General features: G+C 43.8%; 1 protein-coding gene across 3 annotated transcripts; it reads left to right on the forward strand.

Moving 5' to 3' along the window:
• The first annotated feature begins 5,030 nt into the window (after positions 1-5,030).
• On the forward strand, positions 5,031-58,430 carry LOC138284700 (gap junction beta-5 protein-like). 3 transcript variants are annotated; one of them, XR_011201445.1, is made up of 3 exons: positions 5,031-5,194; positions 51,849-53,832; positions 53,888-58,430. XR_011201445.1 is itself a non-coding variant. In XM_069223781.1 (3 exons), exon 3 carries the CDS (start codon positions 51,882-51,884, stop codon positions 52,680-52,682), a length of 801 nt encoding a protein of 266 aa, XP_069079882.1. In that variant the 5' UTR covers positions 5,031-5,194; positions 34,519-34,645; positions 51,849-51,881; the 3' UTR covers positions 52,683-58,430. The 3 variants fall into 3 exon arrangements, 2 of the variants coding, with proteins under 2 accessions (XP_069079882.1, XP_069079881.1); XM_069223781.1 differs by adding an exon at positions 34,519-34,645 and having other exon boundaries at positions 51,849-58,430; XM_069223780.1 differs by having other exon boundaries at positions 51,849-58,430.
• Positions 58,431-72,089: the final 13,659 nt, after the last annotated feature.

The raw sequence follows: 72,089 nt of genomic DNA on the forward strand, positions 1-72,089 counted from the left end.
TGACACGTTTTTACTATGCAATGCAGGTGCATGTAGAATGATTCACAAGGTGAAGCCCATGTTGCATAAAGCTGATTCCATATTTCTGCCTCCACATAGCACAAGAAATGATCAGACATAAATCACCCTTTGTCTTTGTTATATCCTCCCCTACTTCGTTGTTGTCCTTCTCACGTTGATTCTGTCATTACTTACCCTTCTTTTCACCATCACTTGTTCTCACCACATTGATTCCATCCTCACTTGTACACTGACTACATTAATTGCTCTAGTCACGCCTACGTGTACTCGTTAACTGTCCTCACATTATTTCATCACTTTCTTAACCTTGTGTTCTTCACATTGTTCTCGTCATCCTTTTCCTACTCCTTGCTATCTTTACTCTTCATTTAAGTGAAGGTAAGGAAAGCAAAAAGTGAAAGAAAAAAATATATTTGTCGGGGATGAAAACAAAAAAACAGGAAAGCAAAACTGTAACTTTTCAAGATAATTGTCGGAATCTAACAACCGTTTTAACAGTTGTTCAGGTCCCGTGGTTCAGTTGTGTCTTCTTATCACAATGTTGTATGCGTTACTTGTCCATGTCACCTTGCTTATTTTACTTGTTTTATGTTATCAACTGATTGTCTTCATCAAATGTCATCTTTTTGCTTCCTTCATCTCGTCTTCCTGCCACGTTGTTACCTTTGCTGCTGGTCGTTTTGAATGTGTTTCCTCATTTCTATTTACACCTCACATTTTTGCTCTCAATATATTGCCTCACAGGAGATAAATGCTTGTTGGCATTTGGTCCCCTTGTCACATTGTTCCCACTCTTACTTCTCCTCATTTTATTGTTGATTTCATCAGTTTCTTCATTAAAAAGTTTTTGTTTTTCCTTATTGTTATCTCACTCTTATGGTTCATGGTCTTCTCTCTTTTGGGGGACATAACACACATCCATGGCTTTAAGAGGGATAAAGTGGGGGCTTAAGGGGTCTCTAAAAGGGGCATGGCCTATGTAGTTATTGTCACAACTTAATCCTGAAAACGAAATTTCTGATTCCCATAGTATGCTACCTGACCCGTATATTGGTGTCTCTCTGGGCTTCCTGTTATTGGATCTAGATATAATAACACAGCAAGTGTCAGACATCTAAAACCAGCCAGGACTATTGGCTTTGCTGATGATTGTCTGTGTGTGCTCTGAAGAAAAGCCAAGAACTGGATGACCATTTTGTATTTTGAAAACCTTTTTGACCCACTGACAGGCACTGGGAGAAACTCCCACTGCTTTCAGCCTCAACTCTAGACCTCTTAATCATGGCCGTTACAAAATACCTGAAGACCACTCATTTCAAAGAATGCACTATGCAAGAGTAATATGCTGAATGAGCTAAAAAAAAAAAAAAAATAGACATCCTGCATTAACTAGCACTCTAATGGAGAAAAACATGTGAAATGTACATGGGAGCTAAATCACTGACATGAATTACCTAAACATTTATTACATTAATTGTTCAGAAATCCTCAGCTTTTTTCCCAGTAAAGTTAAGGAAATGAATACAAGGCCTGATAGGGACCAGTTTCAATGCCCGTTCTAAAATACTACTGGGGGGAAGCAGTCTTAACCACACCTCATGAACAACGAAGTCGTGGACAACGAAAGTGGAACAATGCTTTTGTTAACCACGACTTCCTTGTTTAGTGCCTTAACCACGCACATGCATGGTTAAGGCACAGAAGAAGGGAGTCGGCTGAGGAGGACGACGTGATCAGGTAAGTGGGGTGGGACTGGGGCTGTTTTAGGGGCAGGGGCGGGGTATTTTTAGTTTTCGGGGTGGGGAGGTCTGGGTATTTTTAGTTTTAGGGGGTGGGGGTCGGGTGGTTTAGGTTTAGGGGTGGGGGAGGGGGAGTCATAACATTTTTAATTTTAGGGCGGGGTGGGGGGTCGGGTATTTTTAGTTTTAGGGGGTGGGGGTTCGGGTGGTTTAGGTGTAGAGGTGGGGGAGGGGGTCATTGCATTTTTAGTTTTAGGTGTGGGGGTGGCTGTATTTTTTGTTTTAGGGGTGGGGGTCGGGCATATTTAGTTTTAGGGGCTGGGGTGGGGGGGTCCAGTGTATTTTTTGTTTTTGGGGGTGGGGTTTGGGGTAGTTTAAGGGGCTGGGGTTGGGGTGGTTTGGGTTTTAGGGGCGGGGTGGGGGGTCACGGTAATTTTAGGGGAAGGGTGGAGGGGTCGTAGTCCCCTGAGACTCCTTTTCGGGTGGCATTTAGATCACTGTATTAAATTTAGGGCTATTTGAAGTTGACAGTGCGTTACATCTTGCAATTCCATGCAGTTGTCTTTAAAGCAATTTGCCAAATTTGCTAATTGCAAAGCTGAAGACTATTTGTTTTTTAAGATAAAAAATTTGATTGGAACTTTCCCACTGCTGTGCTGGACCAACAGCAGCCATCACTTACCTTGTTTTCTACATCACCCTGCTCATTTTCCATTCCCTGCTCAGAGAAGTCCTTGTGTCTGCAGTAGCAGGGAGACATAATGGCAGCTTCTTGGCTGGGTCAACCCTTGTCCTGAATACGTACATTCCCAGTCTTGGAAATCTGGGATCAGAGAATCGAATATAAGCTTGATTCTGTTGTTTGGAATCACTGCAGCCTGGTTTTCAATCCATTATGGGCAAGAACTTCCAGCTGCAGGCTCTGGGTTCATTTTAATTGCACTCCCCCATACAAAAACCGAAGTATGAAACTTCATGAATTCCCTAGACTAGTGGTTCTTGACCTGTGGTCCGGGGACCCCTTGGGAGCCACAATTCCTAATCAGGAGGGCTGAAACAGCTTAGAAAAGTAAATAATACTAACAGAATAATAGATTGTATGTAAAGAAAAAAGCAAAATGTAAAATTGACTATTTTGAAATGTCCAGAAAGCCTGAAAGGACTTGCAATTGGAGGGCACAAATTAAGTTGGTGTTCTCAGATTGATTCTTGGGAACAGTGCAAATGCATCAAACAGAATGTAGTATGGACGATGGATGGCCTCAGTTAAATTTTAAAAACTCCAACCTTCCCATTAAAATTAACGTTTTGATTTATTTGTATATTTGTTTGTAAATTAAATTAAAGATTTTGTCATTTGTGCATTTGTTTGATGAGTGTTTGCTTCTGTATTTTTGAATATTTTTTTAAGTTCAGGTTAAGGTTTTAAGGTTCAGGTTAAGGTTCACTGATCTTCCTTAAGCCGGGGTCCCCAGCTTCCAGTAATTACTGCATGGGGGGGGGGGCAGATTCAAATAATGATTCAGTGGGGGTCCCCAGATTCCAGTAATGATTAAGTAAGGGTCCACAGAAGTCAAAAGGTTAAGAACCACTGCCCTAGGCTACGTTGGCATAATACAAATTTACTCAAACTATTATTTTAAGAAGGGGTCTCTGGCATTCTGCAAGTTAATCTGTTGCATCCTAAGTGTATTTTATTTTTAATCAGTCTAACTCAAATTATAGGAACTTGGAGTGTTTGCATGGATAGGTGAGTAAGGCACCAGTGCAATGAGGTCAAATGAAAATGCATAGCTTTGGAAGCAGAAAAGTTTTCCTACTTGTAATATTTTCCAGGCTTGAACATCACCCGGAGTGAGGCATCTTGAGCTGGTCTGGACTGTTGCACTGTTGTTTGAAGAAATTTAATTAAAGCTAAATGCATTGTTAATTAGAGATGCAAGGAATATATTCCTCATTGGAATTAATTGGCAACTGTCAGACGAATAGTGTACAGTAAGTGGATGTGTGAGAAGGCAGAGGAAAACTTCAAATAACTCGCCAAACGCCTACTGTAGATGATTGAGTCTGGTTTATTTATTGAGTTGATAGAGTGCTGTGTATCCTTTCTGTTTCCCAAAAGCTCTTTGCAACTAAATTATTTTTGAGGTGAAAGAATGAGGCAGGGGGATCCTGGTCTCATATTCTTTCGTTGGTAACCCCACCTCCCTGTGGGTATTGGATTTTTAGGAGCAAGCCTGGAACAATGAGGTTTTATGGGCTGCTTAGAATTTGCAGGGAAAATGCACAAACATCACAAATTGCTATTTTTTGAACCCACAAACTATTTATTTCATGATGGAGCTGTTTTTACTTTTCTAGGAAGTGATACATTCTAGTTATCCAAAGCCTAATCATGTGACCTGTTGTAAGCATCTTTCATTATTAGACAACCTGTTAATGTATTAACCAGAAGCCTCGCAGCAAAATATAAGTTGTACTTGGAACCATAGCGATGATTTTTAATAATTGCTGAATGTGTAGAATAGTGGAAACATTGACCTTACTAATTCTCATGATCTCCTGCCTGGCCTTTAGAGTAACAAAAACATTAAAAGAGTGACCAGAATCTATAAGCTTTCATAATGGATATACATGTGTGTGCTAGTTTCCCTGGGGGAGCTCCACTCATTGTAAACTGCTTGGGAAGACTTTTTGTGCTCACATCTTTAATACATACATTTTACAGACCCAGTCTAAACACAGAGACCTGGAGCTTTCTTCGACAGAATTCACATAAAGGCTAAAATCAGCTTCAAAACGCTCTTCTGATCATTTTTTAACATTTTTTTAATTCTAATATTACTTTTAAACTCACACAAACTATTGCTTTTGTTGATTAGAAACTTCTAAAAATGTAACTGTTGTACATTTTGAAAAAGTTGGAATTGCTGAATTCTCTCCGTTTGTAACTTTTTCCTCTTGTGAAAAAAAAATGACCACCATTCCATTCTGGTGGAAGACGACACGGGAATGTTCAGTGTGAATGGCATAAAAAGCGGCAAGGCGGAGGAAAGCAAAAACGTTGAGACTTCTGCATTTTCGGGGTTCGAATGAACGCAGAATCTGCAGAAATATCAGTGCCTTATGTGTTTAATCTTCACAGAATTGCCCAATTCAGGTCACTAAAGGGAGTAGATCAGATTCAGGGCCGCTCTCGAGCAGTTTGCGCTGCTCGGATTCCACCTTAAATTTCAGCACACGCCCAGGAATGTGTTTTGTTGCCAGAGTTAGTCGGTCTGAGAGCTGGAGCGCCAAAGAGCAGCATTGAGCGAGCTCGCCCAGTCCATCTTAGATCAAGCGCACATGGACTCGTGGCTGAAACCACGGCGACATGTCCAGGTGACCTGCCACGCAAGGACCCGACAGGAAAACAGACCACTGGACCAGGACTGGTAAGGCGTCTTCTACAAGAGTAAAGAGGCGACGTCTCCCTGGCTCTTCTCTGCAGATCGCATTTCAAGCAGAGCGCTGTATTCTATTGACCCACTTTTATACTATGCCTGGCACACGCGAGAGCAGTGTCAGTATCTTATAGATCACATAATATGCTACGCTCTACTGTGCTATGTTATTTTTCATTGTTAAAATTCAAGTCGACCATCAAAGCGTTTTGAATTTCTTGAGCTCTTCTGTGCACTTTATAGTACAAGTAATATTTTTAAAATAGGCGAATCTCACGTACTGTTATTAATAGTGAACATAGTACAAGGAGGGGGCTGAAACCAAGAGAAGGTAGTCTGATTGACTCCCACCAGGCCGAGGACAGCATCTTACTTCTCCGGACAGAGTTTACGTGGGAAGTGTGAGGACTACATTTAATTTGATGGGCTACTGAGATAGCTGAGTGGGTTAATCCACCTGCTCCTGGTGTCAGTGAGTAACTCGCCAGAAGTCTAATTCCCACTGGAGTGGATTTGGTTTTTAATCGTTGATTAATCAGATTAGCCAATACGGATATTAGCAGATATCTGGGCAAGCCCAACCTTACATGTGATTGACTCTGTCCCAGCCCTACCAGCATTTCAGAGTTAGTGACCACCTGTCCAGCTGTTCCTCAAGTTCGTTCGAATCTTCTGCAAAGTCAAGTAAAAGAGTACCAGCCAATCGGCGAAAAACAACACCTGTCATCATGGCCAAGAGACTTTTCAGCTTGTAAATGCGTGATCTGTGCGTTGTAAAAATAGCCGTATGAGCTACGCTGGGTGCAAAAGGAATGACGACCGATTCCTAATCTAGCATTTGTTAATGGCGGCCTCTGACATTTGTTGCTGTCTTGCATTTTAAGTTATGGTGAGGGAACCGAAGGAGCCTAGTACTGGTGATAACCTCGAAGAGGATTCACACAGTAGTTATCTGCATTACTCAGCCCTTGGCAATGGCAGGCAGAAAGGCCTCCGGGCCGACCAGACTGCGAGGGGTTATCATTAGCACAAGCGTGGCTGACTTTTGCCTCAATGGGGAGAAAAATGATATGGTCACTGCACCGCACTGGGCCTCCGGCAGTGTGACACTGGGCAGCCAGAGGGCCAGCACTTAGCAGGAATCTGTGCGGTACAGGGATGCCAACTTCAGGGCAAAGTTTAACCGGGCATCGAGCAGCGTTGGCACACTGCAGCCAGTAGTAGAACACTGGAAATTCAGCAACGTTGCAGTAGACAGACAACAGTGCAACACTGAGCAGCCAGTTGCATGTATGTGTTGTTTGCATATCACGAACCTAGCCAAAAGACGAAAGAGCGCTGCACAGGGTAAAAGGCAAGAATGCAGTCAACCAGTAATAGGAGAGGTGGCTGGGTTCCGGAAGCAGAAGTGTATTGTTAATGCAAGTGCAACCTCAAGACTGTTCTAAACTGGAGCCGCACGTGGGGTAGGGGGAAGAGTGCTGTCCTGGTGCCCACGGTGGTGGTGCTCCATATCCTAGGCGCAAAGATTGATAAGGCCTGCTGCCTTGTGTGGCACTGGGAAACCAGCACTGCCACCCCGGGCAGCCAGCAACGTAGCAAGTTGCAGCCAGGAGATTTTTTTTTGTGTAGCCCTGTTTACATTGGGGAGCCAGTGGTGAGCCACTGGGCCAGGCAGCCTTATATGTCAGCAGCGGTGTAATGAAACTTGAGGGAGCCCCCCCTGGAAAGTAAATAGAGGAGTCCTCTGCCCGGATCCGTTCTGAAGCTCTCAGGCCAAAGCCCACCACCCAGGCACAGCGTACTGTGCTGAGGGGGAACCCTGGAGCTCCGCCCCCTCACCGCAGAGACTGCAGGGGATGTGGGGGGGCAATGTTAAGCCACTGAATGTCAGATACTTCTAACCTATTAACATTAGTCAGTGATGTAGCACACATCATGCACCGGATCTCCTTTTTGAGTTTACTGTACATAACGAGTGTTGCTATTAACAAGCTGAATGGTACAAATTATATTACTCACAAGTGCTTCATTCAAAGCACAGTGAATCACTGAGTGTTGCCAGAACACTACAATTGTGCAACAGAAGAGGAGTTTTAGATTTCATGGTTTGTGACCAGTACCTTGCTGACCCTTTAGGAATCGCAACATGACCAAGAAAATCATAAACGTTTCCTTGTTCACTGACAATATTACAATGAAGACAGAACATTACACTGAGCACTTGCAGCATCACAATTAGCTCCTATAACATAACAGTGGATGATAACACCACCCGCAGTGGATTCTAAAGTCGATAAAACACAATTGCAACAGGGACTTTGGTACATTAAGAATTAAAAACATCACAATGGTTAGTTGCCCCATCACAATGGATATTTTGATCACCACAGAGGGCTCTAATACCATCATAATGGCTCCAAAGTGCAGTAACATTTCTTTGGGCAGTTAGAACACCACAATGGGGACTGAAAACATCACAAAGAAAAGGGACAACATCATAAGGGACCCTAACAAGATTACAATAAGCACTATTGGACACCATTACTTTGGATACCTCCAGCATCACCAGCATTTGTATCATCACAGGTGAGGCAATGCTGGATGGTCTGAATTTTGTGAATTCCTGTGGATTCCAGAGGTTTCCATAACAGAAATGTATGGGAAATGTGTGACTTTGGGCGAAGTAGGAGGTTTGCAGGGCATTGTGGGTAAGAAAACCTCATGGGATTCACACTAGGCACACCACCCCGGAATCCTGTGGTTGTCTAATTTTTCCAAAAATGGCTGTGGTTGGTGGTTTTCCATGAGGTGGCAGCTGAGCATGGCCCCAAATCCCACAGCTCCTCCTATTGCTGATCTCTCCACATAGGGCCTTTTGTGTCAGGGTCTCTTGGCCCACCCACACAAGTGAGGTACTATTTTTATCAGGAGAGTTGGAGAATGTTGTATAGTAGGAAATATGTTGCTCCCCAGAGATTCCAGAAGGTTTCCTCACAGAAATGTGAGGATAATATGTTTTTAGTCATTGTTTGAGAATTGCAGGGCATAGTGGGTTAGAAAATGGTGTGGGGTGCATGTGAAGTACATCACCCTGGACTCTCTCAGATGTCTAGTTTTCAGAACTGTCTGGGTCTGGTAGTTTTTTGCAGGTGGCAGCCTATCCAAGCCCAAAATGTGCAGCTGTTTACCATTGCAAGTGGGATGATATTGGGAGTTAGCTAAGCTCTCCTGAACCATATGTAAAATCAACACCCAAAAGAGTGAAATGTCTTCTTTCTTGCTATTGAGATGAGATGCTTTAGTCCGCAAGGGGGGCAGAAAGACTGTTTCCACCTTCAGTTGGGGTGGGTATTGTATTGTATTGTATTGTAATCGTATTTATATATAAATAACCATGCCTCTGGTGGAGAGCAACCCCCACCCCTCTATATTTTTAATTCCCTTCGAGTAGGCTGTCTGCTCCTGGGGGGCATATCAGTGGTAATTACTCCCATTTGCCCCCCAGGGGAGCAGAAAGATTGTGTCCCCATGTATTTTGGGTGGTGACATAGCCATGCCCATGGTGGGCAGTTCCAACCTCTCTTGTAAAAAATAAATACTCCCTGGTGTCTAGTGGGCTTTCTGCCTCCCAGGGGGCAGAGCAGGGTAGTTACCCCCATCTGCTCCCCGAGGGAGCAGAAAGACCGTGGCCAAGTTTTGGGGAGGGTTGGGGGCATTTCCTTGCCCATTGTGGGCAGGCCCCACCCCTACAATGTACTAAAAAAAATCCTTGGTGCCTAGTGGGCTTTCCGCCCCACTGATGGGTGCACACAAAGGGATATTGCCCCAATCTGCATCATGGGAGACAGAAAGACTGGGGGGCATATTTATACTCTGTTTGCGCCGAGTTTGCGTCAACATTTTTGACGCAAATTAGGCGCAAACCTAACACCATATTTATACTTTGACGCCCGAGCCCACGAATGTAAAAATTCAGCAGTGTGCGTCATTTTCTGGATGCGGGAAAACACCTTGCGTTAATGACATGCAAGGTAGGCGTTCCCATCCAAAAAATGACTTAAACACTTGTGCGCCTTATTTATACTCCCGTGTCATTTTGACGTACAGGAGGGGGCGGGCCTTAAAAAATGGCACACAGCCTGCTGTGCGCCATTTTTTAACGCCTGGGTCAGGGCGGGCGTTAAGGGACCTGTGGACTAATTTCCATGGTCTCTGACCCACCCACCCTAGAGGACACCCATGGATGGGGGGGCATCCCAGGTAAGTACAGGTAAGTTGAGGTAAAGTATTTTTTTTTTAAGTGGCATAGGGGGGTCTAACTTGGGCCCCCCTACATGCACTGTGCCCAATGGCCATGCCCAGGGGACTTTGCTAAGACCGGAGTCATTTCAGTGGGGGTCATGCGTCAAAAAATGGCACAAGTCCGGTTAGAGCCATGATTTTTGAGTCTAACCTGACCTGCACCATTTTTTGACGCACAACCCCCATTCTTCCCTACGCCGGCGCTGCCTGGTTAGAGTCATTTTTTTTTTAATCAGACCAGCCCGCAGCACCGGCTAACGTCAATCCATAAATAAGGTGCCCGCCTGGTACATTGGAATGGCGTTAGCCGGTGGTAAATTTTTTGACGCAAACCAGCACCGGCGCTTGTTTGCATCAAAAAGTATAATTATGGGCCTGAATTTTAAAAAAAATACCCAGGGGCAGCGAAAGCCTTTGGCCTAGGGGTCTTTCATGCTTCCCCCCTCCCTGGTGTCTAGTGGTGGATTCATTCTTGGGGATCACCCTCCTGTAGTGATCCCCAAGCAGGGATTCACTAGAGAAGGGCACTGTTGGAAAGGGGAGATTCTCCCTCTTCCAACGGTACCTGTGCCATTGAGCTCAGTGCTTGGGGGGGACTGAGATGTGCCCCCAAGCTCCGATGAAAATGAAAGTAAATGAGTCGATCAGCTCATTTTACTTTCACTTTCCCTGTAATGAAGTCAGTGCGCATGGTGCGCCAATCATCATTACAGGGAAGGGAAGCAAACAACCCTGGTTGCAGGGGAAGACCTTCATCAGCAACTTAGGCTGAAAATATTAAAAGGAAATGCCTCTGCTGCCTGCACCAGAGAGGTTTCCTGCTCGTGTGCAGAAGACAGCTTGGAGCCACCATGTGCGTGGAGGGCGTCAGGCCATCCTGAGCACACACAGGGTCAAAATAGGCAATAAAACACCAAAAAACAATACATTCCCAACCAACACCAAATCTCACAGTTAGTACCTACAAAATAACAGGTACTTACAACTTGACAATATGCACACCAAACAAGACAGATTTTTCGCAATTCACTGTATGAGAAAGCAAATCATTTTGTAAATCTGCATTTTAGGGGATTCGCGATTGGGCACAGCTAAGACTAACTTACAGCAATCTGCAGACTCCTATTAGAGAAATGCAGTCAATATACAAAACAGCTTTTCTGCTGCGCTGTTAGCAACCAATCCAAATGTTGCTAGAACACAACCCTATTACACATAAATTCAAAAATAAGTAAATATTGGGACGGAAATTTCCTGCATGGTGACAGACTTACACCTCTGACCTGAGTGCCTCAGCTACATCGAAATCTGGATCCCTTGTACTGATTTTTGGTCATGGCGGACACAGGTCATGCATATGCACCATAGCTTAGGCCTGTCTCTATAAATTTCTGTTGCTGTGAACTTAATTCACCATTGGCCTGACAGTGTGCTATATGTGTGAATGCATGCTGGGTTGCATGTGTGTGCCAATGGATGGTATATAGTAAGGAGGTCTGTGGGTTGCATTTCAGAAGACCAGGCCACCAAGAGTCTGGAATGGTGACGACTGCAACCTCTGTAAAGAAAGGGGTCCCCTGCTAATGTTTCGAGTTCCAACACAGGGAGAAAAAAAAACATCAAAATGTAAAGAACTATGGACACTGTGCTGACTTACATGTACAACTTACATATCAAAACAACAAGGAAAGGGCAAGAACTAAAATACAACGTAATACTACTTGTACATATGTATTATCCATTATTATCTGTCATATATTAGTTGTAGAAACATATAAAGAACTTTTTAATAAAATAAGACACCTAGGGCCAGATGTAGGTAGCGTTTTGCATGGCGAAAACTGTGAAAATCGCAGTTTGCGCCATGCAAAACACGCATCGCGATGCTCATTCCCATTTTGCGAGTCGGTACTGACTTGCAAAATGGGAATGAGACTCGCAAATAGGAAGGGGTGTTCCCTTCCTATTTGCGACTCGCACCGCGATGCAGAATTGCTTTGTGACTGCGAACGCGGTCGCAAAGCAATTCGCAGTTACCACCAGTGTCACACTGGTGGTAACCCATTCGCAAAAGGGAAGGGGTCCCCATGGGACCCGTTCCCCTTTGTGAATGTCGCCGGTAATGATTTTTCAGAGCAGGCAGTGGTCCAATGAACCACTGCCTACTCTGAAAAACCGAAACCAAATGGTTTCCTTTTTTTATGTATTGCAACTTGTTTTCCTTTAAGGAAAACGGGCTGCAATACAAAAAAATAAAAACTGCTTTATTTAAAAAGCAGTCACAGACATGGAGGTCTGCTGTCTCCAGCAGGCCACCATCCCTGTGAGTGCAGGGAATCTCAATGGGGTCACAAAATGCGACCCACCTCATTAATATTAATGAGGTGGGTCTTTGCGACCCCATTGAGATTCGCAGACGGTGTCTGAGACACCGTTCTGCATCCGATTTTGCGAATCGGAAATTGCGAGTCGCACCGACTCGCAATTTCCAAATCGCAAAATCGGAATTTGCTACATCTGGCCCCTAGTATGTACATATAAATTGCATCCATATTCCTTTTGCATCCACAGTCACACACCACACATACACCAAACTAACCAAACAATTATGAACAGAATCACAAGAAATCAATTTCAAAAGCAATTTTTTTTCACAACCAATGATACACATTATTGTTGCTTCATACATGATATTACATAATTTGTGATATTTGACACTCATTCCTATGTGACTAAAATGAACTATTATTCAGAAATCAGGAGAACTATACTCCAGTCCGAATTGACCATACCCCAAGAGTTAGGAAAGTCATTGATCGTCTGTCTAAGAGAGCCCTTGAAAATGGAGACATTTGTAAGAAGGAACATGAGTACCTCAGTATTCAACATCCTGGAATGGCCAGTATTTATGGGGTGCAAAGATACATAAAACAGATTGGACCCTTCATATCGCCCAGTAGTCACTACTATCGGTTCCATTACAGAAACCATTTCCAAATATGTTGATTCCAATCCTGAGACCTTTTGTCTCTAAGATTCCTTCAGATATGCAGGACACGAGAGAGATCATTAATAAGATAGAAGATTTGCCTTTTGATCTATTAGACAGACACTAGTCACATTTGACATAGAAGACCTCTACAGCAACATCACTCAAAAGGAAGCTAGTGAAGCTGTAGGTTGGTTCATGGATGAATATCTTATAGAAGGTCTTAAAACTTTAATCGTGGACTGTCTCCATATTGTGCTTGAAGAAAATAGGTTTGAATTTAATGGCTAGCTCCATAAACAAATTGAAGGAGTCAGTATGAGGGCATCTTGTGCCCCCATAATAGCAAATATCTAAATGGCCAAATTTGAGTATAGATATATCTACAATGAAGTTGTTTCATTTTTTGAGTCTGTTACCCATTGGGCTCAATACATTGATGTTATTTTTTGAATTGGTGAGCCTGAGCAGCTGCAGGAATTTCTTAGTTGGATTACCCTATGTTATGCCAACGTGAAGTTCACGGCTCAGGTCAGTCAGAGTCAGGATGGATTTTTAGATATTTTAATTGGAGATAACAATAACCAACTGGAAGTGGATCTCTATGTGAAACCTACAGCAAGAAACACTTTAATCCATTTTAGTAGCTTAAACCTCAGGACACAAAAACGAAGTATCCCTTTCAGTCAATTTCTTTGATTGCGAAAAAATTGTACCAGTTTACAAGACTACGATCGCAGAGCCATTGAGATGAAAGCAAAGTTTACCTTCAGGGGTTACCCCCACAGATTGATTCAGGAGGCCCATTACTAGGATAGTGATTGCCTTTACAGGACAGACAACGCAACACTAAACCAAAATTGCATGCATCATGTGGCACTTATCTTTGAATGAAAGAATTCACCAGATCATGTGTGCAAATTTGCACATCTCGAATGTAGACAGTGGACAGAGTCAACAGTTGCCAAGACCAATATTCTCATTCAGGTGCTATAAAAATCTTAAAGATCACATTGTTGGATCATGTCTGCAGTTGAACAATATTTTCACACAGAAGACTATAGATGGAAGTGATCCCATTATAGGTAATTATGAATGCACAAAGTGCAAAGCATGTGATTCTGATATTGAGACTGATCACTATAGACTTCAGAAACATATAGGACACTTGAAGACTTTTACTAATTGCAAAACGAATAATATTCTTTATCTTTTTATATTCTACTCTTCCCTTGTGAGCTGGGCTATGTGGAGGAGACAGCTCGCTCCCTTGCAACAAGACTGACAGAGAATCATTCAGCCATATGCACTAAAAAAGTATGTGCTCCAATGGTGAAACATTATTCTCAGTGTAGTCACAAACCAGAAGGCATTAGATGACTGATCTTGGAAAAGATTGACAGAACACAAAGAATGGAGTCTCAGGAAGTATGCAAGCATAGGGAAGTGTTTTGGATTTTCACATTGGAGGCCCATGTGCATGGACTGAACAATGCAATCTCTTGGGGACATGCTATTCCATTCAATAATAACTGAATCGTTGAATGTGCTTGTAGGGACATCCAGTTTGGTCTAGCCTTCTCAGTCATTTTTAGAGTTTTCTATTTATTTATAATCATTCACCACTGTGTGGATGCAACATTTTATGTATAGAGCAATTATTTGTTTTTTTCTGTTAAGGCTCAGAACACTGGTTTGGGTTGAGCTAGAACTACTATAATTCCCATTATGGATAGTATTCAATTTTCTGTGAAAGTTATCACCATTATGTGGATGTATTATCTCTTGCATACAATGACTTATTTTTTGCATCAATGTTTTTTATTCTTTTTTTTACAGATTCGTTTTTGTAGTTTCTGTTAGGGCTGGCCTCCATTCTATCGTGGCTGCCATATTTTTGTGTGATCAAGCCAAATCCAGTTAGAGTCACGCCATTGGCACACTTAGAGTAGTGAAAGTAGTGAATTAGAGGATTCATATTTATAGTATGTGAGATCACTTTTGTGTTGTTTTTTCACATTGTGATAAGTTTCGTAGGTTTATTTACTTGAGCACTGATGGTCAAACGTGTCTAGTGTCGGTATGCATGAGCCCTTCTCACCCAAGATGGCCGCGCTCAGTCCTTTTACTATTTTGGGTATCTGTGCGTGCATGGCCAGCATCTCCGCCATTCTACACTTCAAAAGCGGTCAGATTTTCAAGACTCGTCTGCATACATCAATTAAGGTGTAAATAAGGTGTCTGAGCTGACATTTTGGTTCTGCCTCGTACTAGGAGCATGAGGATTGTCACATTTGTATGCAGCCTTTATTGTATAGCCATCAAGTTTGAGGTCTGTTATGGCTTCCTGAGTGCCGGGCGGGGGGTTATATTTTAGCTTCAGTTGTCAACCTGCTGTCTCATCTCTTTCAGGTTTACCAGCTTCGAGGACACATGTTTGATTTAAACAGTCATAAATGGTTGGATTTTGTAACCGCCTGTCTAGTAATTGTCACAGCATTTTGAGCTGTTCCCATCTATTTTGCAGAGGAGCCTTGGTTCATTGAGAGTGTTAGCGCATCTGACCTTAATAAGTGAACTTACAAGGAGATGCGAATAGGTTGATTAACCTTTTGACTCGCAATTTAGCTGTTCTTACCTTAGCTCCAGTACATGCAGATCAATAATCAATGATTAATATACCACATCAATAATCAATGATAATCAATGACATTAATAATCAATAGTCAGTAATTGTCACTCAACATGACCTTTCAGTCATGAATAATCACACCTTTTAGTAAAAGTGAGAATATTTATTTCCCTATATTAACAATGCTAAAGTCATGTAGATTAATCTCAAAATCAAATGAAACATATATAGAAACAATATCGGCTGTCCAAAGTGGCGGAAGAAACGTAATCTAATCAAAGCTTGAACTACAACACATTCTAAGGTTATCGTGCAAATTAATAACAAAGTCAACTGTGTCAGAGTAATTACATACATTGAGCTCAGCAAAGATAACCATCAAGCATTATTCTATATTTAGCAGAATCTCATTAGTGAGGATCCTTAACTAACATCCGATTAGCATCAGCATGTTGGGCTTCATGTAAAAACAATTTAGAAACACAAATTTGGATAAACATCTAACTATGGCTCTATCAAAACACTGCAGTTGGTACCCAGAAAGAAAAAGCAAATATGCATAATAACCAACAGTCTAATTCATAATACCTATCCTAAATGTGGATCAGCAGGCAAAGTCATTCTTCGTCCTCAGGACATCAGTCAAACAGCAAGGCATCGGGATTCAGCATCAAAGTTCAGAAACAGAAAGTCTTTAATCAATAAAGTTAAGCATGTCTCTTGTCAAGACACACAATGGGCAAGAATGAGCTATCCCCTCCCAGTGCAGTTCTGTTAAATTAAAACTACAAAATCTATGTCTCCAATCCCTATTGGTTGATTAATCGCATGTTCGCACTTTGTCCAATAAAACTAAAACTCCAAATCTATGAATTGTACAATTACTCCGTTCACATGTCGTTGATTGGTTGTCTTGCAATGTCCTCATCATCCGGCTTGTCAGGTAACAATATTGTTGCAGCTTCTACTCCAGTCGGTGTCTTCATTGTTCTTCTCCTGAGAAGGTCAGTCTCACACATATTACACACAAAATGCTACATTAGCAAGAACAGCATCTTCTAGCAATTGGTTCTCATGAGAACCCTGCAGTTCTGAGCACATTTAAACAATGCAAAATTGAAAATCACAGTTTAACTCTCTAGGACAGCCATTTATTAAACGTTAAGAAATATAGCTTTTGACATACGGCCTGGCAAGTAGGCCAAGACCTTCGCTAAGTTAAGGCACACAATTAATAAAGCTACGACATAATGCATAACCCCTAATGTGACATATTACTACATTAGTCAAACATATATTCAGCATTTCACATTAATATTGATTAGAAAATTCAATTCGTGAATATTGACGGCCACTCATCGTAATCACATTTTTCAAATGCGTGCATTATATTTTCTACGTTATTATGTTTTCTACGCAAATCAATTATTCAGAATACATGAACACCCATTAATCATTTTTATTAAAACACCTGCGCTATCAAGAGCCCCCGGCGATATTTAATTTCAAGCGATGCATGGTTTTTGTTAGTATCTAGCAGATTGTTCCTTCCAAGCATGCCGCTACTTCATATTTGGTCATCTGCTACCACACTGTTTTTCAGCCACGAGTCCCTCCCTTGTGGACATATGTTTATACTGAATTATATATTACCCCTGACTACATCATCATAGACATTGTTAGCCAAATTAAGGGGTAAGATTGGCTTTGTTTGTTATGCAGCATGCTATTGGTTTCACCACTTTGGCTCCTCTTAACATTACAGCATGCTTGGGGCATGTTATTATTTTTTCTGGAGTTTCCTAGGTAGAGGTTTGGTGTTCAGTGGCTACAAACATTTTAATTTATTGCATATTTTTTGGTCAAGGTTAGGGCAGTAACAGTTGTTATTTGCAGGAGCGGCTAACTGGTGGATGTCAGTAAAACAGTGCTTTTGTGCCAAACGTGCATCAATTTGATTATTGCGATTCCAGTCCTGCCAGTGCAGGCGGACCGCCTATGTATCACGAGGAAGTCGGTGTGGCCGACTGAAAACAGCCACACTGCCACCAATCCTGCCAGTGCAGGCGGACCACCGCGGCCGGCGGGTGCCTTCTACGAGCTGGTGGCATGCTACACACTGCCAATTGTATTATGAGGGTGCATACTGCCAGGGTTTTCGCGGCAATCACCCCACCATGAAAACCCTGGTGGTAACACACCTGATGACAGGAAAACTCATTCCTGTTGCACTTAAACGCACACCCACACCTACACCACCCATTCAGTCACACACACATGCCTACACAAACCACAAACAGACACATCTCACCTACACTCTGCCCCCCATTACAGTCGTCCCACCTACCTGTGAGGAACACACAGCAGCCCACGTCGTGGAGGTCATCAGGTAGGGGGCATATGGCGGCGGTGATGGCTGCCACATAACAGACCGTCATCGCCGGTGTTTGTCGTCATGGGCCCCAATCCCCCATTGGCAGTAACTGTATCCAATTGGTTGGTGCATGGTGGTGCGAACCGCCAATGGTTCACTGTCGTGCTCAATTGTGACTCATAATATTGTAGGGAGAGTCTTGACGTGGTGACAATGCTGGTGGTGGGACCGCCTCTCTCCCACCCTCGGTTGGCTTGCCGTTGTTTGGAACTCGACCGTATTTTGGCAGTCTTGTGTGTGTGACTCGTAATGCGGCGATCAGGAGACGGCCATCACGGGCAGTATTTCGGTGGACACCAGTGCGGCGGTCTTGACGAAATACAGCCAAAGTTGTAATGAGAGCCTAGGTGTCTTATTTTACTAAAAGAAAAATTATGTTTGTACAACTAATAAATGACACATAATAATAAATAATACATATGTAGAAGTAGTATTCCTTTGCTCATTTGTTGTTGCCCTTTCCAAGTTGTTTTGATATGTAAGTTGTATATGTAAGTCAGCGCAGTGTGTTCATAGTTTTTTACATTTTGAGGACTGCAACCTCAGACAGGAGATGTGTATTGCTGAGATTCCTAAGGGTTGTGATGGGACACACACTGAAAGGAGTAGAGCATCCTCTGTGCACATCAAAGGGCTCTTTGTCTCCAGGAAGAGTTAATGGTCAATGGGGGCTGGGCTCATTGTCAATGAGATGATGGGACTAATAATGTTGGTACTACCAGAGAATCTGATAAAGAAGAAGCCTTGGAGCCTCATGTAGATATTGGTGGATGAGTTACTCCGACACAACGGTGACAGATATCCCGTCCACCGAAATCTAAATCCCATAGGATATAATGAAATTTTGATTTCATCAGACGGGATATCCATCACCGTTGTGACGGAGCAACTTGTCTGCCAATATCTAAAACAGGCCCTTAGTCTCTTGCACTGTTACATGGCATTTTTGCAGTAGAGGCTGCCTGCAGGTGGGATTCCCCATTACTCTCTTGGCCTATGCTGTGAATCATTCAGAATTGGAGCCACTCCTGCTGTTGCAGACTGTGCCTGTGACAAAGGGCAATGCAGAGGAGAAAGCACTTCACAGGAGCTGATACTTCAAACACAAATTTTAAAAGCTAGACACTAAACCACATATATGTATGGATTTGGATTTGGATAGTAAAGTTGAGACTCCGTGCTACATACTTTGTTGAACAACACTGTCTCATCAAGAAAATGAAGACTGCCAAGACTTCTTTACTGCTGGAACCAGGACTAGGGACTATGGTCTACCAGTCACCCATCTGGATTAGGGGGTCATCGATGAAGAGATCTCTTCCAAAAGTCAGAACCCATGTTGGGGGTGCCGGGAAGCTTTGGGCTGTCGCCCGCTGCCATTGATTTCATTGAGCCCATCACCCAGATTTCTGCCCTTCATATACCCGGAGGAGGCCACCGAAGGATGCCATGGTCATCTCCTTTTGCTGAGACTGTGTGGACCATTGCCTGATGCACAGAGACTGTTGGCCATCACCTGTGTCTTTGACCCCCCCTGTGTGTCAGTAGGGGGCAACCAAAGACTGGAGGGGCTGTCACCCAGAAAATGTAACCACATCAGAACTGTTGCCAGTGCCCGTGACCCTAGGATGCATGAGGAGGTCACTAGGACCGTTGTAGCTATCACTGTGTCAGAGGAGTCCCCGCAATCTGCGGAAGGACATAGAAACAAAACCAGAAGCCGTTCTTCCAAAGGACTGTGGAGAAGGAACTGCTGTGCCCACAGACTGTGGCCATCTGCGACTAACTTGTAACAACTAGCTCAACTGAACACTGGAGAAATTGGTGCACACTGCTTACTGTGGCAATGTGGATGGAGAAGAATCCCAGCTCCCAGACACTACGGAGACCACAGTCAGGTAAAATTGTAGCAGAGCTGCAGGCCCTTCATGAAGACTTATGTTAGGGTGTTGGTTTGCCACCTGAAAGCTGACTTTTAAGACGAACGCCAGGCTTAGATGCACATGCTAGGGTGGGCCGCACCTTGAGTCGCCTCCCGAGTTCTACTCGGAGATTAAGAGTCAGAGTGGAAAGAAGGGGAAGGGAGGGAAGAAGGCTACCACAGAGGGGAAATACAGCTCTGTTCCATGCCAGGGCACTAGCCTTAAATTGGATGTATTTTTTCAATGTGTCATGTTTTGCATGTATGATAAATACTGCTTTTATACTAAAATCACTATTGGACTGGACAATCACCTAATTGGGGACGCTGCAGGCATTTTGAGTTGCGAGGCCTTGTATACCCTGCACGCACCTCCCACTAAAGAGTCTTGGACTTTTTGATTAGTGCTACCACTGAAAGTCAAGTACGGAAAGGATAGTACTTGGCCCAATTACTCAGAGCCCATAGTAGGTCAGGCAAAGGACAGTACAAGTATAAGGCGACAACCCTCACAGTTGTCCTTGGAAGCTCCTGCCTGCCCTGTTACCCTCTGAAAGGGGTTATGACAGTAAATAAACAAATATGTTTAGACTAGTTGCAAGGGTTCCCTATCATACACATACTGGTTCTGCAATTCTGATTGGTCACCTTTTCAACCAATAAGACTATATCTCTGTATTAAAAACATTTTACTATGTTATTAGCATTTTACCACAATAGCTATGTGTAGCCTTTATCTCCCTGACCTGCATTTTACAGCTGAAGGCTGCCAGAAAAAAAGGATGTTTTCCACTCATGGAGTAGTCATTGTCAGTTTTACACAAGACTTCCTGCTCTACGCAGACTAAATAAGAGGATTATGTTCTCCTGGTTCAACATCACAATGAAAAATTACAACATTACAATTGACACTGACAACATCTGAACAGGCACTAAAACATCACAACAGTCACTTACAACATCACAATGGGGTTCTACAACATTACAGCGGGCACAACCGCAAAGTGGACTGGTACATCACAACAGACACTAGCAACTTCACAACAAGCACTTTGCACATCACAGTGGATGCCAACAACAACACTAGTTGCACTCAAGACCGACTTTAGCATTGGTGGCGCCCAGTGCAACATCTTTGTTGCCGCGCCAGTTACCTCCTTCTTCATGGATTCCCTCACTACTACATTTCAATGGTGCATCTTGTCTCTACTTATCCCCCATCTCACAATTATTTATTTTATGGTGCTCCTCCTCCCAGTTTAACTCCCAGTGTTTTTTAAATCACAAACGTATTATACAGAGACAATGAGTCACACAAGAGTGCAAATCAATGTGTCTGAAATGTTACTTAAGACAGTGAATACTACGAGGTGTGGGAGTCACATGTCATCATACTGGTAGGCATTATATGTTAAGAGCGGTAGGCATGGAGAATCGAAGAGGCAGATTAACTCCATTTTTATAATGCGCAGTAACCAAAGTTGCTGAGCTTTGTTGTTTAAAAAATGAGAGAGCACAACAGCACCAAATCTACTAAGATATGGTGTTGTTGCTCTCTTCTATAGTGCTGGCTTACCCTAGTCTGCCTTGCACCAATGTACACACGCTTCCACCATAGTGCAAAAGATGGTTGAATGATGTTAAGCTTATGTTTTATACAAGAAGGTGCCCTTCCAGAACAAAATTCTATGCTTTGACAAAGTTTAACACTTTACCATCTTGTATATGTGCTGTACTGTGCAGCTCACGCGAAAAGTTGGAGAGGTTTGAAGAAAATAAATATTTTCTTTAACTTTACGCCTGCCTTGAGGTGTAATTCCTTTATGCCAATCCCTTTCTACCAAAGTTAGTAGATAGGGATTGAAAATCTATTAGTGAGTGCATGGAAATGTCCATGTACCACCCATGGCATGCTCCCTTGATGTAAAGTAGCCCATACTGAAAATTTGTGCTACTTTAGAGATACTGTCCAAATAATTTCAGGACGTGCGCTGGAAAATAAGCCCCAAAACAACACTGCACCAGGTGTGAATCATTTTTGTGATCCCAACCAGACATAAATTGCAAGTAAATCTGCCCCATAAATGTAACACAACGACTAGGGTGTCAAACTAACGAAATCATATTGCTACCCAATGGGAAAAAAACAACACGGTTCTAACCCACACCTTTCAATCTGTCGAAGCTTTGATCTCTCTCGCAAGGCCATTAACAATCAGAGTTATGCTGTGGTAATTATCCACTGAAAAATGCCCCACATACAAACATCTCGGAGGCTGTTCTTATCTTGGCTCAGCCTCTTATCGTGAGGGCACCCCCTTGACATTGGTGCCCAGTGCAACAGCACCACACGGCCCTAAAGACCATCATCACAGAGCTCACATTGCTGCAAAATGAAGTAACTGTATCACAATGAGCACTTACACCATCAAAACGGGTTCAGGTCACAATTCACTGGAAACTGGAAACATCACAAGGGCCCTGACAAAAAAGAAAGTGAGAACAAGACCATCGCCCGATGATGCTGTATATTTTAGCATTGGTTTACCCAATTGGTCTAATCTGCTTTGGAATAATCCTGAAGCCACTAGATATATATCAAGGTTAGCCGCTTGTTGTCCCTCTTTTTCTGAAAATATCTTCAGATCGGGGTGGAGGTGGAGGGAGTGCAGCGTGGGCTGGTGGGCCATTTCTTGTCTCTCTAGTTATTTCTGTGTCAGGCTTCGCAGGAGCGCTACGAAAAATGTATTTTGGCAGATGAAACAGTTCCTCTAAGGGGGGCTCCAATGAGTCGTAGTTTTAATTAGCACAGAGGGTGCAAGAGCACTGGGATCCTCGGGTATCTCAGGTATATGTTTGGCTGTCTTTTACTACCAAACACACAGGGTATGCAGGTTCATCTTTAGGTCTCGAACCGAGACATGCTGTATAGCCTGTATTTGCATCTTGGGCTTCAGCATGCCTATAGTCTTCCCGTTTGCTGGCACCATCGTTGCTCCATTTTGCAGTATCCCCATTCATCAAGGGCATACATAGTTCATGCCTTTTCAGGTGTTTGGCCTTTCCTGAGAGCACCGGCCAACTACTTTTTAATGTACGCAGTGGCAATTTTTTAGACATTGTTTCAGGGCCACTTTTTTTATTTTGTTTTCAATGGAGGACCAGTCCCACCACACATTAGGAGAACTATTGTTCCTGTCATTCGGTTTATTTCATGTGGCTGATTTTTTTCCATTCCTCTCTGCCCATTTTCTGCTTGTTTCTTGCCATCTGTGTGTACTTTTCTGCTCGTTTCTTGCCCTCTGTGCCACTCTGCCCATTTGCTGCTTGTTTCCTGCCCTCTGTTTGTGCTTTTCTGCCCGTTTCTTGCCCTTTGCTTCTCTCTATTTGTTTTATGCTTGTTTCTTGCCCTCTATTTCTGCCTTTCTGCTTGTTTCTTGCTCTCTGTACCTTTCTACTCATTTCTTGCCTTCTGTTTAATGACTTTCTGCTCGTTTCTTGCCCTCGGGTTGCGCCTTTTCATCGTTTCTAGCTCTCTGTTTGTACCTTTCTGCCAATTTTCTGTTTGTTTCTTGCCCTGTTTGTGCTGGCCCGAAGAGGTTGCTTGACTGTGGGGTTGGAGAGGAGAGCTATCCCTCTAGTTGACGAAGTTTTGGTTCGTACCTTGGTTTTTCCATCTTGCTGCTGACCTAGTCTGTCTGTGAACTTGGTGCCCTGCATTTACCCCTTATATGGGGGGCTCCAGTCTTTTCTGTTGTACAGACTCACCCTCTGCACAGCGATGCGCCCAACAATAGCATCAGTGCTGCTTTCCTGACATTCCTTACAAACCAGTAACAGCAGCTATTGTTTTTTTTTTACCCTTCCTGACCAACTGTGGACACTCACTATTCGCAGTCTAGGATCATTTTCACACAGTTAAGGGCCCAATCAGGCATTTAGGCCCATATTTATACTTTTTTAGCGCCGCATTTGCGCCGCTTTTTAATGCAAAGGCGGCGCGCACTTTCAAAATCCAATTTTATTTTGTAAGTTTGCGCCGCTTTTGCGTTAAAAAGCGGCGCAAATGCGGCGCTAAAAAAGTATAACTATGGGCCTTAGTGTCCGACTTCATGGGCCAGGCCACTGTCACCTAGTGCTGGCCAGGAATGCCAAATGAGGCCTTGTCTCTGCCCTGCCCAGCAGAACCCTTCGAGCGGCATATTCTGTGCAAATGGATGGGGTTTTCTGCAAAGATGTTTACAGTCGGCTTTGTGGGCACATGTGACAAATGTTGGGCTACTCATCGGAGGCTTGGCACCCGAGCTGAACAGAAAAATGTCCGCCTTATGTTCACGAGGTTTTCATGTTGAGTTCAGTTCGTGCGCTGGTCCTTCAGTGACCCGGGTGACCTGAAAGTACTTACTCCCACAGTGCGACTAACTTTGGGGCCCACATACAGGTGGGGTCTTGTTGCAGCTCTGCCCCATTCGTGCTCTGCCCTCAGCACTGCAGCAGCAAAAAGCGTGGGCCGCCGGTTTCTCACATCCCCACCCGCCCTCACGTTCCCCACCCCCACCCCATTGCCAAAGACAGTAGGTCGCCTATTGCCGAGACCTATTGGCTTTGCCAATATTTATCCTTACTGGCTTTAGGATCCATGACACTCGTATTATGTTGATGCAGCATCTCTTGCATGGCTAGATTAGCCACAGGAGGGAAAATGGAAACCCTTGGTAAACAAGGGAAACCCCTGGTAAACTGAGAATGAGTGATTGCATTTAGAGGTGGGTGGTTGGGGGAATCATTAGCTTTCAAGCCTGGCAAACGGTCCTGAATACATGCACACCCGTTTTTTTGTAGTTACCATGGTTTGATCATAACAGAAAACAGACCTTGGCAATAAATTTAAAGTGGCTCCCATTAACCAATCAGATAGCCAGAAAAAACGTTCCCATATTTGGAAATCGCGTAGTTTTGTACTGGAACTTGGAAAGACACGCTCTATATGTGTTTTCCAATGTATGGAAGATTGCATGCATTTCAGGGAAGTAATATCGTATATGGAAATATCGGCCTAGCAGACCATAAAACAGGCCAGCAAACAGACAAAAACCTTATCACACAGTGACCTGTCAGACCAGCCCTTCTGGTGCTGCTTAAATCCCCAGTAGGCCAGGTCTTCCCTGGTAGATACGACTATAATGTGTCCGCTCCCACACAGTCCTCTTGAAAAGGGCAAGAGTCACTCGTTCATCTCACTCTGTACAATTTGGAGCTGGTAGTAATATTTTTTCCCGGGCTCCTTTTTTGTAGGTACTCTGCTGTTCTGTTTCCTCATTGAGGGCGCTGAGATCCCTGGCTGCACACTTGCTGATGAGTCTTGGGGAGATCTAGCGCTGACCTCCATTTTCATCACCCAAGAGTTTGACCTAAGGTTGAGATCTATGACCTTCCATCCCTGGAGATTTATTACGGACTTGGCATTAATTGGGGCGATCTCAGTGCGAAGATGGCACAACCACTGTGCCTTGCAGCTGCACTACATATGTGCCCATGCTTAGTGGCTCATCGTGGAACACCACAAGGGGGATCTGATTCTTCTTTCCCGGGAAAGGGTGTTACTGCACGCAGGCCCATGATCTTACACTTGCTATTACAGATCCTGACAACAGAGTGCAAAATATGGGAGCAAATGTCTGTTGTGCTCTCGGGACACATTGTTAATACAGTACATTGTCCAACACTGGCGCCTGTAGAGAACCAGCAGTGTGGGAACTACACGAAGGTACTCCATAGCTGCAGTCTGGTGCAGGTAAAGAGCAGAGTGCAGCGCAAGCAGAACAAATACAATCTTCGGGGCTCGGTTTGCGGTCCAAAGAAAACCTGTGCATCTTAGAAGATGTCCACGTTTACTGCGCACTCCAAAATATTTAATTCCGTCTTTCAACGTTTGAAAAACCATGGGTGTACAGCATAGGTCTAAGAGGGCTGGATCAATGTCAGATTTTAAGTATATCCACTCAAGTTAAGTTTAGATGCAGTTAATGGAAATGGAACGCATTTCCATACTGAGTGAGTATCGTGGAAATCCGGTGCAGATCTGACACTTCTGGACCAACATTGATCTAAGGGGTTATGGTGAGGTCATATAGTAGTGATAGACGAGGTACCTCGTAAACTCTTAGACTCACGGAACTTCTGTGGAGGCCTGATGGTACTTTTTCTGTGTTCACAGGGACGGAGGACTCCGTCCTAGTAAAGTGTTTTGAACACGGTCTGATAAAGACCAAAGGACATGTATCATGCGTGAATCCTCAAGGCAAGACGTTTCCTAAAAGGCATATTTGTATAAGGCGCCCACCTAGACTCTCCTTTGCTCTCTGTACTGAAAATCACAAATACAATCCCTTATTCGGTGGTACTCATTGGTGACATTGGATGGGTGACCTCCTAGGATTCAGCCGTATGACTTGCTGTTTACCCTCAGATCTCTTTGGAAGGAGTATTAGCCCAGTATTTGCTACCTCATTACTTGTCATTAGAAGGAGCATCACCATAACGTAAAGCACGTCCACCGCATGGCTTCTAGGACGTTGGAGACAGCCTTCTCATTATTGCTTGACTCGTCCTCAGCTCCGCTTGTACACTTTTGGTCACCTCAGCTGCCCCCTCCCATCTCCCCACTCTCCACATGCAAAACTACCTTTAAAACACAGGCCTGCATCTGCAAACTGGTCCAGCCAACTTTATACCTTCACCTGCCTCCCAAAGCCAAGTATTAGAAGGAAAAACATATTTTTCGCGATGGCAATTACATGCATAGAAGTCATCTGAATTATGTATACGAAGCTGACGTGGACAGCAGCTCTATTTATTAACTGGTAAACAGCTTAGTCATCACAGAAAATGAGGGGGACCCTAATTTACCACCCCCGCATCCCTCAGGTCATATGACTGTAACATGAACTCCTAGCCCACCTCTCTCTGCTTTTAAGCACTTGCATCTCATGGAAGCATACCCTAGAAGGGAACTTCCAAGCTCCTCTGAACTGCAGTGCTTCCTCTTAATTAAGCCTCCTGGACTTTTTCTAATTCTACCACAGCTCTGGAGTCTTGCACATTTTCGTTTGATTTTATAACGCTAATTCGGTGAGCGGGATTTCATGTCTGAACTCCTTTTTCTGTTTTATATTTTTCGGGGAGAAGATGGAAAGTTCACTCGTTGGGTGAATCCATAATTAGAGCAGGGATCGTTTATTTCGTGCTTAGGAGTTTTGAAAATAATACCGTAATAAGTGCAACTGTTATTTTTATTTTATTTAGAGTAAGTAAGAAAATTGAAGACTCCGCTAAGATGCTGAAAGTTGAGATCGTAGAACACTTCCTCAGCATACGGATACATGGGTTAGCAAAGGCGATGCTCCGATTGGGTCTTGTGGCTCGAGGAGTAATGCATCTACTGCAGGGCTCTGTGTTGGATGTTATGTTGACAGTTTTGAATCCTGGTGGGTCCACTCTGCCCTTCATCCTTCCAATGTCGATAAAATAACAGTTGTGTAACAGTAAACAGCTATTTGGGCACCAAGATACCCTTGGGTGAATGTTTCTTTACAAATATGCATTGTTATTACATCGTTGCAACAGACAGAAGCCCTCATTACAACCCTGGCAGTTGGTGTAAAAGTGGCGGTAATACCACCAATAGGCTGGCGGTAATTACCACCAAATTATGACCATGGTGGATAGATCTCAGATAGACAGACACTTTACCACACCGACCGCCAGGGCAGGGCAGAAACAACAGGCACCACGGTGGTAGCCGCCTACAGCCAGGCAGAAGTCAATGTTCCGCCCACCGTATTAAGACATGCCAATCCGCCACCTTTTCCGGGGTGGTACCAATGACATCAAAAGCCTGGCGGAAACTGAGCTCAGAAGGGAAAGGACTCACCATTGGATACACAGGAACAACCACGCCGCCATGGAACCAGAACTGCGTGTCTTCCCCACAATCTTCTACGTGCTGCTCCACCACGAACACCAACGACGGCGAAGATGACGACGGTGAGTACAGCCAGTGCTTTAAATGGGAAAATAGAAGTGCTGGTACTCTGTACCAGAGTACCTGCTTGTTTCTGAGAAGTGCCGGTACTCTCCAATTAAAAGTATTACGTTTTTCTTGAGATATGCCGGTACTCTCCCTCTCAAAATAAAAAAGTGCCGGTACTCAGTACCGGAGAGTACCGGCCCATTTAAAGCACTGAGTACAGCCTCCTAGCACACAAGAGAGAGGGGGAGGAAAACGAGAGTGACACACACACGCACAACACACACCCGAAATACACACAACCAAATGCACAAAAAAACAAGTTATTCCCCCTAAATCAACTGAATAATGCAAGGACAAAATGAATTTACTAAAGTGAGTGTAATAATATCAACACAGTATAAAAATAACTTAGCCAATGTTACAGATATTTACAATTGTACAGATCAAGGGACACTTCCCAGTCCACAGTTTGCGTGGGCCACATGGCCACAGGCCAAAGTCCAAGGCCCCACTTGTCACCTGCAGCAACACGGAGAGAACACTGCAGGGGCATCAGTTGGTAAATAGGCAGGCACTTAAGGGGGAAGGGAGGGGCACTTAAGCCTGGAGATGAAACAAGACCACTGGTTCTGGAGGGGGCAACATGCCCTGTGCTTGTTCCTGGGGAGTGCAAGGCCACAGTCTCTCGAGTGGGTGACTTGCCCACATGCTCTGGAGGGGGCAACATGCCTTATGCTTGGTCCTGGGGATTGCAAGGCCACAGTCTCTCGAGTGGGTGACTTGCCCACATGCTCTGGATGGGGCAACATGCCCTGTGCTTTGTCCTGGGGAGTGCAAGGTCACAGTCTCTTGAGTGGGTGACTTGCCCACATGCTCTCAAGGGGGAAACATGCCCTGTGCTTCGTCCTGGGGAGTGCAAGGCCACAGTCTCTCGAGTGGGTGACTTGCCCACTGGTTCTGGAGAGGGCATCGTGCCCTGTGCTCTTGATCCTAGGGAGGCTGGGGTTGGTTGGTGTCTTACCCACTGGTTTTGGAGGGGACATTGTGCCCTGTGCTCTTGATCCTGGGGTGGCTGGGGCTGGTGGGTGTCTTACCTACTGGTTCTGGAGGGGGCATTGTGCCTTGTGCTCTTGATCATGGGGTGGCTGGGGTTGCTGGGTGTCTTACCCACTGTTTCTGGAGGGGGCATCATTCCTTGTGCTCTTGATCCTGGGGAGTGCAAGGTCACAGTATCTCAGGTGGGATGTCATACCCGCTGGATTTGCAGGGGAGAAGGCCGCACAGCAGCCCATGGAGGCAGGACTACATACCGTTCGCCGGAAGTGACGGCTGCTCAGTGATGGTAGTGGTTCTGCTGCAGACGCTGGTGGGGGGAAGCTCCAGCCCATCCCCTGCAGCCTCGGATGGTTGCCCACTGATGGTGGTGGTGCTGCTGGTGGGGGAGGCTCCAGCCCATACCCTGCAGCCTCAGATGGCTGCCCATTGGAGGTGGTAGTAATGGTGGTAGGGGGAGGCCCCAGCCCATCCCCTGCAGCCTCGGATGGTTGCCCACTGATGGTGGTGGTGCTGCTGGTGGGGGGAGGCTCCAGCTCATCCCCTGCAGCCTCTGACGGCTGCCCAATGGAGGTGGTGGTGATGCTGCTGCTGGTGGTGGGAGGCTCCTGCCCATCCCCTGCAGCCTTGGATGGCTGCACAACCATGGTTGGTGATGGGGGCTCCGTCAGATTTTCTGCCCCAGGGCCCTTGCCCTTCCTGCCTGCTGGTGCTGGCTCCTTGGTCTTCCTAGCAGCAACTGGGGCAGGCTCCTTGGTCTTCCTTGCAGCAGCTGGGGCAGGCTCCTTACCCTTCAGGCTGCCTGGTGTGGGCTCCTTCGCTCCCAGGACTTGTGCCCTGGATCTCTTCCCACTACAAGTTGGTGTGGTGACTACTGGGCCCGTGGACTGGGTGGCTGAGGTGATAGGCTGGGTTTTTGCCATCCTGGCCAGACATGCAGGACTGGGGTGGGGAGTGGTAGGGAAGAGGTGAATGGTCGATAGGAAAAGCTTTTTAGGGACATTGGGCCGGGGAGAGGGAGAAGGTTTGGGAGTGGAGGAAGAGGGAGTGTTTGTAGGAGGTGTCTGTCTGCTGATTTTGGGTGCAGGTGCATGGGCTAGATGGTGTCGTGAGGTAGATGGCTGTTGGATGTCTGAGTGCTTGTGTACTTTAGGAGGGGGAGGACAGACACAGTGGGAGAGGACAGAGAGGACGTGTGCATGGCTGTTGTAGAGGTGTGTGCCAGTGAGGCGTGTGTTCTGTTAGGTGTGGTGGTGATGCTGGTAGTGGATGAGGATGTAGTGCATGCAGGTGTGAGTGTAGACGGAACTGGAAGGGAGGTGGAAGACGAGGAGGAGGGGAAGACAGTGGAAATTGTGGATGTTGGTATGTCTGCATCTGGATGGTGTTTGTGTGAGTGCCTGTGGGATGATGTGTGGTGCTTATGTTTGCCTGTGCCACTCTTGTGTGTTGACTTGTGTGTATGCTTGTCTGCCTGTGTGCTTGGGATAGGCTGGGGTTGAGGGGAATGGGATTGGGAAGAGGAAGTTGGAGGGTGGAAACAGGGACAATGGCTGCCATCAGAGAGGAGGCCAGAGCCTGGATCGATCTCTGTTGGGCCGCCAAGCCAGTGTGAATGCCCTCCAGAAATGCATCAGTCTGTTGCATCTGGGCTGCCCGCCCTTAGATGGCATTCACAATAGTTCACTGCCCAACAGAGATGGATATCAGGAGGTAAATAGCCTCCTCACTCAGAGCAGCAGGGCTCACTGGGGCAGGGCCTGAGGTGCCTGGGGCGAAGGAGATGCCCACCCTCCTGGGTGAGCGGGCATGGGCAACTCGATGAGGGGCTGCTGGGAGGGCGGTGCCGGTACGGGGGGTGGCGGCTGTAGCTGGGGTGGTCACAGAGGTGTCCGCCACCACCAGGGAGCTTCCATCGGAGGAGGTATCTGTGTCTGAACTGTCCCCTTCAGTCTCTACCGTGGTGCTCCCCTCGCCCCCCGTCCCACTGGTACCCTCACCGTTGGTGGGCTCTGCCTCCTGGGTCCTGTGGGATGCAGCTATCTCTGTCGCCGGTGCCTCTGCTCCTCTGCCAGATTATGCTAATGCACATAAGGACAGGGTGACAAAACAAAAAGGGGGGGGAGAGACAAAGGATACACTTGGTCAATGGCTGCACCAACACCACAATTGGCTTTCACAGCACACTCACACACAGGGTACAGGCCTACGCACTATGCATTGCACTACCAGTGATATTGCTTGCCACCAAGGCATGGGGAGGGGCACACACCGGCAAATCTAGCACACCTGGGACCCATGCAGACTTGACCAGTAGTGGATGCCTATGAGCTAGCTAGCAGGATTATCCCTTCTGGACCCTTGCCACCAGGGGACCTATGCTGCAATGTCAGGCCTGGCCTAGGGGCACCCACTGACACACATCCCCCACCCGGATACCACTCTACCATGCGTAAGTTGTAATGATGGGCACTGTACTCACCCCCTTGTGGCTGCTGTGATGCCCTTAAGCGCCCATCCAGCTCAGGATAGGCCACCGCCAGTATGTGGGCAATCATGGGGGTCAGGGTTCGACAGGCACCCCTTCCTCATTGGGAGGCCATCCCCAGCTGGGCCTCCGCCGTCTTCCGTGCCCAGCATCTCAGGTCCTCAGACCGTTTCTAACAGTGGGTGCTCCGCCTGCCGTAGACCCCCAGGGTCTGCACATCCTTGACAATGGCATGTCATATACCCTTCTTTTCATGGGCGCTGACCTACAGAGGGAATACAGACAGGAAAATAGTATTAATCAGACAGTCCTACCTGTTACAATTATGGCCCACCATACCCCTTCACATCACCATTTACACACACATGGCCCAGCACACAACCTGTAGGCCGCCCAGGGGACATCCACCCACCCCCCTTGCACGAGGCCTTCACACACCACTCCATGCATTCATGCCACATACATTGTGCAAACAGTGTACTCACCTGTTGGTCTGGAGGCCCATACAGCAGTCCGTACTGGGGTAGGACCCCATCCACCAGTCTCTCCAACTCCGCCGAAGTGAAGGCAGGGGCCCTTTTCCCAGTCACACAGGCCATGGTGGTTTCCAGACACAGGTCACAGCAACACATGCAGTATAGGTCCTCTCCTGTGGAAGGTCAGGTAGCAAGTGAGGAATCAGGTAGAAAATGGCGGCCACGTCCTTGGCTGTCACAGTACTCTTTCCTCTGGATCTGCACGCTGCTGACCAAAAGGCCCACCTCCTGGCGTCACCAACTCAGAAAGCTTTCAGAGCGCAGAGTATTGATGAAGCCAGGTGGGGGGAAGGGAATTAGGGTAGGGAACTGCAGGGAGAGAGATCTGAAAAGAAAATGGTTAGGACAAATATGCATATACTCTTTCATAATGGTATAAACTCACAAAAAGACTCTGGAACAAAGGCATCTCCATGATATCGGATTGAGACCCTTTGTGAACTGGGAGTAGCCCCTTCTTTGAATCATAGAAAAAGAACGAACTGCAATCTATGTACCTAAAGATGGCAGGAGCTTTGGACTATGATCATACTCTGAATATTAACCATGTAACAATTATGCTTTCATAACATAAACATTTGATCTCAGCCTAGAAATGAACAAAGATTTAAATATGTATCTCACATATTGTACTTCCCAAAAAACAATGAAACTACAGCTTGAAGTGCTTTGATCGTCATGCATGAAGCGCTTTACTCATTATGCCAGGGGTGCTTCTACTTGTTTTGCCTGAAGCGCTTTGATTGTCATGCCAAGGGCGCTTTCCTCGTGTGGCCTGAAACTCTTTGATTGTCGTGCCAAGGGCGCTTTACTCGTGTGGCCTGAAGCGCTTTGATTGTCGTGCCAAGGGCGCTTTCCTCGTGTGGCCTGAAGCACTTTGATTGTGGTTCCAAGGGCACTTTACTCGTGAGGCCTGAAGCGCTTTGATTGTCGTGCCAAGGGCGCTTTACTCGTTTAGCTTGAAGCACTTTGATTGTCGTGCCAAGGGCGCTTTACTTGTTTAGCCTGAAGCGTTTTGCTCGTTGTGCCAGGAGCGCTTTACTTTTGGTCTAAAGCATTTTGCTCATTTTGTTAAGGGGCGCTTTACTTTTGGGAGTAAACAACCCCCTTCAAGATTTGACTCATCAAGACCTTACCGATACGAGTACGACATACTCGTTTTATTAATTCACCATGGAAACAAGGATACTCTGACATGCTGCCACTCTGCCATGCAGGAAATCCGCTTTCTTCAGAGGAACTCCTCACGAGGTCTGACTGCACCGAAGTCTTCAAAATAGTGAGCAATGTGCTTGGGTGTGGCTGGGCTTTATAGGCCTGCCACACCCCAAGATGGCTGCTGCCTCTAAAAACTTGGGAGTTGTAGTCCATTCATAGAATGGCATTGATAAGTGCATCTTGTCCACCAATGTCCTGACCCTGCTGCTACATGAGCTTTACCACAGGGCAGGCGACGCTGATGACCACTTCTGGAGCAAGCGGGGATGACAAGCAGCGCGCATGACGTGCCGCAAAGATGCGAAGCAGAGGTCAGGGCGGGTCCTGGACCACGCACAGCCTTATTCCTGACACTGGCGGTGCATACCATCATCACCGCCGTACATCACCATTGGCCACTGTAACCAATAGGGCCCAATGTTAACCAATGAGGAGTTGCACAGCGGTTCCCGACCGCCTCCCACAACGGCACACAACATCAGCGAAATTACCTCACTTCCACCTGTCTCTCCACACAGGTCAGGTGGAGGCCATTTCAGGGGTGGGGGCACACCCTGGAAAATTACTGTGCCACTGTTTAAATTTGGACATACAGGACAATTCTCACTGACCCATTACAATTTGACAGCATGCATCGTACTGTTGTTGCTCCATTGTTCAGTTTGTGACCGGCTCCTCACTCTTTTGTCCCTTAGATTGCTACCGCTGCAGATGAATAGGAGATGGAGACATACCCCTGTGTACAGAACCCTGGTGGACTTGTCAACCATGGAGGACAGGCACATCGTCCTCACCTATAGACTGGACAGAGCCACAATCACAGAGCTGTGTGCCCAATTGGAGCCTGACCTGATATCTGCTATCCGTCACCCCACTGGGATCCCCCCTCATGTGCAAGTTATATCAGTGCTCCATTTCCTGGCAACTGGTTCTTTCCAAGTGACAGTGGGCTTGGCAGCAGAAATTTCACAGCCAATGTTCTCAACGGTGCTGACAAAAGTGTTGTCTGCCCTGATTAAACATATGTGCAGCTATATTGTATTTCCAAAGGTGGAAGATTTGGCCACAGTGAAGGCTGACTTCTATGCAATGGGACATATCCCCAACATAATTGGGGCGATTGATGGAACACATATTACATTTTCTCCCTGTCAAAATGAACAGGTGCACAGAAATTGTTTCCACTCACAAATGTACAGATGGTGTGCTTGGCGGACGAGTACATCTCCCATGTCAATGCTAAGTATCCTGGGTTGGTGCATGATGCCTTTGTCCTGAGGAATAGCGGCATCCCAAATGTGATGCCCCAACTACAGAGGCACGGGTGTGGCTAATAGGTGAGCCCTGGTTCCCACTCAGCATATGTTGGTGTATGGGTATGGTGTGGGCCACATGGGATAGTGTGTGACTAAATGTTGTCCCACAATATTTGTAGGTGTCTCTGGTTACCCCGCCCTATCATGGCTACTGACCTCTGTGAGGAATGCTAGGACTGGGCAGAAGAACGTTACAATGAGGCACATGGGTGAACCAGAAGGAAAACAGAAAGAACGTTCACTGAAACCTGGCCTCTTAAAGGCCAGGTTTCAGTGCCTCCCTCTAACAGGTGGATCCCTGTGCTACTCAACCAAGAAGGTCTGCCAGATAATAGTGGCATGCTGCATGTTGCACAACCTTGCCCTGAGATGCAATGTGCCTTTTCTGCAGGAGGAGGAGGCTGGAGATGCCCGTGTGGCAGGAGTGGACCCTCTGGACAGTGAGGATGAGGAGGCAGAGGATAAGAATGAGGACAAAAGAACAGCAGTGATCAGACAATATTTCCAATGACACACAGGTAAGACAGTGTTACTTCACATTTCATTGTCATTATTTAGAAATTACTTGACACTGGCATGCTGTTATTTCCCACTTCTATGCCCACTTACTGGACCCTTTGGCAATTCATTTTACAGATGTTGGTGCCTCACAGTAGCTCCTGGTGTGATCACTGCAGCCAACTACAGGTCTTTCATATGTGCTAATTTACTGTACAGTTGAATTGCAATGTTTGTACATAGTTAAACGTATACATACTTTAAAAATGTGACATACGCCATACTTCTAGTTTTTCCAAGGGTGTTTATTGAAGTGCTAAGATATTGAGGGGCAAGTGCAAAGGGATGGGGTGATAATGGAGGAAATTCCAGGGTATAGTTCCAGTTTGTAGCACAGGTGCAGTGGCCATGGGGACATAGGAAGGGGAGCAATGGCAGTTCAAGGTAGACAGGGTGACAGAGTGGGACACAATGGTGACAATCAGGAGACTCTAATTTCCTGGTGGGGTCTTGGCAATAGTCTCTGGCTTCTACCTGGTTCGCAGGGAACGTTTGTGCGGTGGTTCTCCTTCTGCAGGGGAATGGACACAAGATACCACTCAAAACAATACTTCTTTTAGCATGACACGCCAATACCTTACTCCTTTCTAGGATGTTCACTCTCAGGACTTTAAGTTGGATTTAAAAACATGGGGGGGGGGGTGTCAAACTTCTAAAAGAGGTGTGGCAGACCCAAATGGGGATGTGGCCTAAATTACCAGAACTAGCATTCTGTGCTTAAGAAATAAAGGTGTTTTCTTCAAACAGGGCTTAGTAGAAACAATCTTCATAGCACATCGGTATCAGTTTTACAATGACCACATATTCACTGTAAACCCAACCAGTCTTAAAGAATTACTCTAATGCATTCTAACTAATATTATTTGGTTGTCTATAAATTGGGCATTGAGTAGCCATACATGAACGGAAGAGGATTAACTCTTTTTTACTAAACTGCTTTTTTTTACTCCCTAAATGCATCTCTCCAACAACATCGTTGTGTAATTAAGCACAGCTGTAGTTAGGAATTTGGACTGCGGCCATGTGGCGAATGGGTAAAACCCAATGCTTCTGAGTAATGCATCTATGCTCCAGGGGAGGGACAAACACAGAAAGAGGAAGGAAGTTGAGGAGTAAGAAGCAAGTAGATGTGTGATAATGAAGCCAACCAATGGAGAGCAATGTGTGGCCTCTAAACCCTCTGCAAGGTAACAAGTGTGCTTGTGCTGTCTTAGTCGAGACCTTAAAGGAAAACAAGCTAATCCCCATGGCATATGCTTGCCCTGGAATACTACGTAAGAACGCAAAACACATCTTTACTTTTTTAACACAATTTCTTTCCTCATTTTGCCAAAACTACACAAACTATGTAGTTGCCCACTTCAGCCCAAGCAGATCTTAGTAAATCAGTATTCCCATGTCTGTTGCGAGCTGATCTGGACTTCGGCCTGGTTAACTAAGGCAGCAGCATTTTGGTTCGACATTTTTTTTCCAAACTTGTTTCCATTTTATGCAGCGCTTGCTGTCAGATCACCATGTGACCCAATGTAACCATACTCAATTTAACAACGTGGGAAAGATAAATTTCTGAGTTACCCTGACAACAAAATTACTGTGCGACCTGTAACACAGTACCTAATCTGCAGGCCCTGTCCATATGGGTGATAGACTCCATTATCTTGTCTCTCAACAAATCCTCTGCACAGCATCTTCTCCTAATTTACATTTATTCACATTCAGACAAGCCATTTATTGGCTGCAGTTCCCTCCGCCCAATAAGAATCGGTGACTCGCACAGAAGTCATAGACAGCGAGCCTCGGCGTCCACGCTATACTCCGTGGTGCACCCCCACCCCTCTTCCATCAACTCACAGTCAACCCTGGGCCTGCCAAAATAGCAACATCTCAGAAGCAAAGTGGGCAGACATCAAATGTTACTTACTGCTGTCGACATATTACATTTTGGCGAGATCTGATATGGTTTAAATGGGATTACACAAAAACAAAACCACGCGTGAAACGGGCATCTAGTTAATTTTCCAGATGGTGCTTTACTTGCCATTATAAGGGCCTAACAGAGGGGCTTGAAATCACATGCAGGCAACATTGTTTGGTGAGCAAACTCTCGCCCGGAAGCAGCCTTAGCCGGCTTGTTGCTTTGCTAGTGAGCAAGCGAAATAACGGAAACGGAGAGCAGGGTCGCACTGGTGGCTGGGCGGCTGCCGCTGGTCCCCAGACTTCAGTGCTCAACGCATTGTCGTGCTGGTCCGGTCGTTGGTGGTTCTGACGATGTCCCCAATCCTATGGCTGACACGATGACGATGCTGCTCCTGCGTTGCAAAAGAAGGGAAATCCAGTGCGAAAATGTCTATCTCTAACCCCTTCGCTGCCAAGCCTTTTCCCCCTCAGGTGCCAGGCTTTTTTTTGGCTATTTGGGGCAGTTCGCGTTTAGGCCCTCATAACTTTTTGTACACATAAGCTACCCACGACACATTTGTGTACTTTTTTCCCTAACATCCTAGGGATTCTAGAGGTACCTAGAGTTTGTGGGATCTTCAGGAGGAGACCAAGAAATTAGCCAAAATACACCGAAAACGTTTTTTTTTTTTAAATGGGAGAAAGGGCTGCAGAAGAAGGCTTGTGTTTTTTTCCATGAAAATGGCATCAACAAAGCGTTTACGGTGCTAAAATTACCATCTTCCCAGCTTTCAGGAACAGACAGACTTGAATCAGAAAATCACATTTTTTAACATAATTTTGACATTTTACTGGGACATACCCCATTTTTACTATTTTATGTGCTTTTAGCCTCCTTCCAGTTAGTGACAGAAATGGGTGAAACCAGTGCTGGATCCCAGAAAGCTAAACATTTCTGAAAAGTAGACAACATTCTGAATACACCATGGGGTCATTTGTGTAGATCCTACAAGGTTTTCCTACAGAAAATAACAGCTGAAATAAAAAAATATTGAAATTGAGGTGAAAGAAAAGCCATTTGTCCCCACATTTTACTCTAACTTTTTCCTGCGATGTCAGATTTTCAAAAGTAATATAACGTTACGTCTGCTGGACTCTTCTAGTTGCGGCGATATATTGGGCTTATAGGTTCATCAAGAACCCTACGTTCCCAGAGCCAATAAAGGAGCTGCATCTTGCAATGGGTTTTCCTTGTATACCTGGTATAGAGCAATTCATTTGGTTAAATAAAAAGAGTGAAAAATAGGTATCAAGGAAACCTTTATATTTCCAAAACGGGCACAAGATAAGGTGTTGAGAAGCAGTGGTTATTTGCATATCTGAATACCGGGGTGCCCATACTAGCATGTGAATTACAGGGCATTTCTCAAATAGACATCTTTTTTTTACACTGTCTTACATTTGGAAGGAAAAAATGTAGAGAAAGACAAGGGGCAATAACACTTGCTCTGCTACTCTGTGTTCCCCTAAGTCTCCCAATAAAAATGGTACCTCACTTGCGTGGGTAGACCTAATACCCGTGATAGGAAACACAACATGGACACATCACATTTTTACATTTGAAACTGATGTGTTTTTTGGAAAGTGCCTAGCTGTGGATTTTGATCTCTAGCTCAGCTGGCACCTAGGGAAACCTATCAAACCTGTGCATTTTTAAAAACTTGACACCTAGGCGAATCCAAGAGGGCTCTCACCAGGTTCTACCCAGAATCCTTTGCATACTGCAAAATTTTGCCCAAAAAACAATTTTTCCTCACATTTCGTTGACAAAAAGTTCTGGAATCTGAGAGGTGCCACAAATTTCCTTCCACTCAGCGTTCCCCCAAGTCTTCCGATAAAAATGGTATCTCATTTGTGTGGGTAGGCCTAGTGCCTGCAACAGGAAATGCCCCAAAACACTACACGGACACATCACATTTTCCCAAAGAAAACATAGCTGTTTTTTGCAAAGTGCCTAGCTGTGGATTTTGACCTCTAGCTCAGCTGGCACCTAAGGAAACCTACCAGACCTGTGTATTTTTGAAAACTAGACACCTAGGGGAATCCAAGATGGGATGACTTGTGGGGCTCTCACCAGGTTCTGTTACCCAGAATCCTTTGCAAACCTCGAAACTTGGCCAAAAAAACACTTTTTCCTCACATTTCGATGACAGAAAGTTCTGGAATCTGAGAGGAGCCACAAATTTCCTTCCACCCAGCGTTTCCCCAAGTCTCCTGATAAACATGGTACCTCACTTGTGTGGGTAGGTTTAGTGCCCGTGAAAGAAAATGCCCCAAAACACTATGTAGACACATAAAAATTATCAAATACAAAACAACCTGGTTTTTTGGGGGGAGAAGTGGGGGCACCTGCATTTTTAGTCCTGGGCTCAGCAGCCATATAGGGAGACCTGCCAAACCCAAACATTTCTGAAAACTAGACACCAAAGGGAGTCCAGGGAAGTGTGGTTTGTGTGGATCCCCCAGTGTTTTCTTACCCAGAATCCTCAGCAAACCTAAAATTTAGCTAAAAAAAACACATTTTTCCCACATTTATGTGTGGGATCACCGCACAGGGACAGATTTCCTACCACCAAAGGTTCCCCTCAGTCTCCCGGTAAAAATGATACCTCACTTGTGTAGGTGGGCCAAGTGCTTGTGACAGGGACGAGCCAAAAACGTCAAAATTCAGGGGGCACCATAGCAGGTCCAAAAGGGCAGTTTGAAAAAAAACATTTTTAGGCTGACAAGTGGGGCAGAATTTTTTATCGGTATAAATGCAACAATGTTGGGTGGTAGGAATTTTGTGGATTCCTGCAGTTTCCGGAAGTTTAAATCACAAAAATGTGGGGAAAATGTGTGATTTCCAGCAAAGTTGGAGGTTTGCAGGGCATTGTGGGTAAGAAAATGGTGCGGGTGCATGTGAAGCACACCACCCTGGACTCACCCAAATGTTTAGTTTTCAGATGTGTCTAGGTCTTGTGGATTTTTCTACATGGCAGCGTCCCAAAGTCCAAAAGGTGCAGCCCTCACCATTCCAAGTGGGACGATTTTGAGAGTTAGACAAGCAATCATGGCCCAAATGTAAAACCAAAACTCAAAATCATCAAATGTACTCTTGTTTGCCATGGCATAACATGTTTTAGTGTGCAGGGGAGAGCTGAAAGACTGTTCCCCCCTTCAGTTGGGGTGGGGGCATAACCATGCCCATACTGGTTGGCAGCCACCACCCCACTATTTTTTATTTTTTTTATATAATTCCCTGGCATCTAGTAGGCTTTCTGCCCCCACCGGGGAGTGGATCGGGGGTAACTGCCCCATCTGCTCACCGGTGGGCAGAACAACTTTGGCCCCCATTTGTTTGGGGTGGGGGTATGGCCATACCCCAACCTCTTTTTAAAAAAAAAAAATCTTCCCTGGTCTCTGGTGGGCTTTCTGCCCCCCCCCCACTTGGGGCAGATGGGCCTTCCAAAAATAGGTCAAGACATGGTCAACAATGAAGTGCCCCCATGGGAAGCGACCCTTGCCCCCCACACAAAACACACACATACGCACACATCATTCCCTGGTGCCTAAGTGGTAGCCGATCTGCCCCCCAGGGAGGCAGAAATGGCCTAAAATAAAATTGCCCCCACAAGGGAGCAACCCTTGCCTGAGGGGTCGCTCCCCTTGCGTGAAATTGACACAAAAAAATCCCTGATGCCTAGTGGTTTCTGCCCCCCTTGGGGCAGAAGGGCCTTATAAAAATAGGCTGATCTTCCCCCAAGAGGGCAGAAATGGCATAAAATAAAATCCCCCCCCCCATGGGAGAGACCCTTGCCTAAGGGATCGCATTGTGGTTTCTCTCTCCCCCCCCCACAGGGGGGCACATCGGCCTAATTACAGTAGGCCGACCTGCCCCCAGGGGAGGCAGAAAAGTCCATCCAAATAATTGCCCCATAGGGGTCGCTCCCCACGTCTAAAAAAATAAAAAATATATATATATCCCTGGTTCCTAGAGGTTTCTGTCTCCCCGGGGGCAGATCGGCCTGATTACAAAAGCCAGATCTACCCCCAAGTGGGGCAGAAATGGCCTAAAACAAATTTGCCCCCCCAGGGGAGCGACCCTTGCATGAAACTGATAAAAAAAAGTCCCTGGTGTATTGGCCTAAGGAAAATAGGCCGATCCTAAATTAAAAGTGCTCCCCCAGGGGAGTGACCCATGCCGAAGGGGTCGCTCTCCGTCTATTGTGGTTTCTGATCAGCCCAATTACAGTAGGCTGATCTGCCCCCAGGGGAAATGTATGTATAGCCTCCCAGGGGAGGCAGAAAAGGCCCTCCAAAAAATTGCCCCCCTAGGGAGTGACCCTTGCCCAAGGAGCCGCTTGCCTTAGTCATATATATATAAATATATATCTAGATAGATAGATATATAGATAGATAGATATAGATATATATATAAAAATCCCTGGTGTCTAGTGGTTTCTGTCCCCATTGGGGGCAGATTTTCCTAATAAAAATAGGCTGATCTGCCCCCTTGGAGGGGCAGAAATGGCCTAAAAATAATTTGCCCCCCAGGGTTGTGACCCTTGCCTATTTATTCAAATATATACAAAAAAATAAAATCCTTGGTGTCTAGTGGGCATTTCTGCTGCCCCTCTCCTACCCCACCTCCCGGTCGGAAGAGAAATGCTTTTGCATTTCTCTTCATTGGAGGTGACCTCTGATGAGGTCAGCGTGTTATTTGCACGTTGATTTCATCAGACATCACAGGGTTGGGGGTGTTCCGGGGTGGAAGAGGAAGCGATTCCCCTTCCATCCCTGTCCTGGGGGGGTGGGTGAGTGGGAGACTCTAGCGCTCCCACCATGGGCCGGATGCAGGACAAGTTGGTCTCGTCCCCGGCATACAGCGACTGTGGCCGAGGGCGAGACCAGCTCATCCAGGGCACCCAGAGGGTTAAAGGATTTCTCTGCTTCTCCCTACAACGCTCACATGGCGTAACATCACGCTGTAACTTCTCCACTAGTGAGACATGAGCGAAAAATTAGCATGCGCACGTAGATGGGCATGCTCACCACAGTCCAAAAAAAAAACAAGCATTTGCTCGAGTAAGAGCTATTTGCTTTATAAATTACGAACTGGACATTCCTTGCCACATAAATTGAAAATAAAAAGTAACACAGAAGTTGGCTCACAGTCAAACGTATTATCAGCAAAAATGCAATTATCCATGTAACAGGGTCAATGTGATGTAAAGCACTCGAAAACTGCCCAGCAAGATTGTGCTGCATAGGAAATAAATAGAAATAAATAGTCAAGAAACCATTCGGAAAATACGGAGCCTTGTACGTTTTCAGTAGTTGTAGGGTGTACTCAAGGAGGGCTAAATACCGGCAAAGGCATGACATATGCATGCCTTCCACTAATGAAAGCAAGCAAATTTTAAAAGGCAAGCCCACAAACCAACCAAACTCATGCCTGTGCGGTGGGCGTGAGAGAGATTACATAGAGAGATTACAGCAGGGACAGAGCGCTTTGCGCTTGACCCTGAAAACGGACCACCTGTACCAGGGCATAAAAACAGAGGCTGATAGGGACCAGTTTCAATGCCCCCTTTTAAAAACTGCTGGGGCTCAGCCTCAGGAGGACTCGGCCCACTTAAAGCCCCGTTCACTGTGTTCTACAGCTCCACCCATACCGTCCCAGGGAGAAATCACACCTTCACTACCACTTTCCAGTACCAATTTCTCCCTCAGTCAGCAAGAGTTCAAATACAGCTTGCCACCCATCTCAAATTCTGATACCTTCTATCTTCTACCACAACATTAAATTCTTGGCCCTTGATATATAATTTCCTGTTCCCATTTCTTCTGAACCCAGAGGCAGATGGAAATCACCTTTGTCATGAAGGGTACTCTCTGGGCACAGCATTTGGCATTCAACCACGCACTGAGACCTCTTGCCTAACGCCATTACTGCAGTCTGTTAGGTACATTTCCAACTGTGTTTTACAGGTTCTGGTCATAGGGCATGGCCTTTTCACTACGTCCTTAGCCAACTTCGCCTATCCCCATAAAAAACTTTGAAATTACCTTCAGCAATGCACTGAAGGCTTCAAACAAAAGACAGTCCCCAAAATATTTCCATCAGTATGTGCTGGGTGCAGCATTTGGACCTGCCAAGCCTGCATTGTGTGCATTGTTGTTGGCCAAGCCTACCACTCTGGCAGTGACCATTTTCCATGACCCATGGCAATGTCCAACAAATAGCAGAGCTGCCCATTGACCACACCCTGAACCACACCCAACAGTAAAGAAACACTTTCTATTGCCGTTACCCTTGCCCTATCTCCAGTAACCACGCCCGAACAGCTGCAGAGTGTGCCTGATGACCATACTTAATGGACCTCAGGCATGGTTTTCAATCACTGCATTTTTTTTCTCACTTATCAGTTAACATTACAAGGGGTAATTCACGTTTTTGGACTCATCTAAAATACTGTTCCTTTTAACCATCAATACCAACTGCTGTTGGTGGAAAGCATAGCCGGGGGGCCCATGCTTCACTGCCAGCAACAGTTGATACAGGCCCTGTAAATAATGATATCACTGCATATTCGAGCCAAAGTTTAAATCACAATTACAGGGAACAGGGTTGTTAATGGCGTTTCACCCCAAGTATGTCTTCCCTTCCAAGGGGGAGAGACTCTCTCATCAACACCCCCTCAAGTATCATAAATTTCGATTTCACAACTAAGTCTATCATCATCATGTAGGTCATGATACCTTAGTATTTGTCTGACAGACCAAAATGAAATACCATTTGCAGTCATTCAAATTAAAATCCACAATTGTGATCTGTGTTCGAAAGATCTGTAAATATTTTTACATACTTTTTGTAAAATGTCTCAGCAACATCTAACAGATATACCAAATAAACTTGCACCAGAACTCTGTGTTTTAGGGTGCATGCCAAATGTGGTGCAATTGTGTGCAATATGTTTTCAGTAGATGCAACAAAGATTTGCCCCCCTCCCTTCCTCCATAAAGCCACCCCCCCCCCACCCCCACCCGTGGAGAAGCTGCATACAACGTTCTGGGATCATCAAAAAGTACTTTTCGTTTCTTTTTGTAATGCTCAAAGTCTATTTATCAAACTATGCTACAGGCAACAGGAAGATCCACACCAGAGCATCCACCAACTGACAAAACACGGTTAATCATTTTGAGAAGGTTATCATGATAAACTCAAGTGCTCCTAGTAATGCTCATCATCAGGGGAAGAATGAAGGGAAGTTAGTGAGGTTAAGAGAATATCTAACGGCTAAGAACAGAATACTGAGCCATTATTCAGAACAGCAGTCCAGGACTTACTGCTGGAGTGTAGTAGCACAGCAATGCAAGCCTGCTCTGCTTGAACAAAGAAAACAAAGTACGAAACGGAAAACCTCAAGCAGTGCTACACAAAACCCTTTAAGTTCCTTTGCACAAAAAAAGAGTAACCAGAGGAGTATAATAACTACCCCCCTGAAATTAAAACGTGCATGCTACCAGCTGAAACACGGGTATGTTGGCATGCTTATGATCACGTTCATGAGACAGAAGCATCTTGTGTGTTTAGCAAACAAGGGCAGATACACAAAAATGCTCCCTCCTCATGAAAGACAGTGCACAGGTGTAGCATTGAAAACTGAAAGCTACTAGTATCGTACCTAGGATCACAATCCTGTAGGATCACAGTCCTGTTGAAGGCTTATCCGAGTCCCTACATTGAGGGTGAAACAGATATTAATAGATCTGAGATTTTTGAATTTTGAACACAAGAATAAAGTCAATGAACTGGCACATACATATAAAAAGATATTATTGTTGATATATGGCTGAACTAGGGATTTATGGCTTTAAACAAGGCCAGAAAAGGGTATCCACACACCATATTCCTCAGCCAACAATCAGGAGCAAATCCCTGAAAGTCTTAAGTGATGCAAGGAATTCCAGGACTGTATTTCTATTTCTCCACTTGAAAAACACCACTACTATGGCAGATGAACTGAGACAGAGGGGAAATCCAACCGACTCCATCTTCCATGACATTTAGCACACCTCACAAGTGGATAACAGCTATGGAGAACAAATGCTTGTCTATAGTTCCATTAAGAAAGCTACTGCGACAAGAACTGTTGAACAAGTTCACATTTGATGCCTTGGTGGCTGAGATGTGCCCTTGTTATCATGAAGTCTGAAAGGGCCACTAGCACTGGACTGACATAGCTGGTTATTGGTAGTTATCAATGTCACCAAACCTGTGGTCCTCTGATAAGTCTTTTACTTAGCCTCTATACATTGAAGGTTTACTAAAATACGTTCTGGTAGCTGGAACAGAACCCGAACTGAACAAAGATTAGACACCCCACATGAAGAACCAAGTCACCAGAAGCCAGGAGCCTGCATGTAAGAACCAAGTGTGCAAGTAAGAGAGATAGAAATGCACAGATCATACTCGATATATTGGATACTCACTCTCAGGGATATCATCTTCAAGTGCACCCGTGCAGAAAGGCAAGACCTTGAATCCAAAAGGGTATGGAAGAATGGCAAAAGACAATAACCTCCAGTGTTCCCCCTGTAAGGGTATATCGAAGTAGTTTAAGGAGACTGAATATTCTCCAATTCCAGCATTTTCCCAATTTTTCAATCTTGAAATGAGTATTCAAAATATAGAGCAACCCACTATCCCTGGAAAATCTGGGCTCATTAATATCCAATACTCACGGAAAATCACAGAGCAGTCATTTAAAATATGCTTCAATTGACTTCAGGACTAAGTCGTAGCGGGTATAGACAAATTTAGAGGCAACTCGGGTTGTAGCTTTTATTAAACTTTCATATTTATGTTCTACAAACCTATTAAACAATTGATCTAGCGTCTGGCGCTTTTACAAGTCTCTTGACTCTCTTGGGTGAAGAAAAATACATTATACCATTCAACTTAAAATTATAGTGTAACCCATTTTGTCACGCATTGAATCTTGGAGGGAAACCAAAAGTTTAAAAGCTTTATTATAAATTCAAAGCCAAACTTATGTCTCAGAAACATGCTACATAAATACAGAATGAAAAAAGGTGAATTAAAGTGTTGAATGAAATTGAAACGCACCAACAGCAAACAAACCAAGACTTTAGTAGCAGCAATACAGAAAATCACAAATAAGACTTGGTGCTCCAAGTTCAAGCTATGGTTCTCCTGCCTAACCATTGAACCTATATTCACATAACTACTATAATTAACTACAAGAAACATGATAATGATCCAGCTCATAATAATGGAAATGAAGCAAAGTGTCTGCACAGCAGAAACCTCAGTAGAAGTTTCAGCATGAGAGATGTGTGTAGCATAAAGCCACATCAACCAAGGAAAAAGCAAGCAGAGGTCTGTACCTCTCTAAATTTCTAAAGGTCCACTGTAGTTAAAGGGCAAGAAGGGTCTGAATCTCTAACTAGTAAAAACACTATTATCCCCTCAAACTTCAGGCCGTCATTCCCAGTAACTTTCCATAGTCTGTGTACAGTCATGAATGGTATCCTTTAACTAGCTTTCATCTCTTGGTTCAACCATCAGGATGACCTTGGATCTTTCTCATCTTCAGGACTCCAGAACAGAGATCTCCTTCACAACTCCCATCCTTGGAAACCAGTCTTCTCATACCCTCTTATCTATAATTAACAATAAGCTTTTAATTAGAAAGACTCCTGTTGATGCACATGCAAGCAAACAAATACACAGCAAGAGCAAAACTTTCACGTTGAAGGTTAAACATAAGAGAACAGTCTCAGGCCCCAGGTCCAACTTAATTTAGCATAATCCTTAATGCACTTTTAAATACATGGTTATATGTAGATTTCATATAAGTAAAATAAATGAGGAATAACTATGAAAATATTGATTACCTAAAAATCATAATATTCATATATGGAATATTATTGCATATACATGATTTGCATATGATCAGTCTATGTCTCTTCTTATAAATGTATTTCAGCTTATAACTTTCAGTTTCTTCATTTACATGAATACCTTTAAACACACATTATATATGTTGTCAAGTGCATTTTATTTCTCCTTTTGGAACGCATAACGGCACAGCTAATCTGTAGTGTGAAAACATACATAGAGCATAATGCATTACAGATTCTAGTATGGGTGAGACTCTCGCCCTCCCATCCCCAGAACAAACTGATATGTTCAGCTAGAGCTCTGAGTCATATGAGTCCCTTGTCACGCACAGTGAGGACTCCATCGCCTGCTGACTCCTGTGCTAACAGCTCGACCTTTTGGTGAGACCTGGTGTAGCCCTGACATGGTCTTCTAAATGAACGGTGGATGGCAGCGGACTAAAATCTGCAGGTCCCTGCAACTCACTGGATTCTGAATATCTTGAGATCCCCACTTAGTTCAGTGCAACCTAGAGGGGTAACTCTAGATACATGCCCATACATCCCTCACAGCATCTCAGATCTCAGTCCGAAAGGAAGTTGGAAATAGTCAACCCGGTGATGGCATGGGTAGGGGGGTGAGTGGTGGACGGGGGGGGGGTGGTCAAAGGGTGCGGCAGGAAAAAGTGTTTTGTAGTGGGATATCTGTCTTTGCAGGAGACTACGCCTTATACTGGGATGAGGTAAAAGATGAATACGTAATTGTTATGCGCTTTCACTCTACGGTCTTTACCATTCTCTCAAAATGTCAATTGAGTATTAAGCTGTTTGAAGGGAAAGAAAGAGTGCAGTTTTATTTTCATCTGGATAAATGTTTCATATTGTATTGGACAAAGGAAGCAACAGGACGGCTCTGCGCTACGCTGGCGGCAGGGAAAGAAAGGGCAAACTATTTTCAGCTGAGCGGTACACGGGTTTGTCAATACCAGGCCTGCGGTGCGTGAATTCTCTCGATGCCCGGGCTCCGAAAACGATTTCTGGATTTCCTAAGAATAACTATTCATTGGAAGGTTAATCGAATTAATTATGTCACAACTTGTCCAAGGACCCAAACAGATCAAGCACATGGGTAATTTGCATTTTCTTCTGTTTGTTCTTATTAGTGATACAGGGCTGGGTTACAGGACTGCTTTTTCACAAGTTGGGGCCTGTCCGCACACCAGAGGCTAAAACAGAGGACAACAAGACAAACAATAACATTAACAAGACCAATAGGCCTAACTTACCTTTTGAGCCGTTGTCAAAACATTACAGAAAAACTGTAGTGGAAGAACAAAACAAACGTGACTGCTTTCTACATACCTATCAGTAAGGTGCATATTTTAAAGTAGGATGGTTAAGATTAAGAGCTCGTTTGTGAGGTGAAATATTCCTTCATGCTTTGCAATATGAGCACTCCATTAGAGGTGGAATAATAAATCAAATAGCCGTTAGCATGAAGTGCAGAGAAAAACTGCCGTGGGTGCCCCCAAAGCCCATTCTATATTCCTTTTGAACCGGTGATAATAGTTTTTAAAATAACTGTACAGTGAAGCGAGTTTTTAAAAACAAGAGCAACACTGGAGATCTAACATTGTGTGTCAAAAGAAAACTTAAATCGGGCAGATAGGATAGGACTACAGTAAAATGTGATATTAGTATGCTAACTGTTTCCATGTTTATGTTTCTGACATTTTAGGTTTGCTGTGTTAATTTTTAGACTCAAATGTACTCTTTTACAATGACAAAATCTTGAAATGTCATAGGAAAAGCCTTAAAATAATTAGCGCTGATGCTTCTAAGAGTTGTGAAAACGTTTTGAAAGTCACTGTGAATAATTGATTATCACTATGGGCCTCTGAAAGATGATGTGAAGATTCAATAGCTACAAGCGTGCAAGGGCTCCTGACTATGTATACGACTTAAGGTTGAGGGAGTTCTGCAACCACCAGAAACCCAAAGTTAAATTATAGCTTTTTCGTTCAAAAAGGAGGGCATTTGCAGATTTCAGAGCATGTCTAGGGTTGCCAACCCACTGTCTCCCACTTACGGCACCAAACTAATCTGTCAAATCTGCTAAATATTTTCCAATTAAAAAAGCACAGATTTGAACCAATATTGAGTAGAACGAATAGCGCATACAAAATATTACAGAACTTGCACATACTGTTTCCCCCCCTAGTCAGTAGACACTATTGATCACGCCAAGCAGGAATGCACGATGCATACGAACAGTTTCAGTACACGTAAGTGATATGCAGAAGATGTGTATAACTACACCCGAGGGTGACTGTCAAGGTGCGACCTTGAGAGACTGTGTGCATAGTGTTGACGAGCTTGTGCCACCAAAGCCTTAGTGAGATTTTGATGCCCCTTTAATCGTTGGTGAGAAGTCCGTCTTCCTTTTCTTTTTGGGTACCCGACACCCTCTGCTGCACACTCTTTACCTGACCTACAACTAGCCTTGGGTGTTGACTATAGAGGAATGTTTTAGCAGAGAAAGCATGGTGTGCAGTGAGTGAATTTTACGTAGGAGAGAGAAGTGGTTTGAAAGGGGAGGTTTGATTCTTAAGCTTATTATTAGAACCGTGCAGTGACCCCGTTAAGGCGAAGTGCTTTGTAGTTGCTTTCCCTGAAACAACTCCTGCCAACTAACCAACTGTCAATGCAAATAAACAAAAAAAGAAAACCTCTGATGGCATGGCAACTTAAAAAAAAATATTGAAAAGGGAGAATCTCTCCAGCAGAGACTCACGAGGGATTCTGCTAGTCAGTCCAAGGAGCCCGGACATTGGTGCCACAATGCTTGCACACTGTAGTCAGCCTTGTGCACGGGGAATAGGGTGTCTGCGCGTGCTCCTAGCTCAGGGAAATGCTGGGCTTGTTTCAGGAAGTGTACAAGGGGGTGTGTTGGGAGAAGGGCCACAAGTCACTTAACTCTATGCCATTCTGCATTTATAGTGAAAATAGTAAAACAAAAGTGAAAAAATGTAATGGGAAAAAGTGACCAGATGAACTACTCACACATAAAGTCATCCCATGCCATGTCGGTACCTACTTAGTTCTTTATGACTTAGACACATATATTTCTACATAACGAGCATGTGTACAGAACAGTGTATGTTTAGCCGATCTTGTTTCAAAAACTATCATTCCAGGTTTCAGAGTGAGTGCAAGGTGGATAGGAGCATGCTTGAACACACATTTGCTGCATGTTCTCCAGCTCCTCTCTCTCCTGAGTCCACCTGAGAAGCTAAGAGATTCGGAGAAGTGAAAAATGGTGCAGGGGAACATATCCACGTAGATAAGTCTTTTTATGACCCAGGTTTGGAGAAAAGGTCGTGCACGTTGAAGCCTACTGCACTTCAGAAAGCTTGTCAGAAAAAAGTTCCGCTCAAAGCAGGAGAAAGTGACCACTGTGATCGAGGTGGGATTCAGAAGAGCAGGCATTGTGTGATTCACTTGTTGATTTTGCCTAGAGAAGATACATTAAAAGTGGTGTTCTGTGGGGAAATCGTTCTAAAGGGGAGGTACGCGTATATAAGAGATAGCTGTGGTAAAGAAACATTATAAATACATATGTAAAAGGTAATTATAAGAAATTCCCTATTAAAATTACGATGAATATATCCAAAGGAATCACAGAATTGGGAAAATGCTTGACAACAATCTAGCTCTGATGCAACCTCAACTATAGTTCTTAACCTAAAGCTAATACTTAAAGCCATCTAATTGGAACCACTAAAACTCCTTAATGGAGATTAATTGCAAGACACCTATTGTGCGCAATATTTATTGCTGTTTTGATAAACATGTATACATGCATACACATTTGAAATGATTACTTCTTATTTTTATCTTTTCCAATTGGCATCCATTTCACTGAAAAAACTATTTACATTCTTCTCAAAGACAATTGTACTTATTGTTCCTCTCTGTTATTTCCATTTCGGTTTTCCAGAGACAGGCCACCTGCTTCCCCCAGCATAGTCAAGTAAAAATGCTCATTTTCTTCATCTGGAAGCTTTGACCTATTAGGTCATGAGAGGAGAAGCTAACTTTAGCAAATCTGCTTCTCTGTCTTACACCAAAATATCATGACCTTTAAAGAGAGTCTCAAAGATGGCTGAGCCTACACAGCCGCTCTTATTAAATCTGTCTGTCGCTGGCTGCTGAGCGCTTTTGAAGAATACTCTGCCACAAAATTCTGTTCCTAAAAGGACTCTGCAAGTTTTGCACTTTTGAATATTGTATAATATATGGGATAAATTATCCCCTGCAGTACATTATCAGGATATAACAAGTCACCAAGAGGTTCAGAGGGTATTTTATTTCTTATAGTACATGGTTGCACTATCACCTTTCTCACAAACTTATTAAGTCCTTGGGCTCAGATATACTAAGCCTCTGTGCTGTCCTTGTGTCATTCAAGGCGAAAGAAGGACAACTCAGAGGATTCAGTAAGATTTACAAAGCCATGCAAAGCGTTATTTACACCGCCTTGCATGACTTTGTGAAGAAATGTAACGCAACCCCGCGGTTTGTGCTGTGTTACGTTAAATTTCATAGTGGTAGTCGTTCCATAGGTGGAGCAAGGACATCAACCAAACATCTGTGCCTACCACAGAGAGGTCTAAAAAGGAGAACATCCTTATTTCTCCTTGGTGCCTTATCTTACTATACATAATGCATTCTGCTTCACTCTCAGAAAGAGGAAAATGCCAGTTTGGATCATTTATGTGCAGTAAGGTATCCCTTCCTACACAAAAATATTCTTGCTCATAATGCAGGCACCATTTCTCAATGGTGAAACTGGCACTTGGCACTGCAGAGTGTACCAGTGCTAGGAGGGAGCAGAAGTGCACCACATCTTATTAGATATGGCACATATCTGATCTCTCTGTTCCACGCAATGCAGTGCCCATGCTCCTTCCATGGAACGCCTACTACTATGAAATTGTGTAAGATTTCTTTACAAAATCACGCAAAACAGTGCAAATCTCCTCTTTGCATGGCTTTGTAAATCTTACTGAAGCTTTTGCGTTGTCCTTGGACTGAGCAAAGGCTTAGTAAGTCTGGGTCATATAACAACTGTAATAAGTTATTACAGTAGAGCAGCTATGTCATTTTGTTAATACAGCTGACTAGAGACATCACAAATCAACTGTTTTATGGAAATTAGAGACAGGCTCTTACACATGTATTGCAGGCTTCCATGTATTATAAAACACAACAAATGTGGTTTCTTATCAATGTATTCTCATTGTGATCTTTCAGATACCATTTTAGAAGCCAAAGTCTGAAGCTACCATGAACTGGGCAGTGTACGAGGCCCTTCTCAGTGGCGTCAACAAGTACTCAACATCATTTGGGCGTATCTGGCTCTCTGTGGTCTTCATCTTCCGTGTACTGGTCTACCTTCTAACAGTTGGACGTGTTTGGGGTGAAGACCAGAAAGACTTTGACTGTGACACCCGCCAGCCTGGCTGCAAAAATGTCTGCTATGACCACTACTTTCCTGTGTCCCACGTCCGTCTCTGGGCCCTACAGCTCATTTTTGTCACCTGTCCCTCTTTGCTGGTCATCATGCATGTGGCATACAGGGAAGACAAGGAACGAAAGCACAGAGAGAAGATGGGAAAGGACTACAGAAAGTTATATACCAACATCAGTAAGAAGCGCGGGGGCCTCTGGTGGACCTACGTCTTGAGCCTCCTTTTCAAAGCCTCTGTGGACGCTGTCTTTCTCTACGTCTTTCACATGCTGTATGAAAACTACACACTTCCACGACTGGTAAAATGCACTCTCCAACCATGCCCCAATACAGTGGACTGCTACATACCCCGCTCCACCGAGAAAAATCTCTTCACCTTGTTTATGATTGCCACCTCAATTCTATGCATCATTCTCAACTTATGTGAAGTGACCTACCTAGTGGTCAAGCGGTGCCGGGAATGTCTGAGCAACAAATACAATAAGAATGTAATCGGCTCTGGAGAAGACTCAAAACTGAAAGTCAAACAAGAAGACACTGTCTCTGTGTCAGGACAGCCCGTTTTCAATGGAATGGACTGCAGGCCGCCCACTATTGAAATTGAGAACTCCAAATAGCATTGGCACACATTTCTAAAATGTAGGTAGAAAGGCAGCAGAAGTGGGTTACCCTACACATTGAACTGAAATAATGACATTGTGACCATGTGAATCTTCATGTGTGTTGGGACTTTATAATGACATCGTGACCATGTGAACCTTCATGGTGTGTTGGGACTTTGTTGGTTATCGAGACACGGTTTTGGTGAATAATGCTAGGCACAGATGCAGGCCATCTTGCCAAACATTTGGTAACATCCAATACCTTCGACAAGATGGAATATCTATCACGCAGTTTTATGACTGCACAGTCAAAGAAGTGCCCTGCTCCAAAGACCAAATACTGGAAGTAAACCCTGTAGCTCAAAAAATGTACAGTGCCTACTACGATAATGACAGATACTAAATAGAGACGGTATCATAATGTTTACGCAAGGAAGTGAGTATATCACAGAGGGTTAAAAAACATTTCACTACTCTGCTTTAGGCTCACGTTGTTTGGCAATCACAAAAAGTAAAAGTCTATTGACAGCAACCTAGCGACCTCTGTGAAAAAGTTGATGGTGTTGGTCTCATTGTCAGAACATTTTCCCTTTGCACAGCACCTATTGTAGACTGCCAGAAATTGATATCTTGTTCGGCTCTCTCAGCAGATGTGCCAAAGATTTTAAGGGGCGCGGAATCGGAGCTACTCTGCAGTGTTGGTTTGATACACCTTCATGCATTAAATGCACCTCGTCCAATAAGATGTGTCGGTGCTACTGGTGACCTCTGAATATATGAGGATTTCAGTTGTGTATATTTTCAAACTGTGTCCTTTTTGAAGAACAAGCGCTGAATTATAAACAAAATTACAATTTATGGAGACAAACCCAAAGTTTTCATTGTGCTGAGATTTTCCACCGGGACCCTCAACGGTTGTTAATACTGCGATACAAATAAAGAAGATGGTACATTTTCTTCAACCCTCAGTTGGTCTTAAAAAAAACATATCTTTCATCAAGATGGTACACTCACACTCATTCATTCATTCACAGACAAGCGCACACACATCCATTCACAACACTCATGATCAAATATTCAAACATACACACACGCACCAAACATTAATTTATAAAAAGAACACACACACACTTACCTTCAGCTCTGCCTTGGAGGTCCCAGGAGGGTTGGGACTGCTGCCTTCCCTCACTGGGTAAACTAAGGTCAGCCAATGAGGGAAGGCAGCAGCTCCAACTCATCACAGATTGGGATGGGGTCAGTGAGACGGGATGTCACTGATTGACACTTGGCCCTGCCGTCAGGGCTTAAAACTGAAGGGCCCAGGTCCGAAGCAGTCGGTAACATTTTCCCTCGTCAAGAGGGGAGGGCCTCGAGGCACCTTTACCAGGCTGAAGAGCTCAGGCAGCCGGGAGCCTGCACAAATAACGCATGTCTAGCTCCTGGATGTTTGACCTGAAAATAAAGAGTGTCTGTCATGCTGACCTTTACTCAGTCTGACAGACATTCTTCTTGAGGGGCAGATGGAGGGGAGGCGTTGCCTCCCAGCCCCAAAGGATGGGCTGCAGGTGCACTACACCCACTTTTGCGTCAGTGAGTCTCCAAATGTTTATTACAACCTTGTGCTGTGCACTTTGCCTGCCTCCCAATGTCCTTTCACTTTATTAGCATATATGTTTTTCAGATCTGACTAGTAGATACTGGCCCTCAGCTCTTCCGTCCACTTTTTAAAAACATGACATAGAATGTGTACTTTGCTATGTGGTGTTTAGACGATGTTGCTCCTTCCAGGAGAACCCATGTGGATGAGTGACTGCCTCACAAAGGCTAACAAGCGGCAGGCTTTTTTTTTACGTCCAAACTGTTAGATTCTGGCCACCTGGCCCCCCTCTATCTACATGAGCATGCTACCTCACCCTGTTATGCCTACAAAGCCTGCTCTCCAGGGATCCAACTCTAAAGTCCCTCTCAAGCTATCTGTGGCCAAATGCACTTCCTAGAAAAGAGAGAGAGAGAAAGAGAGGGTTTTGGATTGGAAGAGAAGGAGATAGAAAGGGAACAAAGCGATTGAGCAGATAAACAAATCGTCTGTCTTCTGTGCTGAGTTGCTGTCATCCCAATATCATCTCAGGAGACTGATTTTTCTACACATCTATCCTGCTAGAGCTTTCAATTGCATTTATTCAGTAAGGTGCACATGCAGAGTTTAATTTGAGCCAGTGGTTGCCACCAGTGCTCATTTTTGGGGACTGGCACCTATTTTATTTCAATGGTCATTAGCTAAGAGCAGGAGAGGAAAAACACACAAGGAGGAAATAAGGATAAAGAAAAAGATGAAGAACCAGACTCAAAAAGAGAAAGCAAGGACCCTTAAGAGTGAGATTATGGGGTAGGGAGAGTCAGGAAGTGGATTAGAGAGACACGAGGTGGACGAAGGTCTGTGCAATCTTGGAAATTGGTGCACTGACATTTAATAGTGCTGGCTGCAGGCTTCTGAGCAGGGCTTGGGGCACCAGCATGCACTCTGCATTCTTTTATAAATTAAGTATTATGCACATTAAACTAAACCCCCACTTAATGCTGTTCTCTCCTTTTGGTAGCGTGTTCTGCTCCCCCCCCCCAGTTTTTACCTTGGCTTTTCAAGAATAATCACTTAAAAGTCATTTGTAGGCCAATTATTTTGAGTACAACTTATAAACACATAATCCACCCAACAGCCGCACATTTCTTTGTTCATTTCCCACTTTTTCTGTCCTACTGGACCACTGCCACATTCATATCATTCAACAGCTACAGTCGAGGACTGGCAGTCTGCTACAGTTTCCTGTTTTCAGCATTCAATTATGTCCTTATCCATTGACCTACAACAGTGCCTCTTTAGGTCAAGCCTACAACATCACATGCACTCTTGCGTGCCAGATGTTATTGTTTACAATATAGGGCACAGAGCCCACCCATTGCCTTCAATTTGTTGGTCTCAGTGTCATTCTTCTTTGCTGCTCCAAATTGCCCAACCCAGGCCAAGTATCACTTCCATTCCATTCTGTGAGGCATGGAAAAAGCACAGTTTGATTGAACTTAATTAGTGCCTGTCCACTGCTCATGCTGTGATTAGGGTACTGTTTCTTTTTTCCCCTCCCACCCTTCGGTTCCCCATGTTGCTACCCATGCCTGGTGCTCTAAGTCTCTGCCCAGGTCTTTGTACAATATTTTTTCCTTTCTGATCAACTGTAGTGGGGAAGCCTCTGCCATGCCATCAAAAACAACCACACTGTCCACCCTGCCTGTAAAGGGGTGCTGAGAGACAAGGGTATGTATCAAGACAGATCGATGCCAACCTCAGTCCAAAAGCTTACCCAGATCTGCCTTCATAATCCTGAACCAAATGAGCATGATGAACTGGTCGATTGCCTAGGTAAGCAAATCCAGCTCACCATCCACCCCTCACAGTCAGGGTTGGACTGACTTATAGGGCAATTAGACAATGCCAAAAGAGCCAGCCTGACCGGTAAGTGACAGAATTGTTTGGTTGTTTATGGGCCTGTTTTATGGTCTGGTGGGCCACTTGATTTCCATGATTTTAAACATACTTTGCCTGCGGCAAGCACAAATGCTTGCAGTTTCCCATACAAAACACCTATGCAGCAAGTTTTCCCAATTTCAAAACTGCCCCACTTTGAAACTGCAGGCCACTTTGTTATCTATCTAATTCGCTAACGTAGGCTACTTTTATTTTGATTCATGTGGCTATTTTCTATCCCAATCCAACCCTGCCCACACTCCGGTATTCACAACACAACAGGTATTCTTGGCCGCATGAGGAAGAGAAACAGTGCCCGCTAGTTTTGTTCTGTACATAACTTTTTGGGAGGTAGGGGGATTCACAAGCCACCTTGCTTTGTGGTATGTATTCTGACAAAGGACACTGAGAACCTGATTTGGAATCCTCCAAAATCTAAATCACATTCTTTCCTATGGGATTTAGATTTCAGCAGATGGGATATCCGTCACCGAGTTCATCCGCCGAGTTCATAATCAGGCCCTGAGTAAGCAAGACATCAAAGTGCGCCGAAAAAATAATGTCCTGCCAGGTGAAGACCCAACATGGCATGTTCACAAATCTATTTTCCTAGGATACAGAAATTCATTAAGTTAAAAGGCCTCCTTTTGCTGAACAAAGGGGGTCGCACACCGAGGACTTTCTAATTGTATAAAAGATGTTAAGTCACATACGAGAAAAAATTATGTGTACCTATCAAATTATGTAAGTGAATGACTATAAATATATATACTGCACACAGCATGGAGTTCAAGGCTTTCAGAGGACATAACAAGCATGCTTACCAGGATTCAAACTGGAGATACTCTTGAGGTTTCTTACGGGTGAGCGCAAAGCGCTTTGTTGCATGTTGTTATCTCTCTTTGGGCCTCAAACCACACCCATGTCACCTCAGTGTCTTTCATTGGTTCGTGGGCTTGCTTTTTAAAATCTGCTTGCTTTCATTAGTGGAAGGCATGCATAAGTCATGCCTTTTCCGGTGTTTAGCCCTCCTCGAGGGCAGCGACCTAGTACTGAAAACATACAAGGCTCCACATTTTCCATCTGGTTTGTTGACAACTTTTTTTCTTTTTTCGCAGCCCGATCTCACTTGCCAGAATTCGAGCGCTTTGCATGACATCGACCCTGTTACATAGTTAATTGCACTTTTGCCGACAGGTTTCACTACGAGTGAACTGTTATTTCCCTTTGTGTGTCTGCTTTGTACTAATGCCGTCAGCTCGTTTATGTGAAACCTTTACTTTGCAGTTTATATGGCAAGAAAAGTCCAGTTAGTTATATGAAACAGTTTTATTTTAATTTTCAATTTATGTGGCAAGAAAAGTCCAGTTAGGAGTTTACAATGCTTATTGCTCGAGCTCAAGAAAACGCGAGATCGTTTGCATTGCAAATGCTTGTTTTACATAGGAAACACGCATGATTGGATTCTGTCTTTGCATGTCACACAAATGCCCGTCCTGCTTTTCTTTGTATTCAGTGAATTGTACTGATTCATGGAAATTCAAACAGATCATAAGCACATACCTCGTTAGTCTACAGTAATTGGGAAGCATTTCTTTTAGCAGTATTTCTTTTATTTCCTTTAGGTTTTGTGAGGTGCGGCTTTGCTGCATTCAGTGTATGTGCAACAGTGTCTCTTCTTTAGTCAGTTTTCTTTCTTACAACTTATTGAGAGATATTTCTTAAGGTAGATTTACATTGTAACATTTATATTTCTTCACTCACAGAGGATCAATTTTAAGGTGTTCATGGTGCTTGTGACAAAAATGAGCAAACTATCAAATGTTTCGTTTTGTTGTATGGGGAACCACAATTTCAAAAACAAAACAAACCAGCCCACTTAAAATGTGTAACAGAAGCCAAACGTAAGTGTCAGCAGTTTCATATAATAAAGCATCCTGGCAGTTACAATCTGTATCAGCATCAAGTAAGTTGACATGATCAACTTGTACCTTGCTGCAGCTTGCAGACGGAAACCGTAGGCTGCAATAGGTGTCCACAAGAAACCTTCACCTTCTGTAGTCTGGGGGGGGTTGTTGCATAAGAACATTCCACGTGGCCCAGAACCCCCGAGTGTAGTTATGCATTCAGCTTTTCCTGAACGGAGCCTTGTTCTTTTTTGTAATCTGTGCTACTTTCTTATTTTACTTTATTCATCAATTGAGGTGATAATTGCCAATAAAGTATTTGATGATAAATGGTTCGCAGTCTGTTTTCTTTTCCTGAAGCTGCATCAACAGGCAATGGGACAAGCTTCTTTTTAGGTCGAGCCTACCTTACAGTGTGGGAGATGTATGCAGGCCTGTAGCCAGAAGTATATTTTTAGGGGGGGAATGTCCCACATCTCTGGGAAAACATTAAGCTGTGCTCTATTAGTGCATTCTTTCCCAAATACTGGTTGTACTACTAAATATCGACACCCCCTAGAATACCGTGATAGAAGAATTTCAAAGACAGACTATCGAAAGGTAAGTTCATATCGGGAAGTATAGCTCAGACAGCCATCAGCAGCGAGAGCCCGCTTAAATGGCATATGTCACGCTTTACAAAACCTCCATAAGGTAATGTCTCTACTTGTGATTGATTGATCCGATGAATGGCAAGTGTTAAATGTATATACACAGTTGGAACAGAGCACCAAACTGAGTTCAGTTATGTCTGACTCATGAAATGCAACCTGGTAGCATACACTGTAGTCACCTTCCACCAAATACTGAAACAAGCGAGATATGAGACACCAAGATGTATTTCAATGACGTGGACCAGCCTGATATTCAAAATATTGTGGGCGGTAAACCTGAGGTATCTTACCACATTGCAGGATCCAGAAGCTGTAAAGCTGCAGCACATGGGACAAGGGGTGGACTCAAGGTCTGGCAAGGAGTCAAGCAGAGTACATTCTGGACATGCTAGTCAATGGCTGCTGGCCCTCATACAGCATGCTCCACAACTGCCCGGTGCAACTCAAACCTTCTTCAATTCCAACTTTAGAACAAAGCTGTGGTCCTCTCCGAGCAACGCTGTTATATTTTTTTATTAAAAATAAAGTCTACCTTCTCACTTTTTGCAATTCCTCACCTCCCCGCCGGTGCCCACCGCAACTCGTTTTCTGTGCCAGTAGCATCCAGCAGTGATAGGGGGCTCAAGGAGCAATGCTTGCCTCCTCCGCCCAACACGGCCCAGGACTGTTGGAGCAGCCAGGGCTAAAATAGGCAGCAACTGTGTTTGGGATGGGTGGCCACTTACGCATACCATGGACATGTCTGGCTATCTCAGCTCCTCCCTTTCAGCCCATACAGGGTTAAATCAGCTAGGGCCGAGGACTCAGGACCTCCATTGGCTGCCAATCAAGATTCATCCAACGTGCTTTTTTTTCACACACATGTTGGTAATGGACCAGTGAGTATGTGTGAATAATGGTGAACCTGAGTACGTAGCGAGAGCTCTAGTTGTTTATTAACACATAACATGTTAGGTCTGTAACAATGGTGAAAGCTAGAAGGAATTTATATGTCATTTTACAAGGGAAGATCTCTCGATGAATTCTACCATAAGATGGTAAAAAAAGATGGATGGTTCAATTACATTTACTCAAATCCACCAGTCAAAACTGCATGGACATGAATGGAATACACCCCTCATAGTTACAGAGATGTTGTGCAAATGATATTGCACAAAAGGAGACCTTTGTTAGACATTGACCAGTAGACAGCTGGGCATGGTAAAGGAAAGGTTATAGCGTGGTCTTGGGATGGGTCCATCTGAGGCCTGTGACCTGGCTGAGGACACTAATTTTATCTCCATTTACAAGAGCTGTAGATGGAATTGAAATGGTCTTTGGACATCTTGCGCTATTCATTTATCTACTTAACCCTGAATCCTGGCACGTTTGTGAGGGGAAATGTCAAGATGTTTTTAAAAGGCACTAAGGCCACTGTACCATTGCGGCACAACCATGCACTTCTGGTAGAATTTTGGCACTTAAAATTATGCAGTTGATCAAAATTTGATACATGTTTCAAGCTCTACCAGTTCCCCTCATAAAAGGTATCATAGCTGCAGGAGCTTTGCAGTGCATATGACTGGACTGGGGGAAGCTATATCTGAGTGCTGAAGCGTGTACCAAACACCCTAAGCAGGGAGGTTTGGGAGTACCGCATTTACTTACAAAGCTGCTTACCTGCACTATATGGTGGAATGGCTCAGAGGCAAAAGCATTGATGATCTATTGATCAGAATCTATCCAATTGCTGAGAGTTCCTATGGGTTCCTAAGCACCAAAGTGGAATGGATGTCTATGATTCCCTTATTACACGTTATACATAGAGAAAAGGCATACACAGATGTGAACAACTTTAAGGAACATGCATAGAGAAATGTACTAAACAAGATCATTTACAGGTGGTAATATACCTCAGAGTGATTGCCCAAGACTGATAAGACCAGACACCGAGGGTACTAGAGAAAGTGCTGCAAGACTGGCAAGATGCTACACATGATGTGGTCTTGCATAAAGCTGATGCAATATTGGGAGGACATGCTTACGACCATCTCCTTCTTAGGGGTTGGCGAACTGGACAAATGCACTAAGATCTTTTTCTTGTGACGCCCAGTGGAAGAGATTTATCCCTTATACTTAAAGGCAGGGAAAATTAATTTTCACAGTGAAACAGACCAACCATTTTATCATTATGGTAGCAAACTAATTGCCCCATCCATGACCTAAGGATTCAAAGGGTTTGGGCACTCCAAAAGCATGGGAAGCCAGTGTATAATTTGATAGAAATGACTCATATTCAACAGATTATGTAATAACCTAGTTATGGCATACCAACACAATGACAAAATGGGTCTTATCTGTCAAAGTAGGTTGAAGGTGTTGGGCCTGATAGATGGAGATTGATTCCTTCTCTATGGAGGGTCCAACAAAATGGAATGACCGGGGAAGGTTGGGGACTGATAATCAATAAAGCCAAAAGTGTAGGTGGTAACAGTTGGGAGGGGGCATTTTTGAAGTTTAAGGGAAGGGGAGGCAGGGGTTCTGGCAATCTGCTAGGCGTGTATGCATGCCGTATCTTTGTACAACTACAAATTTCAATAAAAATGTCAGAAAATTAAAAAGACAGCATTAATGTAGTCGCAAGATGAGGTATTACAGTTATAAGTCCATAACACATTAAAATGGCGGCAACGGACATATGCAAGCATGCCCAATAAAGGGCTCAGTTTCACAGAATGAAATAAGTGAAAGATCACCAATGGCCCTTTCTGAAAAAGATTCAACAATGACCAGATATTGTTATGTAAGTTAAGAACAGAGTGTGGAATAAGTGTGATGAGAGAACAACTTTGTTCCAGAAGCTGAGACCGATCATGCTAAATCATATCACCTACTTTTGCTTATAGCCAACAGGAGGCTCATTTAGCCTTCACTTGCTAAATGTATCAGTCTGCTGGGTAATGCAGATGAGCACAGCAGACAATACTGTTATATTGAACATTTGCCTCATTGTTCAGAATAGGTATGCACATGTGAACCATCTCTGAAATTCATATTAGATTTTCTTTTGGTGCAGAGTTTAGCTTAGTAAGCCAAATACACAAGTGTAGGATTGAGATACAATTACATTGCCAATGTTTTCCAAATTATTTTTTTGTTTACACTTCTCATAAACATTGCACCTGCTATTCTGAATTATAATGACAACTTCTCGCATTGTGTGCACCAGGATAGGATTTTGATTTCCACTGATCATCCCCATGACATCTCACATAACTGACTGTTACCTGAAACACACCTCACTCAAATACTAATTAGTGGGTTTCGTGGTGGTTGCAGTCCAACTGTTTTTCTGTCTTGTTTTGGCCCATTGACAAGAGTCCTTAGTGCCAGGGGTTCTAGAAATCCTATTTCCAGGAAAGATCCAGAATACTTATCACAGTCTCCAACAGTAGAGATATTGACTTTAGCCATTGCAAGGTTGGATGTCCTTAGACTGGATGGACAAGTGACAGAGGTTTCAAGCTCGATAATATAAGTTTTCAAGACCCATTTTTATTCAGTAATGGAATGGGCACTGCTACACTAGGAAGAATAATCTAGAGTAGTGTGCCAACTAATTCAAGAAATCTGATCTCTCCTGTGCAGTAGTGTAGTGTGGGAATGCTTAGCACAAGTAGTTTAGACAATCACTACAGACGTGGAGGATTATATAATGGATTTAGGGTGATAGTTAGTAATTAGTAGTGTTGGTAACCATTGTGAACACAATGGTCTGTAACTTGCAGTCTAACATATGTCTTGTAGACATTTTATTTCAATTTCTGTAAGATCAAGCATATGAGTGGGGAGACAGAATGTGCATATTTCTGTTGTCAGAATGGATGAATCTGTCCAAGGTAAGGAGGCGAAATGTGGGAGACCTTGTACAAAGCTCTTACAAATATCAAGGTAGCTTATCACTCAAGTATTGATCAGGATCTTGGCAAAATAAACAAGCTTTATTGGGGAATTGTTTTACCAGTGGCAGATGTATGTAGATTAATTACAGTATACGTGATGTATACTGTAGTTAAAAAATACTCCTAAATGTTTTGCAGAATAGGAGGGACAAAGAAGAAATTAAATATGTGAAGTAAAAACTTTGGGATGTCATGAGGAAGAGAGTACACCATTTCCATTTTAGAGGAGTTGTGAGTATGGAATGTAAGGATGTCCTGTGTATGTGCCAAAAAGGCAGTTAGATATTCTAAACTGAAAGATATGTGAAAACTAGTGAAAGGAAAATGAGCTTCTAGCATGAAACAAGTATCAAAGTGAGGACCCTGTGAATTGGACACTACCAAATAGGGGCTGCCAGGTAAAGAACAGCCCCCAAGCTTGAACATCACAGTACACAAATTAGTAGAGGATTGATGACAAGTGTGAGAAGCACCAAGAAATGAAAATGTGTCAGAAATTGGATTAGAAGAACCATTCCTGTGATGTGACTTACTAGCATGGTGAATTGGATTACAGGGTGTAAGGATAAAAGAGGATTCTGTTAGAAGAGGCAGTACATTTGAAACATGACTAAGGAAGCTGGAAGAAGTGAGGTAGGGATAAGAAAGTTGAAGCAGAAGGTATATGGAGAAAGTCAAATGATTACAAACCATTCAAGTGTTTTACCAGTACAATTTAGGGGAGAGGCAATAGTTGAATAAGGGAAAATAATGTGTAGTCATTTTCGTTCAGCACAGCAAGTAAGGACATGGATTTAAAGCATTCAGATTTGAAGGCAGACAGTAGAGGGTTTTGAGTATGATGAAGAGATATGTGCACAGACTTGATAAAAAACTATATGACAGGATAGCTTACATGAATTCAGGGATCAATTTCTCTGGTCTCTGTGAAGGAGTCAGGCTGAACCCAAAAATAGGTGTTATGCATGCTCTATAAATCAGCATAGCAGCGGCAGTGAGAGACATTCTCCTAAATGTTGCTGTTTTACGAAAGCAGTATGAAGTAAAGATGACAGTCATAAGATTAGAAATGGTAGTGGAATAAAAGGGAAGGTCTAGAAGGAGTTTGATAATACAAGATAACTTCTGTACTTGGGGTACAAACGAGTGTTGTAGCTCAATATAGTAAGCAGATTATTCTGGCTGGAGATAAGAGTATCAAGGACCATTTTGTAAATTTAAAAATTTTCAGGGTGAGGCATCTGAGTGTATTGAGACACAGCACCATTTAACAGCTATGAGCAGGGGTCCCTGGATGTGAAGGATTGAATTTTAAGTGGGAGCTAAAAGCCATTAGAGTGTACCTTTTTTGATGGTAGTGAAGGATATATTCTTTGAAAGATAAATGAGGATACCGTGTGTTTGGTGCAGGAAATCTGTGATAATGGTGAGAGAGGTTTTCTATTTTTCACATCATGTTAATGCTAGTCACAACAATACTGTTGTCTGTCATATCTTGTTGTCTTGAGACACTCCAAAAGTCTGCCACATATGCACTTACTGAGGTTTGTTCGAACTGTGCCATGCAGGTCCCAAGCCCAGCCGCAAAATGAGGAGGGTTATGCATGGGGCTAGCTATCCCACCATGTAAAAAAATCCTAGCAACAGAAACATCAACCAAAAGACACCGCTGCCTTGGAGAGAGAGGACGATCACTCATGGAGAGCTGCTATGCCTTGTGGTGAGCAATCCATAGAAGCCACAAAGTCAATCCACCTACTTTCGTCCAAGACCATCACCATCAGGACATGGAATATGAGGACCACATACTATACAGGCAAGTCAGCCAAAGTGGCAGTGGAGTTGAAAAAATATAACCTTGCCCTGCTTGTCATCAGCGAGACCTGATGGACACAGTCCAGACAAAAAAAACAGGCTCCAGAAGAAATGTTGCTGTATTCTGGGCATGAGGAAGGGGATGCCCTGCATTCTCAGGGTGTAGCACAGATGCTAACCCCATCAGCCAACAGAGCTCTGTCTGGATGGGAAGTCCACGGTCCCAGAATTATTAAGAGAATCAACATGAATTGTAATTGTAACAGTATTTATATAGCGCTTACTACCCCTGACGAGGCGTTGAATCGATTTTCGGCGAGTAGCACGCTACTCTGGAACCCAACAAGAATTAGTGATGGATTAGTATTAGTATGAATGTTATGCAATGCTATGCACCTACAAGTGACAGCAAAGAACAAGAAAAAGATGACTTTTACAACTAACTTCAGACAATCCTAGAGGAATGCCTTGAAAGAGACATCACCATACTGATGGAGGACCTCAATGCCAAGAATGGAAGTGACAACACTGGGTGTGAAGAAGTCATGGTCAACCATGGACAAGAATGGTGAAAGGCTTGCATATCTCTGTGCCCTGAACATTCTGGTGATAGACAATAGTGAATTCCTACACAAAAGAATACACAAGACAACGTGGGAGTCACTAGACCATTCGAAAGAGAATCCGATCGGCCATGACTGCATTGCCAAGAAGTTCCAGAGATCCATGCAGGATGTGAGAGTGATGAGAGGCACAGACATGGCATCAGACCATCACCTTATTGTGGTCAGGCTAAAGCTTAAGCTGAAGACAGCATGGATGGATCCAACAAACCAATGCCAGTGATATAACACCACCTTCCTCAAAGATGCAAAGAAACAGAGTGAATACTCAGTCAGCTCAGTAACAAGTTTCAGGTCCTGGAAGAACAATAGGATGACATAGACACACTCAAAAGCCAGTGATAAGATCAAAGAAACTGTGACATCAACCTTCCAGGGTCTTATGAAACACCAGCATAAACAGTAGATCTCCACTGAGAGTCTCTACAAAATCCAAGCAAGAAAGGAAAATAAAGCTGCAGTCAATATTGACTGAACTAGAGCTGAAAAAGCAAAAGCACAAGGTGAATACATCAAAACCAAGAAGAAGAAAAGAGAAGCAACAGCGCTTACAATGGTATTGCCACTGAAGCCCAGGAAGCAGCAAATCAAGGAAACGTGAAAGAACTCTGGGATATAACAAGAAAACTCTCCGGCAGATACACCAGGACAGAAAGTGAAAGTTGGAAAGACAATAATGGGTCATGAAGGCAAACTGCAAAGATGAGTGGAACACTTTGAAGAGCTGCTAAACCAGCCCATACAGCAGTGTCCACCAGACATACAGGCAGCTGACAAGGACTTGCCAATTGACTGCAGTAGACCAACCAAAGAAGAAATACTTCAAGATATCAAACATCTGAGAAATGGGAAGAAGCAGGACCAGGAAACATTCCTGCAGAGGTACTGAAGGCAGACAATGAAACCATTAGTAGACATGCTCCACCCCATGTTTGAAAGGCTCTGGGAAGAGATACATATGCCATCAGAGTAGAAGGAAGGATATCTGGTCAAGATTAGGCACCCCTTTTTTCACCATCCCATAGAACACCTTGCACACACTTTTGTTCATTTACACACTATTGCACTTCCATTGTTAAGTAAGTACCTAACACCCTTTTTTTCCCACCATGTCACATTAAAAAAATCCCTGCTTTTCTGAAGATGAGTTAAGAGTCATGGTGGATGAAGAGTAGAGCCACAATTGATTAGAGCACATGTCCAGCATGCTCCTCTCAGCAGGAAAATTGAAATGTGGGACAGGATCGTCGACAGAGTGAATATTGTAGGCACCACCCTGCACACAAAGGAGGACATTAGGAAGAGGTGGAACAACCTCAGGGGCAAGGTCTGTTCCCTGGTTTCCAGGCACCATCTGCAGACCAAGAAGACTGGCAGTGGCCCTCCCTGTGCCCCATTACAATTCTTTCCCTGGGAGGAGAAGGTCTTGGCCATCCTGAATCATGAAGGCTTGACAGGAATGCATGAGGGAGTGGAGTGTGGTAAGTTACAACACAAAACCTTTCACAAAAATGCCATGTTATACATGCTCACAGCTGACATTTTGCCACTGTCTTGTTCATGTACGCCTATGCTGATGCCTCTGCTCATCTCAGTAAGTCCTATTATTTAATATTATTATAATTATTTCTCTAACTTTAACTCTCCCCACTTTTATACTACCTGTAATTTTGCCTTGTTTCCTTTTCTATACTGTCTCCTTTTTTTCCAACTTCCCTCTCCAGGTTTTGTTTAATTCCTGTTATACCTGCATTATCTTTTTTTCTGTCTTTCATTGACCTTTTTATATTTCACCCCTTCATTGCTCTTCAATGATTCTCAGTCATCATCAGTCATGGGCTATAGCTATGCCCCTCTATTACACAAAGCTTTTGGTTCACTTGACTACCTGACTTTTCTAACATTCCAACAAAATGCCCAGCGTGATATTTTTGACAGAAGATATTGCTGTGCTAACCAAATTGTAATGATTGCTGTTGCATTTGTTTTATTTTAAAAATTAAGAATGAGAGGTGTCACTGTAAACTAAAAACTGTATATTATTTTTTAGACTCTATTACTTACTGTTTACATTTGTACTAGTCTATTGGCTGGAACTGTGTACTTTTGTTTTTTTGGTATTATGATGGGAGTACCGTACACAGGACCAACTTTTCTTTAAACACTCCCGACATATTAGTCCTTCTTTGTTTGTATTTAATATTATTTTTTATAGCCACACTAACCAGTGGAGCCGGCTCAAGTTCGACCGCCACAGGAGCAGATGGAGCGGGGAATGAGGCAGGAGAGACAGGTGATGGTAAGTCACATTGCTTTCTTTTTGACAATTGCTCTTACTCACTAGCTACAAGGGTGTTGGTGTGATCAGATTCATGAACACCCCGAGTTAGAGCTAAAGCAGTGGTTGGGTTACATATGGCCTCTTCTAGCTGCAACTCAGCAAAAGCACACATAATATATGCTAAAAATGAAGGCTTGATCGAAATATGAAAATACATAAGGTTAAAAGAAAGGATGGGTGAAAAGAGTGAAAGGAAAGGATGCGTGGGTGGATGAAAAATGATGTGTGGGTGAGTATTGGTATTTGATAAATGGATGGATGGGTGAAAGGATAATTGAAAGAAAGGGTGGATAGTGTGGGTACTGAATGGATGGGTAAAGGATTGTGAATTTGGGTGAAAGACTGGATGAGAGAAAGTAAAGCTTAAATCATGGTGGATATGGGTGTACATAGGAGAAGAATGAAAGGACAAGTTAATAATTGCTTGGATGAACAAAGAAGGGAGCTCTTCTTCTGTGGAGAGATCAGTGACACCTCTCTATTCTTCCATAGCAAAAGCTCTACCTACTTGCCCAATCCATCTGCCTTACTCTGCAGTAGACAGAAGGCAGATTTCCTTAATGCCCAGTGAATCAATTTGTCAGAAGCAATTTGTGATGGTGGGCAAGACCAGTGAGCAAAGTGGGACTTTGAAATGCCCGATTTGATTTCAAGTTTGGCGTTGGTGATACTCTGTGATGAAAGTGACAAATACAATCTATATAGCACATTTCTTTCCCTGTAGTGCAGCGAATCATTCCCTCCATCTACTAAATATATTTGCATTTTATAAATGACATGTGTGATGTATTCATCTGCCTCTTTGGAGTCAAAGTAGAAACTAAACAAAGTGAAAGACATGTGGGGAAGAGCAGGGCCATTGGAATTAAAGATAGATAATTGTCAGCTACAGCTGCCTGAGCTGCAGACAGTAGCAACATACTTGAAGCGCTGGCTAACATGCCCCCAATTATTTGGCAGAACAACTTGCACTCCATAGTGCGTAATGCCTTACTCATCATAATACGAGGAAATACATTTTTATTTTTCCACTAAATGTATCTGTTCTGTTACTAGGAAAACCTTTAAAAGAATACAAATGAAATCACACTGTTTTTAATCTGGTCTCTGGCTTGATTCTTTTCTACCAGACAGTTGGTGCTTCTTATGTGAGGTATGTGTAGATAAACAAATAAAATGTTGGCCCCGTGACTCTCCTAATCATAATCACATCAAATTCCAAAATCCCTAGGGGACCAGTAATGTAGTGCTCCTTACTGTGCCACCCACTATTTATCATTTGAAGAAGTGTTTATTCAGAGGATTGTTATTCTTCTTTTTCTCGATATAGCTACTCCTGCCCAACGACCATCACCAACCAGACAGATAGTGGCCCATCTGTGGCAGCAAAGGCTGGGTAACATTCAGGCAAAATATCAGCATCTTGGTGCCGTCACCAGCAGTCAGGGTCTCCGGCTGCACCCACTGCTGCACCGTCCCACTCCAACAGGGCATTGCTCTGACACATTCTGCAGTGGATGGACCAGATGGAGAGCCGGCTCACCAGCATTGAGCAGAGCCTCGACCCCCTCCGGACCCGTATTGAGAGTGCCCTTTTTTTATTTTTTTGTTTTAGTGGGAGGGTCTTGTTATGAGTGGACCGGGTGGGGAGGGAGTTGGGCTGGACTTCGGACTTTTCATTGAACTTTTTGGAGATGGGGTTATTTGTTTGAGAGGGGTGGTACTGCTCTGGGTGGAGAGCGAGGGTTTTCTATTTGTAAATAATAAAGGGGGATAATCTGTTTAACTTCATGTAAATCTCAAATCTTTATTTTGGTGTTTTAGATTTTTAGTTTGCACTGCTGTCTTTTAGTGCAGCCTATTATTTTTAATCTGCAAAAAAAAAAGTGTATGCCATTTACTTAGACTCTTGCTCTATTGCCCTCTACAACTATTACTGACCACCAGGGTATGATTGCCCCTTGCCTTTTTTTGTACAAAAACCCAATACACACAGGCATCTTCAGTAGGAGTTACTTACTAAATAAACAAGTTTACTTCAATTCATAGTTCTTCTCTTACCAGAATAGATGAAGCAAGGGAGCCTTCTTACCGCAGGTTTTTTTCTATAGGTGGAATGTTCAGGTGGTGTTAGGTGTAGTAGAAGCAGGCTAGCATGCTAACAGGGAAGACAAAAGGTGCCACTCCCACCTGTGCAAACTCAATCTGCAGGAATAATTAAAGCGTTATCTATCACTGCCAACTAGATTGAAAAACAAATAGCAAGTTTGAGGGTCATATGTCATAACTTAAGAAGAGTGACCAGACTACCACAATAACAGCATTAGACACACAACAAAGAACACAATATGATAATAAAATCTAGCAATATCAATTTCTTCTGAGCAGTGGTCAGGAGCTATAAAACTAAACTTTGGAAATTAAATCAAGTGGGCCCAGACTCAAGAGTGTTTGGATCAGGTTAAGCTTTTATGGAACACATATACACAAGGCATGAATGACGATGTTGATGGGGCCAATGGAGATAGAAGATCATGCAGTGAATTTGTGTTGCTTTCACCACATATGCCCCAGCAAGTGTGTGATTCATTTATGGTGTAAAATTAAGTCACACCTCAATAAATCACACAGCCTGGGTGAAGACAGTTAGGTGCTCAATGAATGGATTGGAAAGGGGATTTGGGGAAGGTGTGACAAAGACAAACACTACAAAAAAGAAACCACAACAATATTTGTTTGGGCGCTGAGCAGCACATCATCGTCAGGCTGTTGTGGAAGAAAATGAAGGACTACGTATGACATAGTTCAGTAAATTAATTGGAAGCAGTCCTTCTGCCCCAGAGAGAACCCAGATAGTATATCCTAAGTGTTATGTCTTCTATGTTTAAAATATGGAAGATTGAATATAACTCACCCAGTTCTAAAAATTAGTATTATAAAAATGAAAATTATACTATGTTGCAAAATTGGGTAATGCACCTCCATTCTTCTTGGAATGTCCATCACTCTAGTGCCTGTCTGAACCTGTCCTGCAGGTAAGCAGAAGTCTTGAGCTCTCCAAGTTTTGTTGAGGAGAGGACTAGGAGAAGGCCTGTGTATTGAAAAAAACAGTAGCGGTAATATAGAGTAAAGGAAAAGGACAAAAGAAAGCAAGGTAAGCTTCATGAGGAGTCAGAAGTGTACAAAGAAGACTCAAAGGCAGAGCAAGAACATAAAAGGAGTTTCATGTTTGAGCTAGCAATGCAGCAAACACATACTCAGCAGCATTTCCAAATCAGTGCACCTCTCTCCAGTTCTCAGAGCTGAGTGAGTACTAGGCCTCAGAGTCTTTGCCATCATCATGGGTTCTCTTTGAAGTTGATAACATTCTCCTTTCTAGCTGTTGAGGTAGTCCGCCCTGAGTCTTTCCATCTTCCTCCTCCAGATTCAGAGGAACTCCCTCCCAGTCCCAAAAGGAGCAAGGTAGACCTGTGAAATGCAGAGAAAATAGAGAAACAGAACTGGAGTATTTTTTGTGTAGATCTGTGTTTGGTAAATAAAGTGGCTGGTTTGTTATGAGGAACCAGAAAAAAGGAGTACACTTTGCATGTAAATTTCACTTCTTTTGAAAAGCCAATCACTTTCAGGAAAGAAAATGATCACTCATCAGCCCCAAATACTGCAAATTATTGGAAACAAGTTTACAAATTTGTTTAATTCCCTCCCTCACTGTCAGCCACCACATACATCAGTCATCACTCACAAATTCTCAATCACAATCAATCAATATATCACCACTTACTGGCTCAATAGTTACTTAGTTACCACTTCCAAATCAAGCACAGTGGTTGAGCAAAATATCTCCTCTTTGATGGTATCCAAACATTGGAATTAGGCATTGGCAGTCTTTTAATAAATGATCTTCTAGGGCTGCCCTGCTAGGTGATGTAAAAATAGGATAGGCAATGGCATGTGATTCAAAGCACACAGGTCTTACTCCAATCTGGGCTTATATGTGGCTATGAAATCAATGGTGGGGCAGAATAAATCTGATACACATATAATGTTGCACTAGCATATTTTTCTTTTTTTGTAAAGAAAGAAACAGGCAAAGAAGCTGAATGAGAAATAATTAAAAGGTTCTATGGTGGCACTGGCATACTCCATCTGGAAAGTAGAGTTTGTCCTCAAACTCTGGTGGTTCTCCCAGTAGTTGGTCAGCTAACAACCTTAATTCTGACTAATCACCCTCCTTCTCCTCCTGGGGTGTTTTGGGAACAATGTAACCAGGTAGTATCAAATGTTGGTTCATTTGGATGATGGTCAATCTCTCCATGTTTGGAGGTGAGAGACAGATCCTTCTCACTGTAAAACCTACACCAGCTGCACTGAACACATGTTCAGCAGACACACTGGCTACAGGACAAGCCAGAAACGTTACTGCCAGACAGCTGAGCTCTAGCCATGGGCGAATTTTCCCATACCAATAGACCAATGGGTTTTGGTCCCATACACCTCTTTCGGATCATCCAGATACTCCTGGAACATCCTCAGAATGGTCATTGCTGCTGCCACCTGCTCAACCGCTTTTTCCTTTGCCTCTGCACTGGACGTAAGACCTGCCACTTGAAACCAAGCCAAGTGAG

The sequence above is a fragment of the Pleurodeles waltl genome, chromosome 3_1 (assembly GCF_031143425.1).
Source record: "Pleurodeles waltl isolate 20211129_DDA chromosome 3_1, aPleWal1.hap1.20221129, whole genome shotgun sequence".
Taxonomy (NCBI): Eukaryota; Metazoa; Chordata; class Amphibia; order Caudata; family Salamandridae; genus Pleurodeles; species Pleurodeles waltl.

Coding starts and splice junctions, on each gene's coding strand:
- LOC138284700 (XM_069223781.1), top strand. CDS start 51,882: ATGAACTGGGCAGTGTACGAGGCCCTTCTCAGTGGCGTCAACAAGTAC.